Source organism: Triturus cristatus, chromosome 2_1 (genome assembly GCF_964204655.1).
Source record: "Triturus cristatus chromosome 2_1, aTriCri1.1, whole genome shotgun sequence".
Classification (NCBI taxonomy): domain Eukaryota; kingdom Metazoa; phylum Chordata; class Amphibia; order Caudata; family Salamandridae; genus Triturus; species Triturus cristatus.
This window is the reverse complement of record NC_140581.1, coordinates 1171631861-1171703949: the sequence shown is the minus strand read 5'-3', so window position 1 is coordinate 1171703949 and position 72089 is coordinate 1171631861. Positions and strand designations below refer to the sequence as shown.

The 72089-nt window shown below is 44.9% G+C and overlaps 1 long non-coding RNA gene across 1 annotated transcript; it reads left to right on the top strand.

Moving 5' to 3' along the window:
* Nucleotides 1-31245: 31245 nt before the first annotated feature.
* Nucleotides 31246-49088, top strand: LOC146866538 (uncharacterized). Its single transcript, XR_014976817.1, has 4 exons — nt 31246-31378; nt 32563-32700; nt 47700-47837; nt 49027-49088. It is a non-coding gene; the product is annotated as an uncharacterized LOC146866538 (long non-coding RNA).
* The last annotated feature ends 23001 nt before the right edge of the window (nt 49089-72089 follow it).

The window sequence follows — 72089 nt, the reverse complement described above, 5'->3', positions numbered from 1 at the left end:
GGTTGATTTCCCAACCTTTCTCACGCAAGCACTCAATGACTCTATCCAATTGGGTCTGAACTTCCTCTTGTGATTCGCCTTGGATCAAAATATCATCAATATAGTGACATATCTGAATTTGCGGATGAACCGGTACCTCAGCCAGATGCTCTGCCACCAGCCGGTGACATATCGTAGGACTATGCACATAGCCCTGGGGAAGACTTCTAAACGTCATCTGACGCCCGTTCCACGTAAAACTGAATTGTTCCTGACACTCAGGGGCAATCGGAATCGAAAAGAAAGCATTAGCAATATCAATGGACGCATACCATGTACCTGGATGTTTTTGGATTCTTTCAATTAGGGTAATAACATCCGGTACTGCAACAGTCAAAGAGGGTGTGTGTCTATTCAATTCTCGATAATCAACAGTCATGCGCCAAGAATTATCACTCTTACGTACAGGCCAAACAGGATTATTCCAAGCAGAAGTAACTGGGGTTATAACTCCTGCATCCACCAACTCCTGAATAGTGGTACTAATCTCTTCATGACCACCTGGAATACGATACTGCTTCTGACAAACCACTTTTGTCGCCTGGGGAACTTTTATGGGGGGCATTCTTAAACGACCAACCCGTACAGGCCTGGACGATATATAATGTTTAGTTCCAAATTGGTAACATCCATCATCTAAGTGCAAAGTCATTCCTTTCAAAATATCAATTCCAATTATGAATTCTAAGAGTGGCACCACTAATACAGAGTATTCTTTTCTAGGAATTCTACCTATTCTCATTTCAAGTAAGGTTTGAACTGCGGGAGTTTCCTCTCCACCTAATCCGGTAATTGTAAAAGGCTGACCTTTAAACTTCTTTGATTTTCCATGAATAAGAGTGGCCTCCGCTCCTGTATCTACCAATGCTCGGGCCCTTTGGATATTACGATGTCTCCAATAAATATCAATATCTACATAGGGTCTATTATCTCTGTGAGCCCATCTGTGTACTGGAGCTTGACCTATTTCCTAGTCCTTTTTAATGTGTTCTGTGTACCAGGATAAATCAGGATAAAGACTCTCACGTTTCCCAGGTATCGATACCTCCTGTTCATATCCATCTCCATTACGAAATGGATTACTGTTCCCTGCATTATACTGCGGGTTTCGATCGGCCAATATGTGTCGATCCTCTCTCCTTCTCAACTCAGGGGATTGATCCCTATCATCTCTACGTCTGCTGTTAACATAATCATCTCTCCCCCTCTCTCTTTCCCCCTCTCTCTCCCTGTCTCTCTCACGATGGGGGGACAAATCACGCACATAACGTCGATCATCACGACGATCAGAGCGCCCACGGCGGTCGTCATCACCGCTACCGTCAGAAAAACCACGATCACACTCAGTCGTCCGAACACGCCGGGCACCCTCCTTTCGATCCAAGCCACGTTTGCGAAACATTTCCCACAAACGAGAAGTAGTCTCACCATCAATGTCCTCCTTCCGCACACCATCGGCCATAAGACCAAAAAACATATCACGTCTAGTAAGTTTATTGTCACCAGGAGTACGAGTGTCAGGCCGGGACTGCCGTTCAGGTTTAAACCACTCACCCAACTCACTGAGTTGGCGTACCGATTCCAGCACCACAGATAACATGTTACCAGTCTGATTAATCAATAAAGTCATCATGACCTGCTTATAAGCAACAGGGGAAGAACGAATAATACGATTCCGCACAGAAGATGTCAAGAAACCATCAAGCAACCTGTCGGCAGTATTAAGAAAAATTGCCGTTTTCATCACCTCCTCTTTGAGACGTTGCGCAGCATCGCGCAAAGTATACCACGGTTTGTCATTCATAGGCCAGTCAGACTCAGTAGGATATTTTTGATTACAACCCTCAGTCGCCAATTGAAGCAAAGAAATTTGACCACCACCATTAAAGTTACGAAAATGATCCTGTACAGTAGAATCCGAACTCAAGGAACAAAACTTCAAACAATCGCCAGCATCCAACATAATGCCAGCAGCGCCCAGTTCATAAAGGCGCACCATCCATGTGAGTAAGGTCTCACCAGCTCGCTGCCGAAATCGCTGCAAAATATCACTAATTTCTTGTTGAATAAAATCCTCCAAAGAGTCTAAAGCAATACCATTCGGAGCACCGGGAGCCTGCTGCACCTTCCGCCGAAAAACTGGATGCACCGAGACCGCGGGACGAGCATCACAAGGAGCTCGACCAGTACACGTAGAGGAACAATCAGTGGAAGAAGCACCGACCCCGCTCGAAGGACGAGCGCAATCACGGGGTGCACCATCAGAGGCGCAAGAAGCAGATTTACAAGCACGGCCGGAGCGAGAGGACTCGCGCTTGGCAGACTCCTCACCCGAGGAAGGAGAATCACTCGAGTTCCAGATATTACCATCCCATTCATCAGGATTCCAATCCAGTCCGGCTTTCGCCACGACCAGACGCACCTTTCGCGTCGAAACCCGACCACGACGATTCTTGTATTTATAACGAGCAATTCGCACAGCCGCCCTTTCGGCAATAGTTTGGTACGTCTCAAGTTTGTCAGCAAGCAACTTATTTTGACACCGCAACAAAGTATGAGCATTCTGAATCTCAACAAAGTTCGTTTCCAAATCCTTATGCAAGTTCTGTAACTTCAACAACCTCTCATGCAGAATTCTGTACGCAGACAGAACAATCCAACCTCTGCGCCCCAAAACGGGAAGCTCATCACCCTTAGATACCGGCGCCTTCTGTAAACAAGTAATCACATTAGCCGGCTCCGCCAGCTCCAAAAAAGAATTCCAATTCTCACTCAAACCAGTAGAATCAGCCCACTCACGGGCTAAGGCTTCATAAGGCGTCGAATCCCAACCGGGAATATCAACGGGTAACTTAACCCCTTCGGCGCTCATGACGGAACGGTTCCGTCATGAGCGTCGGTTGAGCTGTGCTCATGACGGAACCGTTCCGTCATGACCACGCCCGCGCAAGCAGCGCTCAGCACAGCGGGGGAATCCGCCCCGCATGGAAGGGGTTAAAAGTAGATTTCGACTTTCTAGAAAACATCTTTGAAAAGAAAGAAAGGAGAAAAAAAAAAAAAGAAAAAGAAGAAAGAGAAAAGAAAACTACACGCAGGTATATACAATTAATACACAAACAAATCCACGCACGCGCCGAAGGCAAACACGATACAACCACAACGCACACAGGTTTCGTAAACGGTTCGTGACGCCAAATGTTCTGCTTGGGTTTTCGGATCAGATAGAACCCGCTCATCAGAGCCTCACTAACCCAACCAGAACGTTACCCTCTCCCTAGAACCTATTTACAATCCTGCAACCACATATATCTATCACCTAAGGACAGGGGATTCCTACTATGCATACCAAGACCTCACAATCGGCGGCCTCGCGATCCCATACGGATCCAGACCTCTCTGCCCATACGACAGTATCACAAGTGGCGGCCTCGCAGTCCCATACGAACCCAGACCTCTCTACCCAGACGGCAGTCTCAGCACAATCGGCGGCCTCGCGATCCCATACGGATCCAGACCTCTCTGCCGATACGACAGTATCACAATTGGCGGCCTCGCGGTCCCATACGAACCCAGACCTCTCTACCCAGACGGCAGTCTCAACACAATCGGCGGCCTCGCGATCCCATACGGATCCAGACCTCTCTGCCCATACGACAGTATCACAAGTGGCGGCCTCGCGGTCCCATACGAACCCAGACCTCTCTACCCAGACGGCAGTCTCAGCACAATCGGCGGCCTCGCGATCCCATACGGATCCAGACCTCTCTGCCCATACGACAGTATCACAAGTGGCGGCCTCGCGGTCCCATACGAACCCAGACCTCTCTACCCAGACGGCAGTCTCAGCACAAGTGGCGGCCTCGCGATTCCATACGAATCCAGACCTCTCTGCCCATACGACAGTTTATCCTATGATCACCATAACATACAAAAGGGAATCAGTCTCACTATTCATCAGATCACACAAGGATTGCCAGTTCGAGCCTAGCCTGTTCTCAGGTTCGAGGGGCTCCTCTTTCCCTTATTCAGTTACCACTTACCTGATCAGGGTTAACATCTGTTCATGTAGCCGCAGCTGACTAGAAGAATAGGCTACCCTCTTATACAAGAACACGCAGCACATGTTGGTTCACTACAAACTGGATACTTTATTACTCATTACATACACATTCACATAACATCACGATATAACACATAACCTGCAAAGAAAAGTGAAAGATTAAGTTGTACACTCTAATAAGAAAGGGTCGACATCACCTTGGTAGTATGTAGCCTGCACTCAGTGGTCATCTAGGTTCCCTTCTCGTCTGTGCCTCGGCTCGCCTGGAATCACCCTTCTCCGAGTCACTGGGACCTCTTCCTTATCGGCTACTCTCTCTCATCTCTGGCTATTCTGCTAGGAAAGCATCTGTCTCTCGGTTCTTCTCCGCCTTCAAGATGGCGTCTGTCTTCCCTGGAATAAGTAGTAGCTTTACTGCTAACGGCTAGATGCCGCCTACGGACTGAACATGTAACTGCCTCAGACTTTCACTAATATAGAGGTGCGTTTCCTCATGGAAAATTCCGGCCCGTAACCTGCCGCCCACCAAATTCTTGTACCTCCCCGTACCAAGGACACGTTCCCAGCCGGCCGGCCTGATGTAGTGTCTTCGGCATGAAGAAAAATACAATCCTTCGATAAGGGCCGGCCTGAACCGGTTCTCTCCAAGCGAATAACACCTCATAACTAAAACATTACGTTTGACCTAGAAACATCCCAAGCTGCCGGAGCAGAAAGAAAGATGGAGTCTCTCCCGTTTGAGGCCTACCAGGCCTGAATTCAGCACAGCTCCATGAAATACCCTCACTACAGGACAGGTTATCCCTAATACTAACAAATCTATCCCCTAGGCTATGTGTGCGAGCCCTGATCTATGGGGAAGAGCACAGAATCATGTCGAAGTGCCTAGTAAATAGGCTCCATTCACTACTCTAACCCTTAGGCTTGAATGGTAAGAGACTGAAGTCACATTCAATCATTGTGCCTCACAAGAAGGCCGGGAAAATCGAGCAGAACAGGTACCCGCCCACTTTGCTGTCAATGAGATCTATTTGTCTGTGTCCTAATGTAGCTGCTACAGCTTAGAGAGTGTTAGCAAATCTGGTATGGGATTTAGAGAAGTATGTGAGGTTGAAAACACAAATTTAGTTTCAAATTTCTAATGAGCTGTGGATTCTCACAATAACACACTCTATAGTACTGATGTGTTTGTGAGTTAGAAAAAGCAATTTGTGTTGTATTGCATATAGTAAATTCAATAACAGTGGACTTATCCATCTGCAGATTATACTGAATGACCAGCAGTGGCAGTGTTGCACAACAGATTATCGCTGCATTGCCGAGACTAAACAAAAAAAAAAGAAATAAACACTGAAGTCTTCAAGCATACTGCACCATTTTACAAATTTATGTGGTAAGTTAAACTCACAATCATTCCTTTGGGCACTAAGACGTTCACAGCATCTGAACTTCTTCACTATTTTCAAGTGGGGCACTCTGCTTGAATATCATTTCTGTTGAGATGGAAGTAATGAGGTTCACTTTGTTTTAGTGATGATGGTTAATAAAAGTCTGACTGCCTCCAAGGCTACCAAAACCTGCTTTAGATCCTGGTGCTAGCAATATACCATCTGAGGAAATCACTGCCTTTGAGGCTGGAATGTATTACCTTACGTTAGAGCCATAGTCTAACTTTCTCACAGAAGTAAGCTGCTTTCACCTCTTCCACTGCAGTCTGTATGTTGGGCTCTGATACTAAAGATGGATTGTTAAGGATCATCTGTGTTTTTGTATCTCCATCCCACGTTGAAAAAGCCCCCAATGCTTTGACTGGTTCAATCCTTAACCGTTCCACCTCCTGCTTGCCTTGCAGTCCTAAATGCAAATAGTGACCGAGTGCATAATTGCTGAGATCTCATCCTCCTGTGTCACCCTTACCATGGACAATTGTTCCAGTGGTGCCCTGACATCATAAAGCTATAGCAGGATGTCATCTGACAGGAGGGCCAATCAATTGTCTAGCAAGCAATAGGATACATTTATCTAGGTATTTAAATGAGTAGCAGGGTAGAGAGGATGCCCAACTGAAAACTAAGATGAAAGAAGTAGGGGCATTTTTTCAGACTTCTAGACTTGTATGAATGTGCGGTTGATCATAATAGTCTTTTCCTCACCATTGCTTTACTAGTAGGCCTTGGCTAAAATGATGCTGGTAACATATGCCATTCATAGTTTTTTTCATTCCCACTACCTGAAGCATTACCCTTCCACTCCCAACTTATCAGCTGACTTAATTAACTCTGGTGTACCATATCCGAAAACAAATGCAGTGAGTAGGGTACCCTGCCACTTTGCTGGCAATGAGATCTATGTGTCTGTGTCCTAATGTAGCTGCTACAGTTTAGAGAGTGTTAGCAAATCCGGCATGGGATTTAGAGAAGCATGTGAGGTTGAAAACACAAATTTAGTTTCGAATTTCTAATGAGCTGTGGATTTTCACAATAACACACTTTATAGTACTGATGTGTTTGTGAGTTAGAAAAAGCAATTTGTTTTGTATTGCATATAGTAAATTCAATAACAGTGGACTTATCCATCTGCAGATTATACTGAATGACCAGCAGTGGCAGTGTTGCACAACAGATTATCGCTGCATTGCCGAGACTAAACCAAAAAAAAAAAGAAATAAACACTGAAGTCTTCAAGCATACTGCACCATTTTACCAATTTATGTGGTAAGTTAAACTCACAATCATTCCTTTGGGCATTAAGACGTTCACAGCATCTGAACTTCTTCACTACTTTCAAGTGGGGCACTCTGCTTGAATATCATTTCTGTCGAGATGGAAGTAATGTGGTTCACTTTGTTTTAGTGATGATGGTTAATAAAAGTCTGACTGCCTCCAAGGCTACCAAAACCTGCTTTAGATCCTGGTGCTGGCAATTTACCATCTGAGGAAATCACTGCTTTTGTGGCTGGAATGTATTACCTTACGTTAGAGCCATAGTCTAACTTTCTCACAGAAGTAAGCTGCTTTCACCTCTTCCACTGCAGTCTGTATGTTGGGCTCTGATACTCAATATTGATTGTTAAGGATCATCTGTGTTTTTGTATCTCCATCCCACGTTGAAAAAGCCCCTAATGCTTTGACTGGTTCAGAGTCCTTAACCGTTCCATCTCCTGCTTTCCTTGCAGTCCTAAATGCAGATAGTGACCGAGTGCATAATTGTTGAGATCTCATCCTCCTCTGTCACCCTTACCAAGGACGATTGTTCCAGTGGTGCCCTGACATCATAAAGCTACAGCAGGATGTCATCTGACAGGAGGGCCAATCAATTGCCTAGCAAGCAATAGGATACATTTATCTTGGTATTTAAATGAGTATCAGGGTAGAGAGGATGCCCAACTGAAAACTAAGATGAAAGAAGTAGGGGCATTTTTTCAGACTTCTAGACTTGTATGAATGTGTGGTTGATCATAATAGTCTTTTCCTCACCATTGCTTTACTAGTAGGCCTTGGCTAAAATGATGCTGGTAACATATGCCATTCATAGTTTTTATCATTCCCACTGCCTGAAGCATTACCCTTCCACTCTCAACTTATCAGCTGACTTAATTAACTCTGGTGTACCATATCAGAAAACAAATGCAGTGAGTAGGGTACCCTGCCACTTTGCTGGCAATGAGATCTATTTGTCTGTGTCCTAATGTAGCTGCTACAGCTTAGAGAGTGTTAGCAAATCTGGTATGGGATTTAGAGAAGTATGTGAGGTTGAAAACACAAATTTAGTTTCAAATTTCTAATGAGCTGTGGATTATCACAATAACACACTCTATAGTACTGATGAGTTTGTGAGTTAGAAAAAGCAATTTGTGTTGTATTGCATATAGTAAATTCAATAACAGTGGACTTTTCCATCTGCAGATTATACTGAATGACCAGCAGTGGCAGTGTTGCACAACAGACTATTGCTTCATTGCCGAGACTAACCAAACAAAAAATAAAAAGAAATAAAAACACTGAAGTCTTCAAGCATTCTGCATCATTTTACCAATTTATGTGGTAAGTTAAACTCACAATCATTCCTTTGGGCATTAAAAGACGTTCACAGCATCTGAATTTCTTCACTACTTTCAAGTGGGGTACTCTGAATATCATTTCTGTCAAGATGGAAGTAATGTGGCTCACTTTGTTTTAGTCATGATGGTTAATAAAAGTCTGACTGCCTCCATGGCTACCAAAACCTGCTTTAGATCCTGGTGCTAGAAATATACCATCTGAGGAAATCACTGCCTTTGAGGCTGAAATGTATTACCTTACGTTAGAGCCATAGTCTAACTTTCTCACAGAAGTAAGCTGCTTTCACCTCTTCCACTGCAGTCTGTATGTTGGGCTCTGATACTCAAGATGGATTGTTAAGGATCATCTGTGTTTTTGTATCTCCATCCCACGTTGAAAAAGCCCCCAATGCTTTGGCTGGTTCAGAGTCCTTAACCGTTCCACCTCCTGCTTGCCTTGCAGTCCTAAATGCAAATAGTGACCGAGTGCATAATTGCTGAGATCTCATCCTCCTGTGTCACCCTTACCATGGACAATTGTTCCAGTGGTGCCCTGACATCATAAAGCTACAGCAGGATGTCATCTAACAGGAGGGCCAATCAATTGCCTAGCAAGCAATAGGATACATTTATCTTGGTATTTAAATGAGTAGCAGGGTAGAGAGGATGCCCAACTGAAAACTAAGATGAAAGAAGTAGGGGCATTTTTTCAGACTTCTAGACTTGTATGAATGTGTGGTTGATCATAATAGTCTTTTCCTCACCATTGCTTTACTAGTAGGCCTTGGCTAAAATGATGCTGGTAACATATGCCATTCATAGTTTGTATTATTCCCACTGCCTGAAGCATTACCCTTCCACTCTCAACTTATCAGCTGACTTAATTAATTCTGGTGTACCATATCAGAAAACAAATGCAGTGAGTAGGGTACCCTGCCACTGTGCTGGCAATGAGATCTATTTGTCTGTGTCCTAATGTAGCTGCTACAGTTTAGAGAGTGTTAGCAAATCCGGCATGGGATTTAGAGACGTATGTGAGGTTGAAAACACAAATTTAGTTTCAAATTTCTAATGAGCTGTGGATTCTCACAATAACACACTCTATAGTACTGATGTGTTTGTGAGTTAGAAAAAGCAATTTGTGTTGTATTACATATAGTAAATTCACCAACAGTGGACTTTTCCATCTCCAGATTATACTGAATGACCAGCAGTGGCAGTGTTGCACAACAGATTATCGCTGCATTGCCGAGACTAAACAAAAAAAAAAGAAATAAACACTGAAGTATTCAAGCATACTGCATCATTTTACCAATTTATGTGGTAAGTTAAACTCACAATCATTCCTTTGGGCATCAAGGTGTTCTCAGCATCTGAATTTCTTCACTACTTTCAAGTGGGGCACTCTGCTTGAATATAATTCTGTCGAGATGGAAGTAATGTTATGTATCACTTTGTTTTAGTGATGATGGCTAATAAAAGTCTGACCTCCTCCAAGGCTATCAAAACCTGCTTTAGATCCTGGTGCTAGCAATATACCATCGGAGGAAATCACTGATTTTGAGGCTGGAATGTATTACCTTACGTTAGAGCCATAGTCTAACTTTCTCACAGAAATAAGCTGCTTTCACCTCTTCCACTGCAGTCTGTATGTTGGGCTCTGATACTCAAGATGGATTGTTAAGGATCATCAGTGTTTTTGTATCTCCATCCGACGTTGAAAAAGCCCCCAATGCTTTGACTAGTTCAGAGTCCTTAACCGTTCCACCTCCTGCTTGCCTTGCAGTCCTAAATGCAGATAGTGACCGAGTGCATAATTGCTGAGATCTCATCCTCCTGTGTCACCCTTACCAAGGCCAATTGTTCCAGTGGTGCCCTGACATCATAAAGCTACAGCAGGATGTCATCTGACAGGAGGGCCAATCAATTGCCTAGCAAGCAATAGGATACATTTATCTTGGTATTTAAATGAGTAGCAGGGTAGAGAGGATGCCCAACTTAAGACTAAGATGAAAGAAGTTGGGGCATTTTTTTCAGACTTCTAGACTTGTATGAATGTGCGGTTGATCATAATAGTCTTTTCCTCACCATTGCTTTACTAGTAGGCCTTGGCTAAAATGATGCTGGTAACATATGCCATTCATAGTTGTTATTATTCCCACTACCTGAAGCATTACCCTTCCGCTCTCAACTTATCAGCTGACTTAATTAACTCTGGTGTACCATATCCGAAAACAAATGCAGTGAGTAGGGTACCCTGCCGATTTGCTGGCAATGAGATCTATTTGTCTGTGTCCTAATGTAGCTGCTACAGCTTAGAGAGTGTTAGCAAATCCGGCATGGGATTTAGAGAAGCATGTGAGGTTGAAAACACAAATTTAGTTTCGAATTTCTAATGAGCTGTGGATTTTCACAATAACACACTCTATAGTACTGATGTGTTTGTGAGTTAGAAAAAGCAATTTGTTTTGTATTGCATATAGTAAATTCAATAACAGTGGACTTATCCATCTGCAGATTATACTGAATGACCAGCAGTGGCAGTGTTGCACAACAGATTATCGCTGCATTGCCGAGACTAAACCAAAAAAAAAAGAAATAAACACTGAAGTCTTCAAGAATACTGCACCATTTTACCAATTTATGTGGTAAGTTAAACTCACAATCATTCCTTTGGGCATTAAGACGTTCACAGCATCTGAACTTCTTCACTACTTTCAAGTGGGGCACTCTGCTTGAATATCATTTCTGTTGAGATGGAAGTAATGTGGTTCACTTTGTTTTAGTGATGATGGTTAATAAAAGTCTGACTGCCTCCAAGGCTACCAAAACCTGCTTTAGATCCTGGTGCTGGCAATTTACCATCTGAGGAAATCACTGCTTTTGTGGCTGGAATGTATTACCTTACGTTAGAGCCATAGTCTAACTTTCTCACAGAAGTAAGCTGCTTTCACCTCTTCCACTGCAGTCTATATGTTGGGCTCTGATACTCAATATTTTTTTTTTTTTTTGAAACCTTTATTACAGAAGTCAAAAGAGATACAAAGATGGGCCTACAACCTTCGGGCCGGCCGCTAGCAAACAATAAGAGCATAGAATACAAGTGGGAAACACACGCTGCAGCGTGAGAAAGATCACAGGAGTTGGAAAGAAAAAACGTTGGCGGCCACACCGTCCGGACCCCCCAGATGGCGGTTCCATTTTTATGTAAGAAATAACAAACAAATCCACAAGGCAGCAAGAAGTCGAAGCAGCAATATGAGCTCCCCTGGGGAGGACCCTACCGATCCACAGGAAAAGCGGGGGGGGACAGGCCGGAGCGGAGACAAAGTGGACTCAGTACCCAGAGCCAAGGAGACAAGGAGACTAGGGAGACGGGGCCAGTGCCAGATCAGGCGTCAGCAGTGGGGTACAAATTCCGCCACGGTAGGAGTTCCAGGGGCCCCATACTTTCACCCATTTCCCAGGCTTACCTCTCGCGACATACACCACTTTTCCCCGAAACATACACCAATCCATGTTGTCCTGCCATGCCGAGATCGTTGGCGACCTCTGGGAGCCCCACAATTGCGCTATGTCACGCTTGGCCACCATATAGCCCAGAGTCACCCACCACGTCTGCGGCACTGAGTAATCAGTCGGCTCCCACACATTTAGCAGACACCTCCTCGCCTCAGGAAGCAGCGGCACATGTGTGACCGCCTGCAACACCGCATGCACACCACGCCAGAATCGCGCCACCTCCGGACATTCCCACAAAATATGGACGAAGGTCCCTAATGAACCACACCCACGCTTACACAACCCATCCACGGAATATCCCATACGCATCAGACCCGGCCCCGTAACATAGACCCTATGGAGTATTTTGAGCTGGACGAAGCGAAGGTGGGCCGGTATGGCCACCTCTTTCGGGGAGGCCACCGCAGAAACCCAGTCCTCGTCGTCCAGCTCCAATCCATCGGCGACCCACGCCTCACGAGGGCTAGTCAACAGTCCCGAGCGATCGTTGATGAGCTTTTTGTAAATCAAGGAAATCGTGCCGTCCGGCACATGCCCATCTAGCACTCTATCTTCCAGAGGGGAGTACTCCGGGATGGAGGCAACATCCGGGAATACGGAGACCAGCGCGTGACAGACCTGTAGATATCGAAAGTACTCCCTGTCCTGCAACTGGAATTCCGTCTGCAGCACATCGAACGTTTTGAATCCCCCCCTCGTCCAGAGATCGCCCACCCTGCTGATGCCTATCATGTCCCACTTCTCAAAGCCCTTCGAGGTCCACAGGGAGCCCAGCCGCTCAGAGGCATACAGTGGCGTCGCCCGGGTCAATCGATCCTTCCACCCCATCGCCAAGTTTGCCGCGTGCCACACCCGTACCATGACCCGCGTAGGGCCCGTCAGACGCGCGTCGAGCGATCGAGAATAAAGCGCCCGATTATAGTCACCACCCGGCAGTAATAGTTTATCCATCTCAAAGGCCGGGTTGAGAGCGGGCCCGTAAAGGCCGTGGTTTATTGCGGCCAGCTGGGAGGCCCAGTAGTACCGTTTGATGTCTGGGAGGGAGACCCCCCCGTCATACCACAGGAGTGTCAGCTTCGCAAGGGCGATACGCGGCCTCCCACACCAGAATAGGTGGCGCTGCAACTCTCCACCTCGCGAAAGTAGCGCGCCGGGACAACGTCCATCGTGTTCTGTAAAGCATATAGGAAACGTGGCAGCGACATCATCTTCTGATACTCAATATTGATTGTTAAGGATCATCTGTGTTTTTGTATCTCCATCCCACGTTGAAAAAGCCCCTAATGCTTTGACTGGTTCAGAGTCCTTAACCGTTCCATCTCCTGCTTTCCTTGCAGTCCTAAATGCAGATAGTGACCGAGTGCATAATTGTTGAGATCTCATCCTCCTCTGTCACCCTAACCAAGGACGATTGTTCCAGTGGTGCCCTGACATCATAAAGCTACAGCAGGATGTCATCTGACAGGAGGGCCAATCAATTGCCTAGCAAGCAATAGGATACATTTATCTTGGTATTTAAATGAGTATCAGGGTAGAGAGGATGCCCAACTGAAAACTAAGATGAAAGAAGTAGGGGCATTTTTTCAGACTTCTAGACTTGTATGAATGTGTGGTTGATCATAATAGTCTTTTCCTCACCATTGCTTTACTAGTAGGCCTTGGCTAAAATGATGCTGGTAACCTATGCCATTCATAGTTTTTATCATTCCCACTGCCTGAAGCATTACCCTTCCACTCTCAACTTATCAGCTGACTTAATTAACTCTGGTGTACCATATCAGAAAACAAATGCAGTGAGTAGGGTACCCTGCCACTTTGCTGGCAATGAGATCTATTTGCCTGTGTCCTAATGTAGCTGCTACAGCTTAGAGAGTGTTAGCAAATCTGGAATGGGATTTAGAGAAGTATGTGAGGTTGAAAACACAAATTTAGTTTCAAATTTCTAATGAGCTGTGGATTCTCACAGTAACACACTCTATAGTACTGATGTGTTTGTGAGTTAGAAAAAGCAATTTGTGTTGTATTGCATATAGTAAATTCACCAACAGTGGACTTTTCCATCTGCTGATTATACTGAATGACCAGCAGTGGCAGTGTTGCACAACAGACTATTGCTTCATTGCCGAGACTAACCAAACAAAAAATAAAAAGAAATAAAAACACTGAAGTCTTCAAGCATTCTGCATCATTTTACCAATTTATGTGGTAAGTTAAACTCACAATCATTCCTTTGGGCATTAAAAGACGTTCACAGCATCTGAATTTCTTCACTACTTTCAAGTGGGGTACTCTGAATATCATTTCTGTCAAGATGGAAGTAATGTGGCTCACTTTGTTTTAGTCATGATGGTTAATAAAAGTCTGACTGCCTCCATGGCTACCAAAACCGGCTTTAGATCCTGGTGCTAGCAATATACCATCTGAGGAAATCACTGCCTTTGAGGCTTTAATGTATTACCTTACATTAGAGCCATAGTCTAACTTTCTCACAGAAGTAAGCTGCTTTCACCTCTTCCACTGCAGTCTGTATGTTGGGCTCTGATACTCAAGATGGATTGTTAAGGATCATCTGTGTTTTTGTATCTCCATCCCACGTCGAAAAAGCCCCCAATGCTTTGGCTGGTTCAGAGTCCTTAACCGTTCCACCTCCTGCTTGCCTTGCAGTCCTAAATGCAAATAGTGACCGAGTGCATAATTGCTGAGCTCTCATCCTCCTGTGTCACCCTTACCATGGACAATTGTTCCAATGGTGCCCTGACATCATAAAGCTACAGCAGGATGTCATCTAACAGGAGGGCCAATCAATTGCCTAGCAAGCAATAGGATACATTTATCTTGGTATTTAAATGAGTAGCAGGGTAGAGAGGATGCCCAACTGAAAACTAAGATGAAAGAAGAAGGGGCATTTTTTCAGACTTCTAGACTTGTATGAATGTGTGGTTGATCATAATAGTCTTTTCCTCACCATTGCTTTACTAGTAGGCCTTGGCTAAAATGATGCTGGCAACATATGCCATTCATAGTTTTTATCATTCCCACTGCCTGAAGCATTACCCTTCCACTCTCAACTTATCAGCTGACTTAATTAACTCTGGTGTACCATATCAGAAAACAAATGCAGTGAGTAGGGTACCCTGCCACTTTGCTGGCAATGAGATCTATTTGTCTGTGTCCTAATGTAGCTGCTACAGCTTAGAGAGTGTTAGCAAATCTGGTATGGAATTTAGAGAAGTATGTGAGGTTGAAAACACAAATTTAGTTTTGACTTTCTAATGAGCTGTGGATTTTCACAATAACACACTCTATAGTACTGATGTGTTTGTGAGCTAGAAAAAGCAATTTGTGTTGTATTGCATATAGTAAATTCAATAACAGTGGACTTTTTCATCTGCAGATTATACTGAATGACCAGCAGTGACAGTGTTGCACAACAGATTATCGCTGCATTGCCGAGACTAAACAAAAAAAAAAAAAAGAAGTAAACACTGAAGTCTTCAAGGATACTGCACCATTTTAGCAATTTATGTGGTAAGTTAAACTCACAATCATTCCTTTGGGCATTAAGACGTTCATAGCATCTGAACTTCTTCACTACTTTCAAGTGGGGCACTCTGCTTGAATATCATTTCTGTCGAGATGGATGTAATGTGGTTCACTTTGTTTTAGTGATGATGGTTAATAAAAGTCTGACTGCCTCCAAGGCCACCAAAACCTGCTTTAGATCCTGGTGCTAGCAATTTACCATCTGAGGAAATCACTGCTTTTGTGGCTGGAATGTATTACCTTACGTTAGAGCCATAGTCTAACTTTCTCACAGAAGTAAGCTGCTTTCACCTCTTCCACTGCAGTCTGTATGTTGGGCTCTGATACTCAATATTGATTGTTAAGGATCATCTGTGTTTTTGTATCTCCATCCCACGTTGAAAAAGCCCCCAATGCTTTGACTGGTTCAGCGTCCTTAACCGTTCCATCTCCTGCTTTCCTTACAGTCCTAAATGCAGATAGTGACCGAGTGCATAATTGCTGAGATTTCATCCTCCTATGTCACCCTTACCAAGGACGATTGTTCCAGTGGTGCACTGACATCATAAAGCTACAGCAGGATGTCATCTGACAGGAGGGCCAATCAATTGCCTAGCAAGCAATAGGATACATCTATCTTGGTATTTAAATGAGTAGCAGGGTAGAGAGGATGCCCAACTGAAAACTAAGATGAAAGAAGTAGGGACATTTTTTCAGACTTCTAGACTTGTATGAATGTGTGGTTGATCATAATAGTCTTTTCCTCACCATTGCTTCACTAGTAGGCCTTGGCTAAAATGATGCTGGTAACATATGCCATTCATAGTTTTTATTATTCCCTCTGCCTGAAGCATTACCCTTCCACTCTCAACTTATCAGCTGACTTAATTAATTCTGGTGTACCATATCAGAAAACAAATGCAGTGAGTAGGGTACCCTGCCACTGTGCTGGCAATGAGATCTATTTGTCTGTGTCCTAATGTAGCTGCTACAGCTTAGAGAGTGTTAGCAAATCTGGTATGGGATTTAGAGAAGTATGTGAGGTTGAAAACACAAATTTAGTTTCAAATTTCTAATGAGCTGTGGATTCTCACAATAACACACTCTATAGTACTGATGTGTTTGTGAGTTAGAAAAAGCAATTTGTGTTGTATTGCATATAGTAAATTCACCAACAGTGGACTTTTCCATCTGCAGATTATACTGAATGACCAGCAGTGACAGTGTTGCACAACAGATTATCGCTGCATTGCCGAGACTAAACAAAAAAAAAAAAAAAGAAGTAAACACTGAAGTCTTCAAGCATACTGCACCATTTTACCAATTTATGTGGTAAGTTAAACTCACAATCATTCCTTTGGGCATCAAGATGTTCTCAGCATCTGAATTTCTTCACTACTTTCAAGTGGGGCACTCTGCTTGAATATCATTTCTGTCGAGATGGAAGTAATGTGGTTCACTTTGTTTTAGTGATGATGGCTAATAAAAGTCTGACCTCCTCCAAGGCTATCAAAACCTGCTTTAGATCCTGGTGCTAGCAATATCCCATCGGAGGAAATCACTGCTTTTGAGGCTGGCATGTATTACCTTACGTTAGAGCCATAGTCTAACTTTCTCACAGAAATAAGCTGCTTTCACCTCTTCCACTGCAGTCTGTATGTTGGGCTCTGATACTCAAGATGGATTGTTAAGGATCATCTGTGTTTTTGTATCTCCATCCGACGTTGAAAAAGCCCCCAATGCTTTGACTGGTTCAGAGTCCTTAACCGTTCCATCTCCTGCTTTCATTGCAGTCCTAAATGCAGATAGTGACCGAGTGCATAATTGCTGAGATCTCATCCTCCTATGTCACCCTTACCAAGGACGATTGTTCCAGTGGTGCCATGACATCATAAAGCTACAGCAGGATGTCATCTGACAGGAGGGCCAATCAATTGCCTAGCAAGCAATAGGATACATTTGTCTTGCTATTTAAATGAGTAGCAGGGTAGAATGGATGCCCAACTGAAAACTAAGATGAAAGAAGTAGGGGCATTTTTTCAGACTTCGAGACTTGTATGAATGTGTGGTTGATCATAATAGTCTATTCCTCACCATTGCTTTACTAGTAGGCCTTGGCTAAAATGATGCTGGTAACATATGCCATTCATAGTTTTTATCATTCCCACTGCCTGAAGCATTACCCTTCCACTCTCAACTTATCAGCTGACTTAATTAACTCTGGTGTACCATATCAGAAAACAAATGCAGTGAGTAGGGTACTGTTCTGCTTGGGTTTTCGGATCAGATAGAACCCGCTCATCAGAGCCTCACTAACCCAACCAGAACGTTACCCTCTCCCTAGAACCTATTTACAATCCTGCAACCACATATATCTATCACCTAAGGACAGGGGATTCCTACTATGCATACCAAGACCTCACAATCGGCGGCCTCGCGATCCCATACGGATCCAGACCTCTCTGCCCATATGACAGTATCACAAGTGGCGGCCTCGCGGTCCCATACGAACCCAGACCTCTCTACCCAGACGGCAGTCTCAGCACAATCGGTGGCCTCGCGATCCCATACGGATCCAGACCTCTCTGCCCATACGACAGTATCACAAGTGGCGGCCTCGCGGTCCCATACGAACCCAGACCTCTCTACCCAGACGGCAGTCTCAGCACAATCGGCGGCCTCGCGATCCCATACGGATCCAGACCTCTCTGCCCATACGACAGTATCACAAGTGGCGGCCTCGCGGTCCCATACGAACCCAGACCTCTCTACCCAGACGGCAGTCTCAGCACAATCGGCGGCCTCGCGATCCCATACGGATCCAGACCTCTCTGCCCATACGACAGTATCACAAGTGGCGGCCTCGCGGTCCCATACAAACCCAGACCTCTCTACCCAGACGGCAGTCTCAGCACAAGTGGTGGCCTCGCGATTCCATACGAATCCAGACCTCTCTGCCCATACGACAGTTTATCCTATGATCACCATAACATACAAAAGGGAATCAGTCTCACTATTCATCAGATCACACAAGGATTGCCAGTTCGAGCCTAGTCTGTTCTCAGGTTCGAGGGGCTCCTCTTTCCCTTATTCAGTTACCACTTACCTGATCAGGGTTAACATCTGTTCATGTAGCCGCAGCTGACTAGAAGAATAGGCTACCCTCTTATACAAGAACACGCAGCACATGTTGGTTCACTACAAACTGGATACTTTATTACTCATTACATACACATTCACATAACATCACGATATAACACATAACCTGCAAAGAAAAGTGAAAGATTAAGTTGTACACTCTAATAAGAAAGGGTCGACATCACCTTGGTAGTATGTAGCCTGCACTCAGTGGTCATCTAGGTTCCCTTCTCGTCTGTGCCTCGGCTCGCCTGGAATCACCCTTCTCCGAGTCACTGGGACCTCTTCCTTATCGGCTACTCTCTCTCCTCTCTGGCTATTCTGCTAGGAAAGCATCTGTCTCTCGGTTCTTCTCCGCCTTCAAGATGGCGTCTGTCTTCCCTGGAATAAGTAGTAGCTTTACTGCTAACGGCTAGATGCCGCCTACGGACTGAACATGTAACTGCCTCAGACTTTCACTAATATAGAGGTGCGTTTCCTCATGGAAAATTCCGGCCCGTAACCTGCCGCCCACCAAATTCTTGTACCTCCCCGTACCAAGGACACGTTCCCAGCCGGCCGGCCTGATGTAGTGTCTTCGGCATGAAGAAAAATACAATCCTTCGATAAGGGCCGGCCTGAACCGGTTCTCTCCAAGCGAATAACACCTCATAACGAAAACATTACGTTTGACCTAGAAACATCCCAAGCTGCCGGAGCAGAAAGAAAGATGGAGTCTCTCCCGTTTGAGGCCTACCAGGCCTGAATTCAGCACAGCTCCATGAAATACCCTCACTACAGGACAGGTTATCCCTAATACTAACAAATCTATCCCCTAGGCTATGTGTGCGAGCCCTGATCTATGGGGAAGAGCACAGAATCACGTCGAAGTGCCTAGTAAATAGGCTCCATTCACTACTCTAACCCTTAGGCTTGAATGGTAAGAGACTGAAGTCACATTCAATCATTGTGCCTCACAAGAAGGCCGGGAAAATCGAGCAGAACATTTTACCCTTGACTTCAGTCTATTATACATTCATTAAACAGAACTAATATCTGTGGAAGAATAATATGAAACAAGACTAACTGATCTATGTCTAGTACCAGGTGTGCAGAATTGAAGTAGTGAAGGAATACACTGAATAAAGCAACAGATAGAAATCAAAATGCCGATAGTAATCAGAATACCTCCTAATATTTGACGTAACATATGTAAATCAGGTAACCAATTAAAGAGCCAGTCAAACCAGCCCTGGTCAATGTGTTTTCTAACTTCCTCTGTCAAGTCATGTAATTTATCAATGTGAGCTTGAATGGATTTTGTATGATCCGACAAGTTAAAACAACAAAGACCCTCAAAATCAGAACAATCGTGTCCATGTTTAAGCAAAAGATAATCAATGGCCGCTCGATTTTGCAAGATAGCCCTTCGTTCACCCTGGGCGTCTAATAGCATGTCAGACAGGACTGTAGAAGTATGATTAATGGATTTTACCATCCAGCAGGCCATTTTCCCAATAGATTTGACATTATAAACTGCCAAAGCAGGAACAACAACAATTGAAACAGCCAGGCTAAGGTATTCAGACTTGGAATATAAATGCAAAGATGAGTCACAATCCTCCTGTAACCTCACTGTATCTCGAATCACACGAGAGTTGGCATTCGGATGTGATGAGAACATGAGCAAGCTCAGTCTAGTAATGGCACAAGGGCCTCCAGAAATATTTGCGGGTATATATGGCCAGGAAGTATTACCACATGAGAAAAGCCATCCGGCAGGTAGTAACATCGTGCGATAGTGACTGGGGGTAACTACCATACTCTTGCAAGTCATGTTATTCTGAACAGAAGTACATGTTTTCGGTGTCCTTTGAAGGCACAAAGTCCGTTCATGAGCGGTGAATGAAGTGGCACCTTTCAATTTTAAACGCATACATTCAGAAATCGCACTAGGATCACAAGTAAGGAAAAAACATAAATCGCCCTGTGTGATATTATAGGTAACTATTTGGGACTGGATGGGGGGTATCGGGTCTGACAGTACAGTACACAAGGGGCAATACTCATGGGCAGCGAAATCGCCCAGAAGAACATTGGGGCGAGCATTTGATATATTAAAAATATGAGTCAAAGTCTCCAATGAAGCAGGGACAGCAACCAAACAAGTTGCCAGTATATCCGTCACCGATCTCATCGGTGTCAAGCAGAAATGAGGGGCTTTAGTGACTTGCTTGGCCAATGTAATCCAAAAGTTCGGCGACGAATCCCACGCAGCGAAGGAACGCGACACTCGGGTTCTCAACTCAGCCCGGGTTGATGGGATCCCTCCTCTCTCGTTGTACCAGCCCAAAAGGAGTCCAACGCCGACACATCCTGCAGCAACAGTCCAAAGAATGATCTGAAAGAGAATCAAATACAGGCATTATTCATTCTCGTAAGTAACATTTGTCAGCCGGGACTGCTTCCCAGCTATCTTTCCCTGGTCTCATAACTAAAATGGTGTTGTCTTGACCGGTTGCAATCACTTCTGCTTGTTCAGGGGGATTCTTAGGCGACTGCACCAAAACTCTGGCCCCAGGATTATCTGTGGAGCCAAAACCTTTCTGGCCTCGTACAGTTAGCAACGTTGGGGCAGTGCCTTTTGTGATCTCACCACTGAAAACAGGCATTATTAGCAATTGAGCCACTCGGTCAGTTTGATGTATCAGTAAGTCAACCTCACTGCTATTCAGCAGGAGCACCTTAATCTCTCCCTGATAATCACTATCAATGATTCCTCCAAGCACCTGAATGCCTTTTACAGCCAGCCCCGATCTAGGGGCGATTAATCCGAAATTTCCAGTTGGTATATGAACACCAACACCGGTTTCAATGATGACTCGATCTTTACCTTTTATAATGGTGTCATCCATGGCATGCAAGTCTAAACCTGCCGACCCTGGGGTCGCTCTACATGGAGCCAAAGCTCCGGGAGTAATCTCCCAGTACATCACAGTTTCTCTGATCTCATTGGGCTTAGCATCAACATTCGGAGGAAACAAACGCATAAGTGGGGATTCAGCATTTAGAAAAGGACGGTTATTCAAAATCAATAGCGCTTGAGGCAAAAAATCTCGCCAATTCTTATACTTGTCATCTGTTAATTTGCGCAATTGGTCTTTCAGCAGGCCATTCAACCTTTCCACAAGACCCGAGGCCTGTGGATAATATGGTATATGAAACACCCATTCAATATTGTTTTCCACACAGAATTCCTGTACCAATCTTCCACGAAAATGGGATGCATTATCAGATTGAATTTGGAATGGCACATCATAATACATCATAATCAATTCCAATGTTTTAATAGTATTCAATTGGGTAGCTTGCTTACAGGGAAGGGCCACCAACAGGCCACTGTATGTATCAACAATGGTGCAAACATATTGACAATTCCTACTCATAGGAAGTGGACCAATGTAATCAATCTGCCAAATTTGAGCGGGCAATTTCCCGCGATGTAAATGACCTTTAACAATTTGGGGCACTTTGCGCTGCCTGATATGCTGACAAATGGGACAATGTAGAATAACATTTTTAATTAAATCTAGGGGAATATAAATTCCTCGATCAGCAGCCCACCTGCTAGTGGCTTTCTCTCCAAAGTGTCCTGCTTTCTGGTGGGCCCATTTCGCCAATCCCGCAATATCAGAATCTTGCGTGTCCACCACTGCCTCAGCAATTTTAGATTTCTCATCTGCAATATTATGAAAGAATTTGTCAAGAGAGTCTATCGGGGTATGAGCATCCACATGGAAGATTGTAACAGTACTCTGTGGGAGCATTTCCCAAATCTCCTGCCATAATTCTTTTCCCCACAGTTCTTTTGAATGGATTTTCCAACTATGGGAATGCCAAGTCGGTAACCAAACTGCCAGTCCATTGGCAGTAGACCAAGAATCGGTAAAAATATGACATGTGCCAGGTAACTCTTGTTTCAGAACTTGATAAACAGCATAGAGTTCAGCAAATTGACTGCTCTTACCCTCACCAGTTGTACTCAGCAATTTTTGTGTGATCGGATTATAGGACACTGCCTTCCAATGCCGTTTCGTCCCTATGAACCTTGCTGAACCATCCGTAAACCAGACATGGTTTCTGTCCTCTGCGGACAAATCATCAAAAGGTTTACCCCACTTAACAGGAGACTCCTGTACTAAAGGTACGGAACATTCACTCTCAGTCTCAGTTGATGGCGCCCGTGCCACCTGCTCATGCAAAGATGCAACTCCTTTTTGTCCCACACGTGCCCTGTCTTGTATATACCATTTCCATTTAATCACACTCGCCTCTTGAGCGTGTCCAATTCGGTGAGTTTTCGGCAAACTCATAACCCACTGCATGATAGGAATCTCAGGTCGCAAAACTATATCATGTCCCAAAGTCAATTGCTCGGTATCCACCAGAGCCCAATAACATGCAAGTAACTGTTTCTCAAAAGGTGTATAACGCTCACCAGCATCAGGTAACTTTTTGGTCCAGAAACCTAACGGTACTCTACTCCTGCCTTGTTTCTGCCACAAACTCCAATTCGCATAAAGGCCTTGTACAGACACATTCAAATCCACCTCACCATCACATACAGGCCATAAATCCAGAGCATGCTGAATTGCTTCTTTTGCCAGACTGAACGCATCTTGCTGTGGTTTCCCCCATTCAAATGCATTCTTTTTACGAGTGACCTGGTACAAAGGGGCCAATATTTGACTCAAATGAGGAATATGCTGGCGCCAAAAGCCAAATAAACCAATGAAGCTTTGGGCTTCTTTCCTATTCCTCGGAACTGCAAAATCAAGAATTTTCTGTTTAACCTGAGGGATCACTTCTCGGTGCCCTTCATGCCAATTAATACCCAAAAATTTCACAGCCTGGGACGGACCTTGTAATTTATCCGGGTTGATTTCCCAACCTTTCTCACGCAAGCACTCAATGACTCTATCCAATTGGGTCTGAACTTCCTCTTGTGATTCGCCTTGGATCAAAATATCATCAATATAGTGACATATCTGAATTTGCGGATGAACCGGTACCTCAGCCAGATGCTCTGCCACCAGCCGGTGACATATCGTAGGACTATGCACATAGCCCTGGGGAAGACTTCTAAACGTCATCTGACGCCCGTTCCACGTAAAACTGAATTGTTCCTGACACTCAGGGGCAATCGGAATCGAAAAGAAAGCATTAGCAATATCAATGGACGCATACCATGTACCTGGATGTTTTTGGATTCTTTCAATTAGGGTAATAACATCCGGTACTGCAACAGTCAAAGAGGGTGTGTGTCTATTCAATTCTCGATAATCAACAGTCATGCGCCAAGAATTATCACTCTTACGTACAGGCCAAACAGGATTATTCCAAGCAGAAGTAACTGGGGTTATAACTCCTGCATCCACCAACTCCTGAATAGTGGTACTAATCTCTTCATGACCACCTGGAATACGATACTGCTTCTGACAAACCACTTTTGTCGCCTGGGGAACTTTTATGGGGGGCATTCTTAAACGACCAACCCGTACAGGCCTGGACGATATATAATGTTTAGTTCCAAATTGGTAACATCCATCATCTAAGTGCAAAGTCATTCCTTTCAAAATATCAATTCCAATTATGAATTCTAAGAGTGGCACCACTAATACAGAGTATTCTTTTCTAGGAATTCTACCTATTCTCATTTCAAGTAAGGTTTGAACTGCGGGAGTTTCCTCTCCACCTAATCCGGTAATTGTAAAAGGCTGACCTTTAAACTTCTTTGATTTTCCATGAATAAGAGTGGCCTCCGCTCCTGTATCTACCAATGCTCGGGCCCTTTGGATATTACGATGTCTCCAATAAATATCAATATCTACATAGGGTCTATTATCTCTGTGAGCCCATCTGTGTACTGGAGCTTGACCTATTTCCTAGTCCTTTTTAATGTGTTCTGTGTACCAGGATAAATCAGGATAAAGACTCTCACGTTTCCCAGGTATCGATACCTCCTGTTCATATCCATCTCCATTACGAAATGGATTACTGTTCCCTGCATTATACTGCGGGTTTCGATCGGCCAATATGTGTCGATCCTCTCTCCTTCTCAACTCAGGGGATTGATCCCTATCATCTCTACGTCTGCTGTTAACATAATCATCTCTCCCCCTCTCTCTTTCCCCCTCTCTCTCCCTGTCTCTCTCACGATGGGGGGACAAATCACGCACATAACGTCGATCATCACGACGATCAGAGCGCCCACGGCGGTCGTCATCACCGCTACCGTCAGAAAAACCACGATCACACTCAGTCGTCCGAACACGCCGGGCACCCTCCTTTCGATCCAAGCCACGTTTGCGAAACATTTCCCACAAACGAGAAGTAGTCTCACCATCAATGTCCTCCTTCCGCACACCATCGGCCATAAGACCAAAAAACATATCACGTCTAGTAAGTTTATTGTCACCAGGAGTACGAGTGTCAGGCCGGGACTGCCGTTCAGGTTTAAACCACTCACCCAACTCACTGAGTTGGCGTACCGATTCCAGCACCACAGATAACATGTTACCAGTCTGATTAATCAATAAAGTCATCATGACCTGCTTATAAGCAACAGGGGAAGAACGAATAATACGATTCCGCACAGAAGATGTCAAGAAACCATCAAGCAACCTGTCGGCAGTATTAAGAAAAATTGCCGTTTTCATCACCTCCTCTTTGAGACGTTGCGCAGCATCGCGCAAAGTATACCACGGTTTGTCATTCATAGGCCAGTCAGACTCAGTAGGATATTTTTGATTACAACCCTCAGTCGCCAATTGAAGCAAAGAAATTTGACCACCACCATTAAAGTTACGAAAATGATCCTGTACAGTAGAATCCGAACTCAAGGAACAAAACTTCAAACAATCGCCAGCATCCAACATAATGCCAGCAGCGCCCAGTTCATAAAGGCGCACCATCCATGTGAGTAAGGTCTCACCAGCTCGCTGCCGAAATCGCTGCAAAATATCACTAATTTCTTGTTGAGTAAAATCCTCCAAAGAGTCTAAAGCAATACCATTCGGAGCACCGGGAGCCTGCTGCACCTTCTGCCGAAAAACTGGATGCACCGAGACCGCGGGACGAGCATCACAAGGAGCTCGACCAGTACACGTAGAGGAACAATCAGTGGAAGAAGCACCGACCCCGCTCGAAGGACGAGCGCAATCACGGGGTGCACCATCAGAGGCGCAAGAAGCAGATTTACAAGCACGGCCGGAGCGAGAGGACTCGCGCTTGGCAGACTCCTCACCCGAGGAAGGAGAATCACTCGAGTTCCAGATATTACCATCCCATTCATCAGGATTCCAATCCAGTCCGGCTTTCGCCACGACCAGACGCACCTTTCGCGTCGAAACCCGACCACGACGATTCTTGTATTTATAACGAGCAATTCGCACAGCCGCCCTTTCGGCAATAGTTTGGTACGTCTCAAGTTTGTCAGCAAGCAACTTATTTTGACACCGCAACAAAGTATGAGCATTCTGAATCTCAACAAAGTTCGTTTCCAAATCCTTATGCAAGTTCTGTAACTTCAACAACCTCTCATGCAGAATTCTGTACGCAGACAGAACAATCCAACCTCTGCGCCCCAAAACGGGAAGCTCATCACCCTTAGATACCGGCGCCTTCTGTAAACAAGTAATCACATTAGCCGGCTCCGCCAGCTCCAAAAAAGAATTCCAATTCTCACTCAAACCAGTAGAATCAGCCCACTCACGGGCTAAGGCTTCATAAGGCGTCGAATCCCAACCGGGAATATCAACGGGTAACTTAACCCCTTCGGCGCTCATGACGGAACGGTTCCGTCATGAGCGTCGGTTGAGCTGTGCTCATGACGGAACCGTTCCGTCATGACCACGCCCGCGCAAGCAGCGCTCAGCACAGCGGGGGAATCCGCCCCGCATGGAAGGGGTTAAAAGTAGATTTCGACTTTCTAGAAAACATCTTTGAAAAGAAAGAAAGGAGAAAAAAAAAAAAAGAAAAAGAAGAAAGAGAAAAGAAAACTACACGCAGGTATATACAATTAATACACAAACAAAACCACGCACGCGCCGAAGGCAAACACGATACAACCACAACGCACACAGGTTTCGTAAACGGTTCGTGACGCCAAATGTTCTGCTTGGGTTTTCGGATCAGATAGAACCCGCTCATCAGAGCCTCACTAACCCAACCAGAACGTTACCCTCTCCCTAGAACCTATTTACAATCCTGCAACCACATATATCTATCACCTAAGGACAGGGGATTCCTACTATGCATACCAAGACCTCACAATCGGCGGCCTCGCGATCCCATACGGATCCAGACCTCTCTGCCCATACGACAGTATCACAAGTGGCGGCCTCGCGGTCCCATACGAACCCAGACCTCTCTACCCAGACGGCAGTCTCAGCACAATCGGCGGCCTCGCGATCCCATACGGATCCAGACCTCTCTGCCGATACGACAGTATCACAAGTGGCGGCCTCGCGGTCCCATACGAACCCAGACCTCTCTACCCAGACGGCAGTCTCAGCACAATCGGCGGCCTCGCGATCCCATACGGATCCAGACCTCTCTGCCCATACGACAGTATCACAAGTGGCGGCCTCGCGGTCCCATACGAACCCAGACCTCTCTACCCAGACGGCAGTCTCAGCACAATCGGCGGCCTCGCGATCCCATACGGATCCAGACCTCTCTGCCCATACGACAGTATCACAAGTGGCGGCCTCGCGGTCCCATACGAACCCAGACCTCTCTACCCAGACGGCAGTCTCAGCACAAGTGGCGGCCTCGCGATTCCATACGAATCCAGACCTCTCTGCCCATACGACAGTTTATCCTATGATCACCATAACATACAAAAGGGAATCAGTCTCACTATTCATCAGATCACACAAGGATTGCCAGTTCGAGCCTAGCCTGTTCTCAGGTTCGAGGGGCTCCTCTTTCCCTTATTCAGTTACCACTTACCTGATCAGGGTTAACATCTGTTCATGTAGCCGCAGCTGACTAGAAGAATAGGCTACCCTCTTATACAAGAACACGCAGCACATGTTGGTTCACTACAAACTGGATACTTTATTACTCATTACATACACATTCACATAACATCACGATATAACACATAACCTGCAAAGAAAAGTGAAAGATTAAGTTGTACACTCTAATAAGAAAGGGTCGACATCACCTTGGTAGTATGTAGCCTGCACTCAGTGGTCATCTAGGTTCCCTTCTCATCTGTGCCTCGGCTCGCCTGGAATCACCCTTCTCCGAGTCACTGGGACCTCTTCCTTATCGGCTACTCTCTCTCATCTCTGGCTATTCTGCTAGGAAAGCATCTGTCTCTCGGTTCTTCTCCGCCTTCAAGATGGCGTCTGTCTTCCCTGGAATAAGTAGTAGCTTTACTGCTAACGGCTAGATGCCGCCTACGGACTGAACATGTAACTGCCTCAGACTTTCACTAATATAGAGGTGCGTTTCCTCATGGAAAATTCCGGCCCGTAACCTGCCGCCCACCAAATTCTTGTACCTCCCCGTACCAAGGACACGTTCCCAGCCGGCCGGCCTGATGTAGTGTCTTCGGCATGAAGAAAAATACAATCCTTCGATAAGGGCCGGCCTGAACCGGTTCTCTCCAAGCGAATAACACCTCATAACTAAAACATTACGTTTGACCTAGAAACATCCCAAGCTGCCGGAGCAGAAAGAAAGATGGAGTCTCTCCCGTTTGAGGCCTACCAGGCCTGAATTCAGCACAGCTCCATGAAATACCCTCACTACAGGACAGGTTATCCCTAATACTAACAAATCTATCCCCTAGGCTATGTGTGCGAGCCCTGATCTATGGGGAAGAGCACAGAATCATGTCGAAGTGCCTAGTAAATAGGCTCCATTCACTACTCTAACCCTTAGGCTTGAATGGTAAGAGACTGAAGTCACATTCAATCATTGTGCCTCACAAGAAGGCCGGGAAAATCGAGCAGAACAGGTACCCGCCCACTTTGCTGTCAATGAGATCTATTTGTCTGTGTCCTAATGTAGCTGCTACAGCTTAGAGAGTGTTAGCAAATCTGGTATGGGATTTAGAGAAGTATGTGAGGTTGAAAACACAAATTTAGTTTCAAATTTCTAATGAGCTGTGGATTCTCACAATAACACACTCTATAGTACTGATGTGTTTGTGAGTTAGAAAAAGCAATTTGTGTTGTATTGCATATAGTAAATTCAATAACAGTGGACTTATCCATCTGCAGATTATACTGAATGACCAGCAGTGGCAGTGTTGCACAACAGATTATCGCTGCATTGCCGAGACTAAACAAAAAAAAAAGAAATAAACACTGAAGTCTTCAAGCATACTGCACCATTTTACAAATTTATGTGGTAAGTTAAACTCACAATCATTCCTTTGGGCACTAAGACGTTCACAGCATCTGAACTTCTTCACTATTTTCAAGTGGGGCACTCTGCTTGAATATCATTTCTGTTGAGATGGAAGTAATGAGGTTCACTTTGTTTTAGTGATGATGGTTAATAAAAGTCTGACTGCCTCCAAGGCTACCAAAACCTGCTTTAGATCCTGGTGCTAGCAATATACCATCTGAGGAAATCACTGCCTTTGAGGCTGGAATGTATTACCTTACGTTAGAGCCATAGTCTAACTTTCTCACAGAAGTAAGCTGCTTTCACCTCTTCCACTGCAGTCTGTATGTTGGGCTCTGATACTAAAGATGGATTGTTAAGGATCATCTGTGTTTTTGTATCTCCATCCCACGTTGAAAAAGCCCCCAATGCTTTGACTGGTTCAATCCTTAACCGTTCCACCTCCTGCTTGCCTTGCAGTCCTAAATGCAAATAGTGACCGAGTGCATAATTGCTGAGATCTCATCCTCCTGTGTCACCCTTACCATGGACAATTGTTCCAGTGGTGCCCTGACATCATAAAGCTATAGCAGGATGTCATCTGACAGGAGGGCCAATCAATTGTCTAGCAAGCGATAGGATACATTTATCTAGGTATTTAAATGAGTAGCAGGGTAGAGAGGATGCCCAACTGAAAACTAAGATGAAAGAAGTAGGGGCATTTTTTCAGACTTCTTGACTTGTATGAATGTGTGGTTGATCATAATAGTCTTTTCCTCACCATTGCTTTACTAGTAGGCCTTGGCTAAAATGATGCTGGTAACACATGCCATTCATAGTTTTTTTCATTCCCACTACCTGAAGCATTACCCTTCCACTCCCAACTTATCAGCTGACTTAATTAACTCTGGTGTACCATATCCGAAAACAAATGCAGTGAGTAGGGTACCCTGCCACTTTGCTGGCAATAAGATCTATTTGTCTGTGTCCTAATGTAGCTGCTACAGCTTAGAGAGTGTTAGCAAATCCGGCATGGGATTTAGAGAAGCATGTGAGGTTGAAAACACAAATTTAGTTTCGAATTTCTAATGAGCTGTGGATTTTCACAATAACACACTCTATAGTACTGATGTGTTTGTGAGTTAGAAAAAGCAATTTGTTTTGTATTGCATATAGTAAATTCAATAACAGTGGACTTATCCATCTGCAGATTATACTGAATGACCAGCAGTGGCAGTGTTGCACAACAGATTATCGCTGCATTGCCGAGACTAAACCAAAAAAAAAAAGAAATAAACACTGAAGTCTTCAAGCATACTGCACCATTTTACCAATTTATGTGGTAAGTTAAACTCACAATCATTCCTTTGGGCATTAAGACGTTCACAGCATCTGAACTTCTTCACTACTTTCAAGTGGGGCACTCTGCTTGAATATCATTTCTGTCGAGATGGAAGTAATGTGGTTCACTTTGTTTTAGTGATGATGGTTAATAAAAGTCTGACTGCCTCCAAGGCTACCAAAACCTGCTTTAGATCCTGGTGCTGGCAATTTACCATCTGAGGAAATCACTGCTTTTGTGGCTGGAATGTATTACCTTACGTTAGAGCCATAGTCTAACTTTCTCACAGAAGTAAGCTGCTTTCACCTCTTCCACTGCAGTCTGTATGTTGGGCTCTGATACTCAATATTGATTGTTAAGGATCATCTGTGTTTTTGTATCTCCATCCCACGTTGAAAAAGCCCCTAATGCTTTGACTGGTTCAGAGTCCTTAACCGTTCCATCTCCTGCTTTCCTTGCAGTCCTAAATGCAGATAGTGACCGAGTGCATAATTGTTGAGATCTCATCCTCCTCTGTCACCCTTACCAAGGACGATTGTTCCAGTGGTGCCCTGACATCATAAAGCTACAGCAGGATGTCATCTGACAGGAGGGCCAATCAATTGCCTAGCAAGCAATAGGATACATTTATCTTGGTATTTAAATGAGTATCAGGGTAGAGAGGATGCCCAACTGAAAACTAAGATGAAAGAAGTAGGGGCATTTTTTCAGACTTCTAGACTTGTATGAATGTGTGGTTGATCATAATAGTCTTTTCCTCACCATTGCTTTACTAGTAGGCCTTGGCTAAAATGATGCTGGTAACATATGCCATTCATAGTTTTTATCATTCCCACTGCCTGAAGCATTACCCTTCCACTCTCAACTTATCAGCTGACTTAATTAACTCTGGTGTACCATATCAGAAAACAAATGCAGTGAGTAGGGTACCCTGCCACTTTGCTGGCAATGAGATCTATTTGTCTGTGTCCTAATGTAGCTGCTACAGTTTAGAGAGTGTTAGCAAATCTGGCTATCGGATTTAGAGAAGTATGTGAGGTTGAAAACACAAATTTAGTTTCAAATTTCTAATGAGCTGTGGATTCTCACAATAACACACTCTATAGTACTGATGTGTTTGTGAGTTAGAAAAAGCAATTTGTGTTGTATTGCATATAGTAAATTCACCAACAGTGGACTTTTCCATCTGCAGATTATACTGAATGACCAGCAGTGGCAGTGTTGCACAACAGACTATTGCTTCATTGCCGAGACTAACCAAACAAAAAATAAAAAGAAATAAAAACACTGAAGTCTTCAAGCATCCTGTATCATTTTACCAATTTATGTGGTAAGTTAAACTCACAATCATTCCTTTGGGCATTAATTTCTTCACTACTTCACTACTTCACTACTTTCAAGTGGGGTACTCTGAATATCATTTCTGTCAAGATGGAAGTAATGTGGCTCACTTTGTTTTAGTCATGATGGTTAATAAAAGTCTGACTGCCTCCATGGCTACCAAAACCTGCCTTAGATCCTGGTGCTAGAAATATACCATCTGAGGAAATCACTGCCTTTGAGGCTGAAATGTATTACCTTACGTTAGAGCCATAGTCTAACTTTCTCACAGAAGTAAGCTGCTTTCACCTCTTCCACTGCAGTCTGTATGTTGGGCTCTGATACTCAAGATGGATTGTTAAGGATCATCTGTGTTTTTGTATCTCCATCCCACGTTGAAAAAGCCCCCAATGCTTTGGCTGGTTCAGAGTCCTTAACCGTTCCACCTCCTGCTTGCCTTGCAGTCCTAAATGCAAATAGTGACCGAGTGCATAATTGCTGAGATCTCATCCTCCTGTGTCACCCTTACCGTGGACAATTGTTCCAGTGGTGCCCTGACATCATAAAGCTACAGCAGGATGTCATCTAACAGGAGGGCCAATCAATTGCCTAGCAAGCAATAGGATACATTTATCTTGGTATTTAAATGAGTAGCAGGGTAGAGAGGATGCCCAACTGAAAACTAAGATGAAAGAAGTAGGGGCATTTTTTCAGACTTCTAGACTTGTATGAATGTGTGGTTGATCATAATAGTCTTTTCCTCACCATTGCTTTACTAGTAGGCCTTGGCTAAAATGATGCTGGCAACATATGCCATTCATAGTTTTTATCATTCCCACTGCCTGAAGCATTACCCTTCCACTCTCAACTTATCAGCTGACTTAATTAACTCTGGTGTACCATATCAGAAAACAAATGCAGTGAGTAGGGTACCCTGCCACTTTGCTGGCAATGAGATCTATTTGTCTGTGTCCTAATGTAGCTGCTACAGCTTAGAGAGTGTTAGCAAATCTGGTATGGGATTTAGAGAAGTATGTGAGGTTGAAAACACAAATTTAGTTTCAAATTTCTAATGAGCTGTGGATTCTCACAATAACACACTCTATAGTACTGATGTGTTTGTGAGTTAGAAAAAGCAATTTGTGTTGTATTGCATATAGTAAATTCACCAACAGTGGACTTTTCCATCTGCAGATTATACTGAATGACCAGCAGTGGCAGTGTTGCACAACAGACTATTGCTTCATTGCCGAGACTAACCAAACAAAAAATAAAAAGAAATAAAAACACTGAAGTCTTCAAGCATTCTGCATCATTTTACCAATTTATGTGGTAAGTTAAACTCACAATCATTCCTTTGGGCATTAAAAGACGTTCACAGCATCTGAATTTCTTCACTACTTTCAAGTGGGGTACTCTGAATATCATTTCTGTCAAGATGGAAGTAATGTGGCTCACTTTGTTTTAGTCATGATGGTTAATAAAAGTCTGACTGCCTCCATGGCTACCAAAACCTGCTTTAGATCCTGGTGCTAGCAATATACCATCTGAGGAAATCACTGCCTTTGAGGCTGGAATGTATTACCTTACATTAGAGCCATAGTCTAACTTTCTCACAGAAGTAAGCTGCTTTCACCTCTTCCACTGCAGTCTGTATGTTGGGCTCTGATACTCAAGATGGATTGTTAAGGATCATCTGTGTTTTTGTATCTCCATCCCACGTTGAAAAAGCCCCCAATGCTTTGGCTGGTTCATAGTCCTTAACCGTTCCACCTCCAGCTTGCCTTCCAGTCCTAAATGCAAATAGTGACCGAGTGCATAATTGCTGAGATCTCATCCTCCTGTGTCACCCTTACCATGGACAATTGTTCCAGTGGTGCCCTGACATCATAAAGCTACAGCAGGATGTCATCTGACAGGAGGGCCAATCAATTGCCTAGCAAGCAATAGGCTACATTTATCTTGGTATTTAAATGAGTAGCAGGGTAGAGAGGATGCCCAACTGAAAACTAAGATGAAAGAAGTAGGGGCATTTTTTCAGACTTCTAGACTTGTATGAATGTGTGGTTGATCATAATAGTCTTTTCCTCACCATTGCTTTACTAGTAGGCCTTGGCTAAAATGATGCTGGTAACATGCTATTCATGGTTTTAATATTTCTGCTAACTGAAGCATTACCCTTCCACTCTCAACTTATCAGCTGACTTAATTAACTCTGGTGTACCATATCCGAAAACAAATGCAGTGAGTAGGGTACCCTGCCAATTTGCTGGCAATAAGATCTATTTGTCTGTGTCCTAATGTAGCTGCTACAGTTTAGAGAGTGTTAGCAAATCCGGCATGGGATTTAGAGAATCATGTGAGGTTGAAAACACAAATTTAGTTTCGAATTTCTAATGAGCTGTGGATTTTCACAATAACACACTCTATAGTACTGATGTGTTTGTGAGTTAGAAAAAGCAATTTGTTTTGTATTGCATATAGTAAATTCACCAACAGTGGACTTTTCCATCTGCAGATTATACTGAATGACCAGCAGTGGCAGTGTTGCACAACAGATTATCGCTGCATTGCCGAGACTAAACCAAAAAAAAAAAGAAATAAACACTGAAGTCTTCAAGCATACTGCACCATTTTACCAATTTATGTGGTAAGTTAAACTCACAATCATTCCTTTGGGCATTAAGACGTTCACAGCAAGGAGGAGGAGCCTAGCGCGCAACCAAGATGGCCGCGTAGGTGCGAGGCTCCCGAGGACCTCCGCAACCTCCTACGACTATCCTGAATTTATCCTGTCTCGGGTGAGGGGACTGTGTTGGTGAGCCTGAGCTGAGGTGGCACCCGTTTCCCGTTGTCAAATCGGACCTCGGACACCGGAGTGAGCACCGATTGAAGTCTGCCGCCTTCTCCTCGCCAGACCCCGGATTTGCGCTGAGGGGTGACCCAGTGACAAAGTGAACAACAGCGGCGGGCCGGGCCTGGCGAGTCGCGTACCCCGCACTTTCGCTTTCGCTTTCGCACCCCCTTGCCGTCTCTGCAGGGTTGGGTCGCGGGGCTCTTTGTGTTGGTGTGGTCTCGCTGGGAGACTCGGCCTGCCCGCCGGCTGTGACCCACCCCGCTGATCTGGGGTGGCCCCCCCCCGGAGCTTGTGGCCCTGATTGCCTGCCCTTCACGACGTGGCTGGTGCGACCGGGGGACTGGTGGCCATGGCCACGAAACAAGATGGAGACCGGGCAAAGACCAAGTCGACCCGGCGTGGCACCACCCATCAGGCCAACAGTATGGACCGCTATACCCTCCAGAAGGGATCTCCCGGCGGACCGCACAAATCCCTTGAGGGCCCTCCTGATGCCCCGGACCTGCCCACGGATCTGACTCTGCGGGATGTCATGGGCGCCATTGCCGAGATGAAGGCCTCGGTGGGCCAGCGGTTCGACACACTGGCACAGAAGATCGACTCGGTCCTCGTGGATGTTGGCCTGGTGAGGGCCGATCTTTCCAAGACCAACGACCGAGTTGATTCTTTGGCCCACACCGCATCGGGCCTTACTACTGAGGTGGCAGCACTACAAACAGAAGTGCGCCGGCTTAGTCAGGCGAGCGCGCTTATGGATCGGCGCCTGGAGGACTCCGAGAGTCGGGCCCGGAGGAACAACATCCGCATCATCGGGGTGCCCGAGGGACGGGAGGAAGCGGCGGCGAACCTATTTGTGGAGGACCTGATCGCTACCCATCTTCAGCCACGGGGGCTGAGTAAATTCTTCGCGGTGGAGCGGGCCCACAGGGTTCCCGGGGGAAGGCCGAAGGTCGGAGCCCCTCCGCGACCTCTCATTGCCCGGATTTTCAACTTTCGGGACAGAGACGCTATCCTGCAAGCCTCCAGACTGCATGGGCCGGTTAAGCTTGACAATATGGAGGTGAACTTTTACCCTGATTTCACCCCAGCGGTCCAGAAGCAGAGACTGAGCTTCCTAGGCGTCAAGTGCCGTCTTCGGGACCTGAACCTTAAATACGCTATGCTCTTCCCAGCCAAGCTGCGAGTGGAGGTAGAGGGTCGCACGCACTTTTTTGATCGTCCCGAAGCGGCCGGGGACTGGCTGGACACTCTGTCTGGGGATCGTGATCGAGGGGGCGGGGGGGGGCGGCGGGGGGAGACGGCACACTGGATCGGGACTGAGGGGGTAATATTGGGCTTCACTCTGGACAAAAATGATGCCACTCTCGATTAAGCGTCTGTCTGTATAATTTCCCCTCCTATGGAGGTTGTGTGGGGTCTACTGGGGGTTCTCCTTCCTCCTCTTGGGGGTTTAGCTAGTTTTTACTATATATATGGGGCGACAGGCACACTGCACGTTGGGGGGGCTGTTCGGGCTCATGCAGGGGTGCAGGGAGGGGGGAGTTTTGTTGGGGCGGGTGGGCAGGGATAGGGGGGTGTTGTTCGTTTTTACCACAAGGCAAAAGTATCATTGTGTTAGCTCTATAGTGCTCTCGGGGGGACAAATGGTGGCTTCTGTCTATGATGGGGGGTAGGGAACTAACTCTGTTGTCCTGGAACGTGAATGGACTGGGGGACATGATTAAACGTGGTGTGGTCCTGCAGTTCTTGAAGCGAATCTCGCCCGATGTAGTTTTTCTGCAGGAGACACACCTCATTGGCAACTCCTTCTGCGCCATGAATCGGCGTGGCTATCGCCTAGTGGTCCATTCGGGCTTCACGTCTGGCTCAAGGGGTGTGGGCATCATGGTTAAGAACTCGCTCCCGTTGGAGATTGATGAGGTGCTCCATGACGACAGGGGACGTTACACGGTCTTGGTGGGAAAGATGGAGGGCAAAGTGGGCGTTTTTGTGTCAGTATACGTCCCGCCGGGGCTGCAGTCGACTACCTTTGCGGACCTGGGGCGCCTCCTCCTTGGCCTTCCGGGGGGGATTCTGGTGGTGGGGGGGGATTTCAATGCGGTGGTTTCCGGGACTGTGGATCGTCACCCCCCTAGGGACCTCCCCCGGGCCCAAGCGTGGCTATCTGGCCTATTGGACACTTTGGGATTGGTGGATTGCTGGCGTTTAAAACATCCCACGCAGCTACAGTATACCTTCCATTCGGGGGCCCATGGTAGTCTCTCACGACTAGATTATGTCCTGGTCCCGGCGGCCTATGTTGGGAGGGTGGGAGAGGTGCGCCATTTGGCACGGGGTATCTCGGACCATTCCCCGCTCCTGTTACACCTGGATCTTTTTCCGAGGGGTGAGGGTAGGGTGGTCCCAATCAATCCCTGGTACCTGCGCGACCCCACCATTCGCGCTGAATTGATTAAATCCCTCCAGCGCTATTTTGACGAGAATGTGGGGTCCGTGCCTTCGGCTGTCTCACTGTGGGAGGCATTCAAGACAGTACTACGAGGAGAGGCCCTGTCCCTTATTTCCCACACCCGGAGGCGCGAGCGGGAGGAGGTGACCCGGGTGGAAGCTGAGATAGCCGAGTTGGAGGGTAATCTAGAATGTGGGGTGACGGATGCCGTATTACATGTTCTCCAACTCAAGCAAGCGGCCTATAGGGCCCTCGTCACGGAGGCGGCCAGGGGCCTCAGTAGAGAGCAACAGGGGAGACTGTATGATGTGGGTGATAAGGCTGGTAAATTGATTGCGTGGTTGGACAAAAAGGAGAGAGCGAGTCGTGTAGTCCCGCTGATTGAGAAAACGGACGGTGTGTGTGTTACTGAGCCGGAAGAAATTGTCTCCTGCTTCGCGGATTATTTCCGTGGGGTGTATTCCCCGGTGTCTTCCCGCTCTGAAGAGGATTCCCGTGCCCTGCTCAGGGATATCGCGCTGCCTTCCCTTTCGGAGGAGGACAGAGTGTCGTTGGACGCCGCTCCAACCTCCGACGAAATCGCCCTCGCCATACGTTCGGTCGCTTCCGGCAAGGCCATGGGTCCTAATGGTCTCCCCATCGAGTTGTACAAGTTGCGACCGGATACGCTGGCACCACATCTCCGATCGATGTTCCTGGAGGCTCACTCGGTGGGCTCCCTCCCGCTGGACCAGCGTCTGGCTACAATCGTGGTTATCCACAAGGAGGGGAGACCTCGGGACCGGGTTACATCCTATCGGCCCATTTCGCTACTGAACGCGGAGCCCAAAATTCTCGCCAAGGTCCTGGCCAATCGGCTGGTCGGCGTGGTGGGCGACCTGGTTCACCAGGATCAGTCCGGCTTTATTCCCCATCGTAACACGGCCCTTAACTTGCGGCGTTTGCATGGGGTGCTCGCACGTGTTCAGTACATACGGGAGCCGGCCATTTTGGCGTCCTTGGACGCCACCATGGCGTTTGGCACGCTTGAATGGCCATACATCTGGGCGATGCTTGCGAAGTTTGGCTTTGGCGCAGGGTTCATCAGTTGGGTCAAATTGCTGTATTCGGGCCCATTGGCGCAGGTGGTGGTGAACGGTAGAGTATCGGCTCCGTTCGAGCTGGGCCGGGGCACGCGGCAGGGCTTCCCCTTATCGCCGCTCCTTTTTGCGCTTGCCTTGGAGCCCCTGGCGGAGTGGCTGCGGTGGGATCCTTCCATCCGTGGTCTCCGTTGGACCCCCGAGTATGAGGACCGCGTATCCCTATACGCTGATGACATCCTCTTGTACCTAGCTTCCCCACGTAAATCACTGATAGTACTGGTTGATGTTTTGCATTCATTTGGTCGTAACTCCGGCCTTGTCATCAACTGGGCTAAATCGTGCGTGTATGTTCTCTCTGGGGAGGCTCCTATTCTCCCGCTGGGCTGTCCGATCCAGATCGCCCCGCAGGGATTTCGGTACCTGGGTGTCTTCATTACTCTGGACCCGGAGGCCCGGTATGATCGGAACTTGCTTCCCCCCTCCAGCGCCTGAAGGAAGATGTCACGCGCTGGCGGCGCTTGCCGCTTTCGCCGCTCGGCCGGGCGGCATTGTTTAAGATGATGTCTCTGCCGCGTTTCCTGTACGCTTTGCAGAATACTATGGACCTCGTCCCAGCGCGCTACTTCCGTGAGGTGGAGAGTTTGCAGCGCCGCCTGTTCTGGGACGGGAGGCCGCGTATCGCCCTGGCGAAGCTGACGCTCCCATGGTATGACGGAGGGATTGCCCTCCCGGATATCAAACGGTACTATTGGGCCTCCCAGCTGGCTGCGATTAATCACGGCCTGTACGGGCCCGCCTTAAACCCGGCATTCGAAATGGATAAGATGCTACTCCCGGGTGGGGACTATAATCGAGCGCTCTACTCCAGCGCGCCCGACGCTCGGCTGACCGGCCCCACGCGTGTCATGGTGCGAGTGTGGCACGCGGCTAATGTGGCGATGGGGTGGAAGGACCGTCTGACCCGGGCATCACCACTATACGCGTCCGAGCAGTTGGGCTCCCTGTGGACCTCGAAGGGCTTCGAGAAGTGGGACATGATAGGCATCAGCAAAGTGGGGGATCTCTGGACGAGGGGAGGATTTAAAATGTTCGAGATGCTGCAGACGGAATTCCAGTTGCATGACAGGGAGTACTTTCGGTATTTGCAGATCCGTCATGCACTGGGCTCCGTCTTCCCGGACGTTGCATCCATCCCGGAGTATTCCCCCCTGGAGGATAGAGTGCTGGATGGACACGTTCCGGACAGCACGATCTCACTGATCTACAAAAAACTGATCAATGACCGCTCGGGATTGCTGACTGCCCTTCGTGAGGCTTGGGTTGCCGATGGACTGGAGCTGGACGACGAGGACTGGGCCTCTGCGGTGGCCTCCCCAAAAGAGGTGGCCATACCGGCCCGCCTTCGCTTCGTCCAGCTCAAGATACTCCACAGAGTCTACATGACGGGGCCAAGGCTCCTGCGTATGGGCTATGCTGTGGACGGGTTGTGTAAGCGTGGGTGTGGCACTTTGGGGACCTTTCTGCATATATTGTGGGAATGCCCGGAGGTGGAGCGATTCTGGCGTGGTGTGCATGAGGTCCTGCGTGTGGTTACGCATGTGGTGCTGCTACCCAAAGCGAGGAGATGCCTGTTGAATGTGTGGGAACCTACCGACTACTCGGCGCCACAGACGTGGTGGGTGACTCTGGGATATATGGTGGCCAAGCGTGATATTGCTCAACTGTGGGGATCCCAGAGGTCCCCGACTGTCTCGGCCTGGAAGGAACATATGGATTGGTGCATGTTTCGGGAAAAGGTGGTGTATGTGGCGAGAGGTAAGCCTGGGACATGGGTGAAAGTATGGGGCCCCTGGAACGCCTACCGCGGGGGAATCTGTGCTCCGCCGTTATTGCCCGATCCGTCGCTTGCCCCATCCCCTTAGCCGACCCATCTTCCTTGTTCCGGGCATTGAGTTTACCCAGCCCTAGTCCTGATCTCTTCCCCTTCTTGATACTCCTATGGACTGGTAGGGTCCCCCTCTCAGGGGAGCACATGCTGCTATTTCTGATTGTGGATTGCCTTGTGGGTTTGTTTTTCTGGTTGTTCTTTCAGTTTAAAATGAAACCGTACAGTGGGGTCCGGATGGTGTGGCTATCAACGCTGCTAACTCCTGTGCATCAAAAAAAAAAGACGTTCACAGCATCGGACCTTCTTCACTACTTTCAAGTGGGGCACTCTGCTTGAATATCATTTCTGTCGAGATGGAATTAATGTGGTTCACTTTGTTTTAGTGATGATGGTTAATAAAAGTCTGACTGCCTCCAAGGCTACCAAAACCTGCTTTAGATCCTGGTGCTAGCAATTTACCATCTGAGGAAATCACTGCTTTTGTGGCTGGAATGTATTACCTTACGTTAGAGCCATAGTCTAACTTTCTCACAGAAGTAAGCTGCTTTCACCTCTTCCACTGCAGTCTGTATGTTTGGCTCTGATACTCAATATTGATTTTTAAGGATCATCTTTGTTTTTGTATCTCCATCCCACGTTGAAAAGGCCCCAATGCTTTGACTGGTTCAGAGTCCTTAACCGTTCCATCTCCTGCTTTCATTGCAGTCCTAAATGCAGATAGTGACCGAGTGCATAATTGCTGAGATCTCATCCTCCTATGTCACCCTTACCAAGGACGATTGTTCCAGTGGTGCCCTGACATCATAAAGCTACAGCAAGATGTCATCTGACAGGAGGGCCAATCAATTGCCTAGCAAGCAATAGGATACATTTATCTTGGTATTTAAATGAGTAGCAGGGTAGAGAGGATGCCCAACTGAAAACTAAGATGAAAGAAGTAGGGGCATTTTTTCAGGCTACTAGACTTGTATGAATGTGTGGTTGATCATAATAGTCTTTTCCTCACCATTGCTTTACTAGTAGGCCTTGTCTAAAATGATGCTGGTAACATATGCCATTCATAGTTTTTATTATTCCCACTGCCTGAAGCATTACCCTTCCACTCTCAACTTATCAGCTGACTTAATTAACTCTGGTGTACCATATCCTAAAACAAATGCAGTGAGTAGGGTACCCTGCCACTTGGCTGGCAATAAGATCCATTTGTCTGTGTCCTAATGTAGGTGCTACAATTTAGAGAGTGTTGGCAAATCCGGCATGGGATTTTGAGAAGTATGTGAGGTTGAAAACACAAATTTAGTTTCGAATTTCTAATGCGCTGTGGATTTTCACAATAACACACTCTATAGTACTGATGTGTTTGTGAGTTAGAAAAAGCAATTTGTGTTGTATTGCATATAGTAAATTCAATAACAGTGGACTTATCCATCTGCAGATTATACTGAATGACCAGCAGTGGCAGTGTTGCACAACAGATTATCGCTGCATTGCCGAGACTAAACAAAAAAAAAAAAGAAATAAACACTGAAGTCTTCAATTATACTGCACCATTTTACCAATTTATGTGGTAAATTAAACTCACAATCATTCCTTTGGGCATTAAGACGTTCACAGCATCTGAACTTCTTCACTACTTTCAAGTGGGGCACTCTGCTTGAATATCATTTCTGTTGAGATGGAAGTAATGTGGTTCACTTTGTTTTAGTGATGATAGTTAATAAAAGTCCGACTGCCTCCAAGGCTACCAAAACCTGCTTTAGATCCTGGTGCTAGCAATTTACCATCTGAGGAAATCACTGCTTTTGTGGCTGGAATGTATTACATTACGTTAGAGCCATAGTCTAACTTTCTCACAGAAGTAAGCTGCTTTCACCTCTTCCACTGCAGTCTGTATGTTGGGCTCTGATACTCAATATTGATTGTTAAGGATCGTCTGTGTTTTTGTATCTCCATCCCACGTTGAAAAAGCCCCCAATGCTTTGACTGGTTCAGAGTCCTTAACCGTTCCATCTCCTGCTTTCATTGCAGTCCTAAATGCAGATAGTGACCGAGTGCATAATTGCTGAGATCTCATCCTCCTATGTCACCCTTACCAAGGACGATTGTTTCAGTGGTGCCCTGACATCATAAAGCTACAGCAGGATGTCATCTGACAGGAGGGCCAATCAATTGCTTAGCAAGCAATAGGATACATTTATCTTGGTATTTAAATGAGTAGCAGGGTAGAGAGGATGCCCAACTGAAAACTAAGATGAAAGAAGTTGGGGCATTTTTTCAGACTTCTAGACATGTATGAATGTGTGGTTGATTATAATAGTCTTTTCCTCACCATTGCTTTACTAGTAGGCCTTGGCTAAAATGATGCTGGTAACATATGCCATTAATAGTTTTTGTTATTCCCACGGCCTGAAGCATTACCCTTCCACTCTCAACTTATCAGCTGACTTAATTAACTCTGGTGTACCATATCAGAAAACAAATGCAGTGAGTAGGGTACCCTGCCACTTTGCTGGCAATGAGATCTATTTGTCTGTGTCCTGATGTAGCTGCTACAGTTTAGAGAGTGTTAGCAAATCCGGCATGGGATTTAGAGAAGTATGTGAGGTTGAAAACACAAATTTAGTTTCAAATTTCTAATGAGCTGTGGATTCTCACAATAACACACTCTATAGTACTGATGTGTTTGTGAGTTAGAAAAAGCAATTTGTGTTGTATTGCATATAGTAAATTCACCAACAGTGGACTTTTCCATCTGCAGATTATACTGAATGACCAGGAGTGGCAGTGTTGCACAACAGATTATCGCTGCATTGCCGAGACTAAACAAAAAAAAAAAAAGAAATAAAGACTGAAGTCTTCAAGCATACTGCATAATTTTACCAATGTATGTGGTAAGTTGAACTCACAATCATTCCTTTGGGCATTAAGATGTTCTCAGCATCTGAATTTCTTCACTACTTTCAAGTGGGGCACTCTGCTTGAATATAATTCTGTCGAGATGGAAGTAATGTTATGTATCACTTTGTTTTAGTGATGTTGGCTAATAAAAGTCTGACTGCCTCCAAGGCTATCAAAACCTGCTTTAGATCCTGGTGCTAGCAATATACCATCGGAGGAAATCACTGCTTTTGAGGCTGGAATGCATTACCTTACGTTAGAGCATTAGTCTAACTTTCTCACAGAAGTAAGCTGCTTTCACCTCTTCCACTGCAGTCTGTATGTTGGGCTCTGATACTCAAGATGGATTGTTAAGGATCATCTGTGTTTTTGTATCTCCATCCCACGTTGAAAAAGCCCCCAATGCTTTGACTGGTTCAGAGTCCTTAACCGTTCCACCTCCTGCTTGCCTTGCAGTCCTAAATGCAGATAGTGACCGAGTGCATAATTGCTGAGATTTCATCCTCCTGTGTCACCCTTACCAAGGACAATTGTTCCAGTGGTGCCCTGACATCATAAAGCTAAAGCAGGATGTCATCTGACAGGAGGGCCAATCAATTGCCTAGCAAGCAATAGGATACATTTATCTTGGTATTTAAATGAGTAGCAGGGTAGAGAGGATGCCCAACTGAAAACTAAGATGAAAGAAGTAGGGGCATTTTTTCAGGCTTCTAGACTTGAATGAATGTGTGGTTGATCATAATAGTCTTTTCCTCACCATTGCTTTACTAGTAGGCCTTGGCTAAAATGATGCTGGTAACATATGCCATTCATAGTTTTTATTATTCCCACGGCCTGAAGCATTATCCTTCCACTCTCAAATTATCAGCTGACTTAATTAACTCTGGTGTACCATATCGGAAAACAAATGCAGTGAGTAGGGTACCCTGCCACTTTGCTGGCAATGAGATCTATTTGTCTGTGTCCTAATATAGCTGCTACAGTTTAGAGAGTGTTAGCAAATCCGGCATGGGATTTAGAGAAGCATGTGAGGTTGAAAACACAAATTTAGTTTTGAATTTCTAATGAGCTGTGGATATTCACAATATCACACTCTATAGTAATGATGTGTTTGTGAGTTAGAAAAAGCAATTTGTGTTGTATTGCATATAGTAAATGCAATAACAGTGGACTTATCCATCTGCAGATTATACTGAATGACCAGCAGTGGCAGTGTTGCACAACAGATTATCGCTGCATTGCCGAGACTAAACAAAAAAAAAAAAGAAATAAACACTGAAGTCTTCAAGCATACTGCACCATTTTACCAATTTATGTGGTAAGTTAAACTCACAATCATTCCTTTGGGCATTAAGACGTTCACAGCATCGGACCTTCTTCACTACTTTCAAGTGGGGCACTCTGCTTGAATATCATTTCTGTCGAGATGGAAGTAATGTGGTTCACTTTGTTTTAGTGATGATGGTTAATAAAAGTCTGACTGCCTCCAAGGCTACCAAAACCTGCTTTAGATCCTGGTGCTAGCAATATACCATCGGAGGAAATCACTGCTTTTGAGGCTGGAATGTATTACCTTACGTTAGAGCATTAGTCTAACTTTCTCATAGAAGTAAGCTGCTTTCACCTCTTCCACTGCAGTCTGTATGTTGGGCTCTGATACTCAAGATGGATTGCTAAGGATCATCGGTGTTTTTGTATCTCCATCCCACGTTGAAAAAGCCCCCAATGCTTTGACTAGTTCAGAGTCCTTAACCGTTCCACCTCCTGCTTGCCTTGCAGTCCTAAATGCAGATAGTGACCGAGTGCATAATTGCTGAGATCTCATCCTCCTGTGTCACCCTTACCAAGGACAATTGTTCCAGTGGTGCCCTGACATCATAAAGCTACAGCAGGATGTCATCTGACAGGAGTGCCAATCAATTGCCTAGCAAGCAATAGGATACATTTATCTTGGTATTTAAATGAGTAGCAGGGTAGAGAGGATGCCCAACTGAAAACTAAGATGAAAGAAGTAGGGGCATTTTTTCAGGCTTCTAGACTTGTATGAATGTGTGGTTGATCATAATAGTCTTTTCCTCACCATTGCTTTACTAGTAGGCCTTGGCTAAAATGATGCTGGTAACATATGCCATTCATAGTTTTTATTATTCCCACGGCCTGAAGCATTACCCTTCCACTCTCAACTTATCAGCTGACTTAATTAACTCTGGTGTACCATATCAGAAAACAAATGCAGTGAGTAGGGTACCCTGCCACTTTGCTGGCAATGAGATCTATTTGTCTGTGTCCTGATGTAGCTGCTACAGTTTAGAGAGTGTTAGCAAATCCGGCATGGGATTTAGAGAAGTATGTGAGGTTGAAAACACAAATTTAGTTTCAAATTTCTAATGAGCTGTGGATTTTCACAATAACACACTCTATAGTACTGATGTGTTTGTGAGTTAGAAAAAGCAATTTGTGTTGTATTGCATATAGTAAATTCAATAACAGTGGACTTATCCATCTGCAGATTATACTGAATGACCAGCAGTGGCAGTGTTGCACAACAGATTATCGCTGCATTGCCGACACTAAACAAAAAAACAAAAGAAATAAACACTGAAGTCTTCAAGCATACTGCACCATTTTACCAATTTATGTGGTAAGTTAAACTCACAATCATTCCTTTGGGCATTAAGACGTTCACAGCATCTGAACTTCTTCACTACTTTCAAGTGGGGCACTCTGCTTTAATATCATTTCTGTTGAGATGGAAGTAATGTGGTTCACTTTGTTTTAGTGATGATGGTTAATAAAAGTCTGACTGCCTCCAAGGCTACCAAAACCTGCTTTAGATCCTGGTGCTGGCAATTTACCATCTGAGGAAATCACTGCTTTTGTGGCTGGAATGTATTACCTTACGGTAGAGCCATAGTCTAACTTTCTCACAGAAGTAAGCTGCTTTCACCTCTTCCACTGCAGTCTGTATGTTGGGCTCTGATACTCAATATTGATTGTTAAGGATCATCTGTGTTTTTGTATCTCCATCCCACGTTGAAAAGGCCCCAATGCTTTGACTGGTTCAGAGTCCTTAACCGTTCCATCTCCTGCTTTCATTGCAGTCCTAAATGCAGATAGTGACCGAGTGCATAATTGCTGAGATCTCATCCTCCTATGTCACCCTTACCAAGGACAATTGTTCCAGTGGTGCCCTGACATCATAAAGCTACAGCAGGATGTCATCTGACAGGAGGGCCAATCAATTGCCTAGCAAGCAATAGGATACATTTATCTTGGTATTTAAATGAGTAGCAGGGTAGAGAGGATGCCCAACTGAAAACTAAGATGAAAGAAGTAGGGGCATTTTTTCAGGCTTCTAGAGTTGTATGAATGTGTGGTTGATCATAATAGTATTTTCCTCACCATTGCTTTACTAGTAGGCCTTGGCTAAAATGATGCTGGTAACATATGCCATTCATAGTTTTTATTATTCCCACGGCCTGAAGCATTATCCTTCCACTCTCAACTTATCAGCTGACTTAATTAACTCTGGTGTACCATATCAGAAAACAAATGCAGTGAGTAGGGTACCCTGCCACTTTGCTGGCAATGAGATCTATTTGTCTGTGTCCTAATGAAGCTGCTACAGTTTATAGAGAGTGTTAGCAAATCCGGCATGGGATTTAGAGAAGTATGTGAGGTTGAAAACACAAATTTAGTTTTGAATTTCTAATGAGCTGTGGATATTCACAATATCACACTCTATAGTACTGATGTGTTTGTGAGTTAGAAAAAGCAATTTGTGTTGTATTGCATATAGTAAATTCAATAACAGTGGACTTATCCATCTGCAGATTATACTGAATGACCAGCAGTGGCAGTGTTGCACAACAGATTATCGCTGCATTGCCGAGACTAAACAAAAAAAAAAAAGAAATAAACACTGAAGTCTTCAAGCATACTGCACCATTTTACCAATTTATGTGGTAAGTTAAACTCACAATCATTCCTTTGGGCATTAAGATGTTCTCAGCATCTGAATTTCTTCACTACTTTCAAGTGGGGCACTCTGCTTGAATATCATTTCTGTCGAGATGGAAGTAATGTGGTTCACTTTGTTTTAGTGATGATGGTTAATAAAAGTCTGACTGCCTCCAAGGCTACCAAAACCTGCTTTAGATCCTGGTGCTAGCAATTTACCATCTGAGGAAATCACTGCTTTTGTGGCTGGAATGTATTACCTTACGTTAGAGCCATAGTCTAACTTTCTCACAGAAGTAAGCTGCTTTCACCTCTTTCACTGCAGTCTGTATGTTCGGCTCTGATACTCAATATTGATTGTTAAGGATCATCTGTGTTTTTGTATCTCCATCTCACGTTGAAAAAGCCCCCAATGCTTTGACTGGTTCAGAGTCCTTAACCGTTCCATCTCCTGCTTTCCTTGCAGTCCTAAATGCAGATAGTGACCGAGTGCATAATTGCTGAGATCTCATCCTCCTATGTCACCCTTACCAAGGACGATTGTTCCAGTGGTGCCCTGACATCATAAAGCTACAGCAGGATGTCCTCTGACAGGAGGGCCAATCAATTGCCTAGCAAGCAATAGGATACATTTATCTTGGTATTGAAATGAGTAGCAGGGTAGAGAGGATGCCCAACTGAAAACTAAGATGAAAGAAGTAGGGGCATTTTTTTCAGACTTCTAGACTTGTATGAATGTGTGGTTGATCATAATAGTCTTTTCCTCACCATTGCTTTACTAGTAGGCCTTTGCTAAAATGATGCTGGTAACATATGCCATTCATAGTTTTTATCATTCCCACTGCCTGAAGCATTACCCTTCCACTCTCAACTTATCAGCTGACTTAATTAACTCTGGTGTACCATATCAGAAAACAAATGCAGTGAGTAGGGTACCCTGCCACTTTGCTGGCAATGAGATCTATTTGTCTGTGTCCTAATGTAGCTGCTACAGCTTAGAGAGTGTTAGCAAATCTGGCATGGGATTTAGAGAAGTATGTGAGGTTGAAAACACAAATTTAGTTTCAAATTTCTAATGAGCTGTGGATTCTCACAATAACACACTCTATAGTACTGATGTGTTTGTGAGTTATAAAAAGCAATTTGCGTTGTATTGCATATAGTAAATTCACCAACAGTGGACTTTTCCATCTGCAGATTATACTGAATGACCAGCAGTGGCAGTGTTGCACAACAGACTATTGCTTCATTGCCGAGACTAACCAAACAAAAAATAAAAAGAAATAAAAACACTGAAGTCTTCAAGCATTCTGCATCATTTTACCAATTTATGTGGTAAGTTAAACTCACAATCATTCCTTTGGGCATTAAAAGACGTTCACAGCATCTGAATTTCTTCACTACTTTCAAGTGGGGTACTCTGAATATCATTTCTGTCAAGATGGAAGTAATGTGGCTCACTTTGTTTTAGTCATGATGCTTAATAAAAGTCTGACTGCCTCCATGGCTACCAAAACCTGCTTTAGATCCTGGTGCTAGCAATATACCATCTGAGGAAATCACTGCCTTTGAGGCTGGAATGTATTACCTTACGTTAGAGCCATAGTCTAACTTTCTCACAGAAGTACGCTGCTTTCACCTCTTCCACTGCAGTCTGTATGTTGGGCTCTGATACTCAAGATGGATTGCTAAGGATCATCGGTGTTTTTGTATCTCCATCCCAAGTTGAAAAAGCCCCCAATGCTTTGACTAATTCAGAGTCCTTAACCGTTCCACCTCCTGCTTGCCTTGCAGTCCTAAATGCAGATAGTGACCGAGTGCATAATTGCTGAGATCTCATCCTCCTGTGTCACCCTTACCAAGGACAATTGTTCCAGTGGTGCCCTGACATCATAAAGCTACAGCAGGATGTCATCTGACAGGAGGGCCAATCAATTGCCTAGCAAGCAATAGGATACATTTATCTTGGTATTTAAATGAGTAGCAGGGTTGAGAGGATGCCCAACTGAAAACTAAGATGAAAGAAGTAGGGGCATTTTTTCAGACTTCTAGACTTGTATGAATGTGTGGTTGATCATAATAGTCTTTTCCTCACCGTTGCTTTACTAGTAGGCCTTGGCTAAAATGATGCTGGTAACATATGCCATTCATAGTTTTTATTATTCCCACTACCTGAAGCATTACCCTTCCACTCCCAACTTATCAGCTGACTCAATTAACTCTGGTGTACCATATCTGAAAACAAATGCAGTGAGTAGGGTACCCTGCCACTTTGCTGGCAATGAGATCTATTTGTCTGTGTCCTAATGTAGCTGCTACAGTTTAGAGAGTGTTAGCAAATCCGGCATGGGATTTAGAGAAGTATGTGAGGTTGAAAACACAAATTTAGTTTTGAATTTCTAATGAGCTGTGGATTTTCACAATAACACACTCTATAGTACTGATGTGTTTGTGAGTTAGAAAAAGCAATTTGTGTTGTATTGCATATAGTAAATTCAATAACAGTGGACTTATCCATCTGCAGATTATACTGAATGACCAGCAGTGGCAGTGTTGCACAACAGATTATCGCTGCATTGCCGAGACTAAACAAAAAAAAAAAAGAAAGAAACACTGAAGTCTTCAAGCATACTGCACCATTTTACCAATTTATGTGGTAAGGTAAACTCACAATCATTCCTTTGGGTATTAAGACGTTCACAGCATCTGAACTTCTTCACTACTTTCAAGTGGGGCACTCTACTTGAATATCATTTCTGTCGAGATGGAAGTAATGTGGTTCACTTTGTTTTAGTGATGATGGTTAATAAAAGTCTGACTGCCTCCAAGGCTACCAAAACCTGCTTTAGGTCCTGATGCTAGCAATTTACGATCTGAGGAAATCACTGCTTTTGTGGCTGGAATGTATTACCTTACGTTAGAGCCACAGTCTAACTTTCTAACAGAAGTAAACTGCTTTCACCTCTTCCACTGCAGTCTGTATGTTGGGCTCTGATACTCAATATTGATTGGTTTTTTTTTTTTTTAATTTTTTTTTTTTATAAAAACCTTTATTTTCAAAAGTCTGGACACAGCTATTCAGCCGACAACCCGGAGGTTCGGCAGCTTCGATAAAGAGGAACAAAGATGCGTCCACAGTACAGTGAAGGAGGAGTGCAAAGATTCCATTTTTTAAATAAACACAAAACACACAACAACCCCCAGCAAGGCAAGAACACTGAATGCCCATGGTGATAGCCCCCCAGGGGAGGCAGGACCCCAATCATCTACCATTTACAGTACTGTGAAAAGAGGAAGAAGGGGGACAGCAGAGGCCAGAGAAGTCCATTAACCATACTGAGCTGGAAAGAAGGTTAGGAGGAAAGCTGTTCCTCGGGGGGATCCAAATCAGGGGCAAGACAAATTCCCCCCCTGTATTGATTCCACCGCCCCCAGATGGCGTGCCACTTCCGAGGGCGGCCTCTAGCGCAATATACCGTCTTCTCCCTTAGCATACTCCAGTCCATATTTTCTTTCCACGCGGTCAATGTGGGGGGCCCCACGGATCCCCACAATCGCGCTATATCTCTCTTAGCGACCATGTTACCCAGAGTCACCCATTGGGTCTGCGCCGCATTATGATCGGTGGGCCCCCAGACATTCAGGAGACAACACCGCGCTTCCGGCTGCATAGCAATGCCCGTCACCTCCCCCATCACTGCATGGACTCTCCTCCAGAATTCCGTGATGACACCATATTCCCAAATGATATGCAGGAAAGTACCCACCATACCACATCCCCTCCTGCATAGGCCGTCCTCCGAGAATCCCATGTGAACCAGCCTTGGCCCCGTCACATACATTCGATGCAGTATTTTAAGCTGCACCAGCCTCAGACGCGACGGGATCGCAACCTCCTTAGGAGAGGAGACAGCAGACTGCCAATCCTCGTCATCCAACTCGAGGCCATCCCTAGACCACTGGTCCCTCAACCCCAGAAGCATATCCGCCCGGACGTTGATCAGTTTCTTATAGATGAGCGAGATCGCGCTCTCGGGCATATGGCCATCAAGGACCCAGTCCTCCAAAGGAGAGGACTCAGGCACCTTCTCACCCTCTATGAGGACTGATCGGAGGGCGTGACGCACCTGAATATAGCGGAAAAACTCAGATGGCCCCAACTCATACTCCTTCTGCAACTCTTCAAAGGACTTCACCCTCCCCTTAATCAGGACATCTCCGACCCTGGAGATGCCGATCAAGTCCCTTTGTCAAAGCCTTTTGTGTGCCAAAGCCTACCCAGTCTCTCCGATTCAAACAGCGGGGTAGCGAGGGTGAGCCTATCCTTCCAGCCCAGTGATTCAGTTGCCATCTTCCACACACGCACCGCCACCCCCGTGGGCCCCGTGAGGGACGAGTCCAGGGACCGCGAATACAACGCCCTGTAATAGTTACCACCACGCAGCAACCACCTGTCCATGGCATACCCAGGGCTGAGCGCAGGGCCATAAAACCCATGATTAATCGCACTCAGCTGGGTGGCCCAATAGTACCGTCGGATGTCTGGAAGCGCAATACCCCCGTCGTACCATGGAAGCGTCAACTTTGCAATAGCTATTCGCGGCCGCCCGTCCCACAGCAACGTTCGTTGGAGGCCTTCGACCTCCCGAAAGTAGTTGGCCGGTACCCAATCCAAAGTATTCTGCAGTGCGTAGAGGAACCGGGGAAGAGACATCATTTTGAACAGGGCCGCGCGCCCAATGAGGGAGAGCGGCAGCCTCCGCCAGCCCTCCACATCCCGCCTCAGGCGCGCCAGGGGGGGGAGCAGGTTTCTCTCATATCGCACAGCAGAGTCCATGGAGATAAAGATCCCCAGATACACGAAGCCCTGCTGAGCAACCTGGATCGAACAAGTTCGAGGAATCGGTGGAACCTCGCCACTAAGAACATATAAATACGATTTACTCCAGTTGATAACGAGACCCGAGTTCCTACCGAAAGATGTGAGTACATCACAGACCACTATAAGGGATTTCTTGGGTGAGGCAAGATACAACAGGATGTCATCAGCATAGAGCGATATACGGTCCTCGTGCTCAGGCGACCATCTAAGTCCCCGTATATCCGGGTGCCAGCGTATCCACGCAGCCAGCGGCTCATGGGCGAGGGCAAACAACAATGGCGACAGGGGACAACCTTGCCGAGTACCCCTCCCAAGCTGAAACGGAGTCGACGCCCGGCCATTTACCACCACACTCGCAAGAGGGCCCTCATACAGCAACCTCACCCAGCTCACAAAACCGTGGCCAAAGCCGAACTTGGTCAACACGGCCCACAAATATGCCCATTCCACCGTGTCAAAGGCCATCGTGGCATCGAGAGACGCCACAATAGCTGGTTCACGCAGCGTGCCCGCCCTGGCGATTACACCATGAAGGCGCCGAAGATTTAACGCTGTGTTACGGTGCGGGATGAATCCGGATTGATCCGGGTGGACCAAGTCACCGAGTACCCTAATCAACCGGGCTGCCAGGATTTTAGCCAGAATTTTAGGCTCTGCGTTAAGAAGTGAGATAGGCCTATATGAGGCGCACTTATCTCGGGGTTTGCCCTCTTTGTGTATAACCACAATCGTCGCCAGTCGCTGATCCAACGGGAGGGCCCCACTCCCCCACGCCTCCACGAACATGGCGCGCAGGTGAGGGGCAACCCTATCCGGAAACAGCTTGTACAGGTCGACCGGCAAGCCGTTCGGACCCGAGGCCTTGCCCGAGTTCAACGCGCGGATAGCCCCCGCCACCTCATCGACCGTTATGTCACCATCTAGATCGTCCCTATCTATATCAGAGAGACAGGGCAATACGATATCACGCAGGAGGTCACGCGAGTCCTCGGGCGGCCTGTCCGACACTGAGGCATAAACCATACGGAAATAGTCCGAGAAACACTGCACAATCCTCTCAGGTTCCACAATCACCTCTCCCCCCTCTCCCGTCAACTCCGGCACTACTCTATTGACCCGTTCTTTTTTGTCCAGCCAAGCCAGAAGTTTCCCGGCCTTGTCACCAACATCATACAGACGGCCCTGCTGTTCCCTACCGAGGGTCTTAGCGGCATTCGTCACCAGGTCCTTATACTCGGATTGCTTCAAGCACAGCTCATGCAGTGAGGCCTCTGTAACCTCCTCCTCCAGCGCTCCCTCCAAAGCCGCGATCTCCTCCTCAACCTGCAAAACCTCGCCATCTCTCCGCCGCTTGGCAGCCACTACAAGGGAGAGGGCTTCCCCTCGCAGCACGGTCTTAAATGCTTCCCACAGCGACACTGCCGAGTCCACGGATCCCTGATTGTCCTTGAAAAAGTTATCTACTGTCTTTACCAGCGCGCTGCGCATCTTGGGGTCTCGGAAATACCAAGGGTTGATAGGGGCCACCCTTCCCCCTCCCTCTCGACCCAGATCCAGCCTGACCCACACCGGCGAATGGTCAGATATACCACGCGCCATGTGCCTGGCCTCAGACACCAATGAGGCATGCGCAGCCAGAGTGAGTAGGTAGTCAATCCTGGAAAGGCTACCATGCGCCCCAGAGTGGAAAGTGTATTGGCTCTGTGTGGGATGCCGGAGCCTCCAGCAGTCTATCAGGCCAAGCGTATCTAGAAAGTCTGGAAGCCACTTCTGAGCCCCCCCAGTGTCTCTGGGCGGGTATCTATCCAGCAGGCCGGAGCCAACAGCGTTGAAATCACCTCCCACTACAAGCATACCCCCCGGGAGATCCAGCAGGGCCCTACCCAGATCTGTGAACGTGGAGGCCTGCAGGGCCGGCGGGACATAAACCGAAACTAAAACCAAAGTTCCTCCTTCCCACCGCCCCGCCACCGCTACAAACCTCCCCCTATCATCAACAATGGTGGAGTCCACCTCAAATGGTAGCGAGGCTCTGACTAGGATGCCCACACCCCTGGACCCAGAGGAGAATCCCGAATGAGCTATGAATTTATAACCTTTCCTATTCAGGGCATAGCACGTATTACCTATAAGATGCGTCTCCTGCTCAATATTGATTGTTAAGGATCATCTGTGTTTTTGTATCTCCATCCTACGTTGAAAAAGCCCCCAATGCTTTGACTGCTTCAGAGTCCTTAACTGTTCCATCTCCTGCTTTCATTGCAGTCCTAAATGCAGATAGTGACCGAGTGCATAATTGCTGAGATCTCATCCTCCTATGTCACCCTTACCAAGGACGATTGTTCCAGTTGTGCCCTGACATCATATAGCTACAGCAGGATGTCATCTGACAGGAGGGCCAATCAATTGCCTAGCAAGCAATAGGATACATTTATCTTGGTATTTAAATGAGTAGCAAGGTAGAGAGGATGCCCAAATTAAGACTAAGATGAAAGAAGTTGGGGCATTTTTTCAGACTTCTAGACTTGTATGAATGTGTGGTTGATCATAATAGTCTTTTCCTCACCATTGCTTTACTAGTAGGCCTTGGCTAAAATGATGCTGGTAACATATGCCATTCATAGTTTTTATTATTCCCACGGCCTGAAGCATTACCCTTCCACTCTCAACTTATCAGCTGACTTAATTAACTCTGGTGTACCATATCAGAAAACAAATGCAGTGAGTAGGGTACCCTGCCACTTTGCTGGCAATGAGATCTATTTGTCTGTGTCCTAATGTAGCTGCTACAGTTTAGAGAGTGTTAGCAAATCCGGCATGGGATTTAGAGAAGTATGTGAGGTTGAAAACACAAATTTAGCTTCAAATTTCTAATGAGCTGTGGATTCTCACAATAACACACTCTATAGTACTGATGTGTTTGTGAGTTAGAAAAAGCAATTTGTGTTGTATTGCATATAGTAAATTCACCAACAGTGGACTTTTCCATCTGCAGATTATACTGAATGACCAGCAGTGGCAGTGTTGCACAACAGATTATCGATGCATTGCCGAGACTAAACAAAAAAAAAAAAGAAATAAACACTGAAGTCTTCAAGCATACTGCATCATCTTAACAATTTATGTGGTAAGTTAAACTCACAATCATTCCTTTGGGCATTAAGATGTTCTCAGCATCTGAATTTCTTCACTACTTTCAAGTGGGGCACTCTGCTTGAATATAATTCTGTCGAGATGGAAGTAATGTTATGTATCACTTTATTTTAGTGATGATGGCTAATAAAAGTCTGACTGCCTCCAAGGCTATCAAAACCTGAAATAAAATGAAATAAAATAGCGACACCACCATGTCGGTCATTGGCAGGAGAGAAAACAATCTGGTTAACCCAATGACGTTTAAGTTTAAGAGATTCTTTATCATTGCAATGAGTTTCCTGTAAAAAAAGCAACCTGGGTGTTAAGTTTAGCTAGATGAGACAATACCTTTTGACGTTTGACGGGGTGACCCAGACCACGAACATTCCACGACCAGACATTAACCATATTTCCGGGACCAGGGGAACGTACGAACATAGGACCATAAAACTGCAGGATTGACAAAAGGAAAAAAGGAAAGACATGTTACAATCAGTAAAACATGAAGACAAGTCTTATGAAATAAGCCAGACCTAGATAACAAGAGTAAAAATGAGGGAGAGCGAAGAAAAGAAAAATAGAAAGAAAGAAGAGGAAGAGGAAGGAGATGAGAGAGGGGGAAGAAGAGAAAAGTAAACAGATCAAGGACGAACATCCAGATCTGAAAAAAAGAGAGAAGATCTAAGAGCAGGGAAACGTGATGACACCGAAGGACGCGGACCGCACCGAATGCAGAGCAGAGAGACAAAAGAAAAGAAAAAAAAATGGAATAAGTAATGGGCAATAAGCCTCACAAGAATAAGGAAGGACAGAAAATCAACATAAGAAAACAGGCAAGTCAAAGAAAACAATTAAAGCAGGAACAATCCGATAATGTAAATGAAATCAAGAGCCAGTATCCATGCCATGCGAAGAAAAGTTATGCAGAAAAAGTCTGAGTTTATCCGGATCCTCAAAGGAACGAGAGCGACCCTCATGAGTGATTTTGCAGAGGCAGGGATGAAGGATTCCATATTGAATGTTGAGTTGTCGCATTTGAGGCCGAAGAACAAGGAATTCTTTGCGTCTGGCATTAGTAGCATTAGATATATCCTGAGAAATGAAAATGTTATGACCAGACCAAATAAGGCGACGTTTAAATCTGACAGCCTTCAAAACTTGCATGAGTTCGGTGAATTCCAAGAACAACATTATAATACCACAAGGTTTATTAGCAGATGACTGAAGCCGACCCAAACGGTGCGCTCTTTGTATGTTGAGAGGATTAGACAATGACTGAAGGTCCAAAAGCTCTGGAAGAAATTTCTGTAGAAATGAAACCAGGTCAGACCCTTCAACATTTTCTGGCAGGCCAAAAAGGCGTTAGTTGTTTCTACGATTGCGATTTTCAAGATCCTCAGTGTGGAGTTTTAGTTTCGAAATTTCTTGTTCAAGAAGAGGAATCTTAGTAGAGATATCTTGAATGTCACTAACTCGTTCAAGATCAAGAACTTTACTTTCCATAACAATCCATCTTTCTTCAATTTGCTTAAGCTTGTCATTGGTGGCAGTCATGAATGGCTGAAGGCCACGAACCTCATCCAAAATAGTATCCAGGATCGGATTTTGCGATGATAAAATTGGTGAAGGTGGATCATTTTTGTGCCTTTTCGGTTTTGTGCCAGAAACCGATGGTCTGGACAAGTGGGAGTCGCTAGCCATCATCAAAAACAACAGCAAGTCAAACCAAAAAGAAAAACGAGAAAGTAAAACCAAAGCAGCAGAATTTTGACGGAACTGCAATGTAGGGAGGTAAGTACGCCACTCACACAGGTGCACTGAACCAACTCAGGGATTGACGACTGGAAATGGACTTGAGCTTGGGCTTGAACAGGACCGAGGTACCCCAAGGACAATGCACTGATGTATGTAATAAAAAACAATGTACCCAAGACTGAATGAAAAAAGTCCATCAATAATAGACAAAGAGCACCTGGTAAAAGCAGCAGAGGTTGGAGAAAAGCACTAACAGCAAAGACACCTCATGAAGTACAGCACATGTGAGGAGAGGCACTGCATATTGAAGTAGGAGGCGGGCCAGAGCACTGCAGTATCAGGCAGAGGTGAAGAAAAAACAAAACGGCTAAAAATAGCAATAATACATCCAGAGGTTGGCTTCAGGCATCACAAAGGAACTGGTTGGAGGCAACACAGCCTCAATTGAGCAGTCGACAAAGATTGAAGAGGAAAGAGCGAGCGCTGCAAAAAACAGAACAAAATGGCGGCCGCTCGCATCTCTGATGAAGAGAAACCGCCGATGCGAGTAAAAGTCTCCAAATGCGTTGAAAATTGGAGCGGAGGCGGTCGAAAGACTCACCGCGATGTCCACATTACTTCGCCGTCCCTCAAAGCAGCCCCACTGCCAGAAAGACGATAATAGCTGGTTCCGAGTCCCGCGACGACGCGGAGCTCAAGCCGGGTCCGCCATCTTCCCTCGGCGTTCAAGCCACGCCCCCTCATCATCATAGTCTTTATTCGAATTTAAAACTAATTCATACAAGACACAAACGTATACATAAAACAGAATTATTACAAATCTCATTCCCTATAAAATACTTAAAATCATTCATTAAATACCTAAAATTTGGGGTTTAAGAAGAGAATTAAACATATCAGTAGACTAGGGATGACATGCACTGCGGAATATAAAAGAAAAATAGAAAGTGATAACGCTAAATTTGGATCTGGAGATTATATCCAGTGCCGTCAGTCCGTGGAGCCCTGCGAAGGAACTTTCGCAGGTTCCCTGAGAGCCTTATGCCTTAGAAACCATGCCCAACCCAAATATTTAGCTAAGGCGATTGAATGTACTGGGCAAGTGCTTGTACTAAGAACTCTTAGGGCTACAGCAGAGCTCCTTGTGGCCAATAGTTTGCACAGAGGGGAAAGCCACATTCGTCTAGGGTTAGCATATGTGGGACAGACAAACAGGAAATGAGCAATTGATTCCTCTTTAGCACCACAGACGGGACAAGATCCTACACTATCACCAAACCACCCGCTAGTTAGGGCCCTAAGTGGAAGGGAGCCTGCTCTGAATTGGAAGTAGAGTTTCCTATCTCTGGGAATTGTAATCAAATCCCAATAGGGTTCGAAAGTTGGGATGGCCTTTGCCTCTAAAAATCTGCTAGTCATTGTAGGGGAGGTTGAGTTACTCCACTCCCGATGGTTAACCCGCTCCCAATAAAGCGTTTTCAAAAGCTTTATATCTCACATTATCCAATATTTCATCTAACACATATTGAAGGCCTAAGATACCTTGCTTACCGCAATCAGTTATTATAAAGTGCTTTTTAGTGCAGTGTAAACAGTCTAATGCCTTGTTAACCTCCTTTTCGAAAATGCCAAGCATAAATAAGATGCTTCCTAATCCATACGTTAACTATTGTGTCACATTTGGAGGAAATTCAAAGCGGGACGGCATTGAATTAAATTATATTTCCGCAGCAGGGGACGGATATACTTTCTCCAAAAACATGAATAAAATGTACAAAAGAATAAAATGTGTAAATTAGATTGTATAGATTTGTCATCAGAGGGACAAAATGAAAGTTTGTTTACTGAATAAGTCCCTGATGGAAAACCTAACATACAAGGGATAAAATGCAATCTAAACTTTACCAATATAAATCTATGTCGGGGATTTGTTACAGATGTCAGGTAAGAGTCCATTTCGCCTGAGAGAAGCGGGAGGGTCAGGTATAAAGCCACCGTTGGTTTGACATAATTTAAAATATCTTTTTCCCTTCTCTCTAAATTCTTTAATTACACTTTTAGTTGTACCCCTACAAGCTAAAGGATCTAAAAAGAGGGACTCTAAGCCCAGCTTCATGAATGTGTTCTTAATATAACACAACCATGGGATTTGTTTTACCTTATCAAGCATTAAACAATCTTGAATAATATCTTGGGTGAGTCCCACTGTGTCCCTCGTCCAAATTGAGTGCCAAAATAAAACTGGGGCTGAAAACATCAAATCAGAAATAAAAGGGTCTTGTAATTCCTAATGCATGATATAATTTGAGCACCCTTTGGGGATAGCAAATAACTTTTTAAAGAACATATCTTCCTTTTTTTGCAGCGCATCAGTGTTAGCTTCACCCCAGATACCTGCTCCATATGTAGCAGAGGCGATCGCTCTGGCCCCATAGATTTTTTTGATTCGTTCCAATGGTTTTGAACCCAGTTTTCTTGTAAAGGTTCGAATAGCCATAGCATTTTTATCTGGGGCGTTACATCTATTCGCCACAATGTCCTTCCAAGTCCCTTGATTGTTAAAAAGATCCCCCAAATATAAGAAAGTTTTGGTTAATTCAATTTTCCAAGTAGTAATGTAAAAAACTGGGACTTTTTTTGGCTGCTTCCCATCAATTAGGACAAATGTTTTTGGTTCATTTACTTGAAGTTCTAGGCCGGCCATATAAGACACATAGTTATTTATTAATTTTTGAAACTCTACACCTGTCCCTGCCAACAAAACGGCATCATCCGCATATAATAATATGGGAAGCTGTTTCTTATTCACCCGGGGTAAGTCAATAACATCCTTGTTTACTGCAGCCTCTACCCCATTTGTTTACATCGAACATAAAAGAGGGGCTAGGACGCAGCCTTGCCTGACCCCCCGGTGAATTGGGAAGGCCCTCGTGCATTCTCCCTGGTAACCATATCTAACACATGTTGTGGACTGTGAATATAATTGTTTAATAAAATTTATAATATTTTCCTCCACGCCCATCTCTTTAAAAATAGACCATCATTTTCCGTGTGATACTGAATCAAACGTGGCGGAAAGATCCATAAACGCCATGTATATATTACCATTTTTGGCAAGAGTATATTTAGCCGCGATTTGGTTTAGAGTCAGATACTGATCAAGTGCCCCCATCTCTGTTTTAAAACCATATTTTGTATTAATTAAAATGTTTTTCCGTGCCGCCCATTCCTCAAGTCTGTTTAATAAAAGGCGATCCATTAATTTACATGTGCCATCTATGAGTGAAATCGGCTGATAATTCTTTGGCAATGCTTTATCTCCTTTTTTAAATATTGGTACGATTACTGTCGTATTCCAGGAGACAGGAATGGGGTCTTTCATTTTAACATTAAAAACATTAGTTAAAAACGGTATCCAAAGTCCCAATGGTTCAAAGAAAAAAATGATCGGCACACCATCGGGGCCTGGGCCTTTGCACTGCAGCATTGTTTTAATCCCTTCTCTACCTCAGTCATTGTAATAATGATCGGGGTGGCTGTATTGGGGCCGGTTTGATAACCCGACCCAAATATCGCAAGAATAGTGGTACACCCAATCTTCTTCTCCCACGTGGGTGCTTATAGTGGGATCTGTGTCTGCACCTAAAAATGGAGAATTCATTATCCCCCCAAAAATCTTTAGAACTTTTTAGAAAAGAGGCTAGCCACAATTTTTCCCATGCGTCCGCTTTTAAAACCACAAGTCTCTCCTGTCTACATTTTTTTATATTTTCCTCGTAAGAGGTTTATCAGGGAAGTATTTCTTGGTTTTTTCTTTAATGCCTTAGGACCTGTACAAAAGCATTGAACAGGCTACATATCAAACCATGGTGGGGCTTTTCCTATGCTTGCATTAAGATTAGATTTTAAGTTCCCCTCCACCACCTTCAACAGTGAGCCAAAGGCCTTTACTATATTTTGCAGATCGCCATTAAAATCAAGACATATAGCAATTTCGTCCTGGGTGCACCCAATTACACTAGGAATTAATACATCTTTATTTATTTTCGACCATTTTAGCACTATACCATTTCTCCTTGCTATTCTTGGTGCTAAAACTTTTTTAGATTTGCTACTGAAACAACCCTTCCACTGTAATGTAAAGAACAGTGCAGCATGGTCACTAAAAATGGGAAAAAAGGTTCCTATCTGGATTACAGAATTCTTAAAGGCAGTTGCCACTACACGATAATCTAGCGTTGATCCAGTCATGGGGTCACCAAAGGTTTTTGTCAGGACGCCTGTTTCTTCATCTGCAGGGTTGCACATCTCTAGGTTTCTAATAACCATAAATCTATTTAATTCCTCCCCATATTCCTGGTGAATAAAATGGTATGGTGTAACCTCATCATCATCTACCAGTCACCAAATTGGCCTTGAAACTTTCGAGCAGCTATGGCAATTAAAGTCACCCATCCACATTATATGCAGGGGTTTGCAATAATTTGCCACAGCATTTTCAATTTCATTTTCAAGAGAACAGATTACCTCTGCCATATTGCCTGTGGTAAATAATTTAATTACCGGGACTTAATTTGATGCGGAAAATCTATAATAATAGCTCAGTAAAATAAGAGGCAGAATCCGTGGTATTAGAGGTTCGGAACGGGCTTTATTCCAAAATCAATTCGAATTGAGGACTCCATATTCCATCACCACGAAGGTTCAGGAAGTGAAGGACCCCACTTTATTGACAAGTAATCATTTATATACAATAGGCATTACAGTGAAACAGATGCCGGAGGCGTAACAGTTGATAACAAAGATAAGAACATACATGCGTAACTAAAGTGGGTGTAACTAAAGAACATCATCAGGTATGATGTCATAAATGGGTGGTTCCATGAAAGAATTTCGCAATGTCAGCAGAAATACTTGGCAGAGATGCGCGCGCAGCAGCATGACGTGTGATTGACGTGTAACTAGGGGATGAAGGGGACTTGACATTTAGCTCTACATGTGGAGACAGAAGTCTGGGGTTATGTCAACCTAATCCCAAATCATATCTAATATCCTATGTTTAAAGAACTGTGTTATCCAGAAAGAAAGGTCTCTTAGGATAGAATCTTATTCTATACTGACTATACTGTCCGTTAGTGCGTGTACAAGCGTCTAAGTGTCTACACTAGATGCGAGGGCAGAAATCTTCCATAGTAATAGGGCTATTAATTACTTGTATGAAGACAGAGAAGCCGGGTCCTTTGCTCGGTAGCTGGGAGAATGTTTACTTAAACTACTAGACAGGAATGTATTGGATAGGGAGCGGAGCAAAGCAGATAATCTTGAAGGTGAAATACAGTTTTTGGCAGGCAACAGGCTGGAGTCAGGCACCGTTAGCCGCGCAGGGAGTAGGACAAAGTTCATGGGTACAGATGCGAGCTCAGACTGGAGCTTTCAGAGGCAGAAGGCAGTAAAGACTTGATGGCAGAATCAGGGCCTACTCGTCTGAACTGTAAAATGGGATAAGTGAACCATATAAAGCCGGTGGCCTTTCATACTTAGGAATAGAATATCCGGCCCATTCATGGCGGATCTGAAAGAGGACATGTTGACGGTGGACGCACAAGTGTTTGCGTCTTCATAACTGGAACTGGAGGAAACATACATGTACCTATGGTTTATACATGAAACCGTTGGGGTCCAAGATAGGGGACATAACTGACCATAAAAATCCATATTTCCACATTCCCTCCTTGTCCCCTACTTGCCCTTAAGAGATATCAATCTTCATCAATCCGTTGATCTGTTCATATAGCATCATTTGTTCTTCTTTTTTCTTCCGGGATGAATGAAAACTTGGATGTGGGATACACGAGGTGGCACACAGACCACAAATCGCTGGTCCACATTGTAGGCATAAACAGCAACTGAATAGTATGAGAAAGCCAATACCTAGGAAGGATAGGACCCTCCATCCAAAGGTAGATAATACACTCCAAAACCAACTGGACCAAGTCCAGGTGCCTGGATTCTGGTGTATCTGGCTTACAATCTTATGAAGGCGAGTTATGGCTTTATATACAGATGGCGAATTTTCTGGTATGAAAATGCAACAGCTTGATCCGATGACCCTACAAGCTCCGCCCCTATCGGCCAGGATGACGTCAAGGACAAGACGATTTTGAAGCACAACAATCCGCATAGCAGACTGCTCTTCTGTTAAATTGCCTAAGGCGGAAATAGTTTCGTTCACTACTGCTTCAAGGGTTCTGGTTAATCTACGTATCAGCTTACTATTGGTAACTGTACCTATATAGGGAAAGAGACCTTTATTGAAATCTGTGTATTTTTCCCATGCTGTCTCAGTGTAATCGACTATTGGGAGATCTCTCCGTTCTCTATTGTGTACTAAATGAGTATTTCTATGATAATCAGGAGGAGCTAGGAAAACAGGTGGCAAAAGGAATCCAATGTAGCAGGTACCATCCCAATCTAGAGGCAAACGTATATATGCAGTCTGACCACATACAAAGTAGGAATGGCGAGAAGCTCTAAATGTAGACTTGCCTTGATCACTGAATTCTATTACAGTGGTGCATTTACTGTGGCCCATGTGTATAGAGCCATTCTTTCTTATACATAATTCACCTTTAACTGGAAATACTGACATAGCGGGCAAAATTGGTGCAGGTTCGGATTCGACATTCAGGATCATGAGATTAAGCGTGAAATTACCTAATCCATATACTTCATTTTCTAGATCAGTTCCTGTTCTTTTGGGAAGTCCCTTCTTGTCAGGGTAGCAGACTTTAAGTAAAACTAAGTTCAGGTTTCCCCATACCCAGTTGTCTTGATAAACTGCGGAATTCGAATCTTGGGAATTAATTAGACTAAACCATGCTCCACAGGAGCCATTGTGTGTGAACGGGTATGGGAAGAGAGGCAGAATTCCTTTATAGTTCTGATAGGGAGGGAGTCGGCCACATATCCAACAATTTGTAGCATTGCTAACCTGATGGGAATGATGTAACATACTAATAAAAGTGTTGTTGCGCAGCGCAAATCTATATGACAACTCATGCGGGGGAAGTTCACTAAAAGAATGTTCAGCAGTAACATTATGAACATGTTTAGAAATAGGATAATATATGTGCAACAATATACTTGCAGCTATTATTAAAAGACATAAGAAAAACAAAATTAATAACGTCACTGTGCAATGACTACGCAGTGATTTATAGTACGCATGTTGTTTCATTCCCTTCCTTCGGTGTCTTTCTCTATTCAGGTCTAGGGGATTCATGTCAGGGACAAATTCGACCGATTCACCTTGGAGAGGACTTAAACAATCAAATTGTCTGACTTGGCAGACCTTAATTTTAGTCTGTATTGTTCTTTGTCATTCAGTTCAACCAAAGGAAGCTTTGAGTCAATCGGTGAAGACACGCAAGGTGTGTCATTTACATCGGAAGGTAGTCCATGAAATTTCTTGATATGACTTGAATGTATCCAGCCTTTTCGACCTTCGATCTTCACGGCTGTCCTCGTTGTTAACAGTACGAGTTGAGGCGATCTCCACCTAGGATCCAGCTGGGACTTCCGGTCAAAATTCCTCACTAACACCAAATCCCCTGGAATTACGTCATGGGGTTTCACCTCGGTGTTGTCGGGAAAGGCTGCAGCTACCTGTGAACGACAAGATTGTAGTGCAGACATCAAGGAAGCCAAGTAATCTGTCAGCATGTTACAGTCAACATCAGTTATTTTTCGTGGTATAGGCGTCCCCCACATATTTGGTGGTTTACCAAAGACCACCTCATAAGGGGATAGCCCTGTTCGAGAGTGCGCTACCATTCTCATGTAAAAGAGTGCAACTGGTAAGGCTACTACCCAGTCAACACCTTTCTCTCTACATATTTTGGACAATCTAATTTTCAGAGTTTGATTATGTCGTTCCACGAGACCTGCTGCCTCGGGGTGTCGGACACAGTGAAATCTCCACTGATAGCCTAACAAAAGTGAAACGTGTTTCATTAGTTCGGAGGAGAACGGCTGGCCGTTATCTGAGTAGACAGCACGTGGTAAACCGTATCGTGGGAAGAATTCTCGAACCAACTGTTTGGCAGTAGTCGGGGCAGTGTAATCTGAAACCGGGTATGCCTCTGTCCAACGGGAAAGAGCACAGACAACCACGAGAACATATTTGAATCCTCGACATCGTTCCATCTGGATATAATCCATCTGGAGGACTTCAAAAGAGTGATCAGGAGGCTGAAATCCACCCTGTTCTACGGGAATGCTTTTACCTGGGTTAAACTGACAACAGATCATACAGGTACGGACTTTTTGTTTAGCTGCTGCTCGTAAATGTTTGTTGAACCAAATGTGTTGAATGCTGTCTAGCATAGCTTTTTCTCCTAGGTGCGCTGGACTATGTACAGTGTTAATGACAACTTGGACCATTGAATCAGGAAGGAACCACACAGATTTTTCCTTCATCATCCATCCCTGATCCGTTTGGGTCCCTCCTAATTCAGTCCATTTCTTCATTTCATCTGGTGTAGCATGTGTCTGTATGTCAATTACGTCAAGAGCGGGATCCTTAACCGTCATGCAATGTGTTGGTGTCGGAACTATTGTCTTTGTCATGTCAGACGTGTGGGTTTGAGCAGTCTGTTTAGCTGTTCTGTCAGCTAAATCATTGCCTTGGGAAATGATATCAGTAACTTTCGTATGAGCTTTACATTTCATAATTGATATTGCAGTGGGTAGATGTATTGCATCTAGTAAGGCATGAATAAGGGGTCCGTGCTGAATGTGGGTACCGTGAGAAGTTAAATAACCTCTCTCTCGCCACAGCACGCCGAAGTCATGTACAACTCCGAATGCATAACGTGAATCAGTATATATGTTGACTTTTTTATTCGTAGCTTGAATACAGGCTTGTGTCAGAGCGACGAGCTCTGCTACTTGAGCGGACAAGGTATTTATGCGATTTGTTTCAATAACTTCAGTATCTGTTGTGACTGCATACGCGGCCACTAACTCTCCTGTACTTGTTCTCATACATGACCCATCTACATACAACGTCAGGTCTGGATCTGACAATGGGACGTCTGTCAAGTCTTGTCTAGGTTTCGTCGTGATAGTGATAACTTCAATACAATCATGTGCAAGTGGGTCTGTTCCGTTTACTGGTAACAGTGTGGCAGGATTCAATGTACTACAACGTCTGATTTCTATATGTGGCTGAAACAATGTTAATTCGTAACCAGTGAGTCGTGCTATAGTCAAGTGTTGTGTCTGTGTGCGGTTCAAGAGAACCTCTACTGCATGTGGTACTTGTACTGTCAATTGGTGTCCTAACACTATGGCATCGCTTTGTCTAATTGCTAAAGCTGTTGCTGCCACTGATTTCAGGCACGCAGGCAGAGCCTGAGCTACGGGATCTAATGTACTAGAAAAATAAGCACACGGTTTGTGTGATCCTGCTTGTTCCTGAGTGAGTACTGACAAAGCAGTACCTTCGCGTTCTGTAACAAAGAGTGTAAAATGTTTATAGTAACATGGTGTTGCTAAAACGGGTGCTTGACATAAAGCTTTCTTTAGGCTTTCAAAAACTTGTGTATGTTCCTGTGTCCAAGGGAGGACAGTCGATGTGGCTGCCTCCTGTGTTGTCAACTGAATGAGTGGTTTTGCTAGAAATGCATACTGAGGGATCCACTGCCTACAATATGAAGTGAGGCCTATAAAAGCCCGCACCTCCTTTTGTGTCTTGGGTATTGGCATGTTAGCAATTAACTGGATGCGATCTGGTGTAAGCTGCCTTCCCTCCTTGGACAGCGAGTGACCAAGGTAAACAACTCGCTGGACACAGAATTGCAGCTTAGAAGGGGACACCTTGTGCCCCTTTTCGGCCAAAAAATGTAAAACCGTCAGTGAGGCTTTTTCACATTCAGGTTCGCTTCTAGCGGTGATCAGCAGATCATCGACATATTGAAGCAGGGCAGTGTTGACTGGCATGTGTATACTGTCAAGTTCTCGTTTCAGTGCTTGGCTATAGATGCTGGGGCTTTCTGTGAATCCTTGGGGTGCGCGTGTGAATTTAAAGCTTCGTCCATTTAAACTAAATCCGAACAAGTATTGGCTTTCCGGATCTATTGGGACGCTGAAAAAGGCATTCTTGAGATCAATTACAGTAAAGAATGTTGCTTCGGAATCAATAGCTGTCAGTAATGAAGAAATGTCTGGAACTACGGGGTATTGTGGTACAATACATTTATTTAATTCGCGCAGATCAATGACCAATCGATATACTGGCGGGGCCTTTGGATCAGTTCGTTTAAGAATCGGAATTATCGGTGAATTACATACATTGGAGTCTGTTTCCACAACCACTCCTTGGGTAATAAGTTCGTCAATGATTTGCAGTAAAGCCACTACAGCATCTGGTGGTAACTTGTATTGTCGCATTTGTGGTAGTACCACTCCTGCCTTTAGTGTGACTCGATATGGTGTAATGTTCATGCAACCAACATCTGTAGGGCCTTGTGCCCATAAATGTGTGGATAAAGTCTGCAGTCGGTGATCCATGTCTCGGGACACATAGTGCCCTTTGAAATCACGTAAAAACAATCTTACTCCTTCCGGAGAACAACATATTATAGCTCCTAGAGCTTTCAAAGTTTTTATACCTAACAAGTTTTCTGGGCATGATTTAGTAAGCAATAAATCTGTAGTTCGTGTCAAAGGACCAATCGTAAGGGGAAGAGGCTGTGATACTTCGTTAACGATAGGTTTTCCTGAAAAGCCAAGGGAAATATTCTGTGAGCCTGAGAGGGGTGCCCCTGGAACTTCACTACGTTTTATTGTTGTTCGGCTTGCCCCTGTATCAAGTAAAAATTTTCTATCTTGGCCTAATAGTTCACTGTGTACATAAGGTCCTTCTTGATCTACAGGGACCTCAATAAGGGGTAGGCCAACTTCCCTCTCTAGGCTGTTTCATGAGTATCGTTGATAATCAGGATAGTCATACTGTGCGGTCTGATACATCTGTCGTGTCGTTGTTTGTGTGGCAGCAATAGGCTGCGATGGTGGAGCCGGCAGAGACTGTTGCGGAGCTGGCATGGACTGTGCATGCTGCGGGGCTCCTTGTTGGTTCTGATCCTGTCTAGGTGGCCGTGGTCTTTCTTTTGTATTACCTATGGCGATATTATGTTTTAAAACTGGACAATCGTGTACATAATGACCTGGCTGTTTACAATAGTTGCATGTCCCTTTTACAGGACCTGCTGAAACACTGGACTGTGTCATACCCTTTTTATGACCGTCAGCTGGAACTGTCTGGGAAACTAGCATTTTCATTTTCGTGTCTTTCATGCGTCTTTGTTCATGTTCTTGTTCCTCTCTAATTCTATTGTGATGGTACTGTAGCATTTGTAACATTTGTGACGGAGTGTTACCTTGCCAGGTACTCTCGAATTTCAATACTCTATTCTTAACTTGGGGCAAAGAATTTTCAACTAACTTTGTCACAAACAGATGTGGATACGACTCGCTACTTGCTTTTATTCCACTATTTATACCAAAACATTTTTCGAATCGGGCGTAGAAATCACTAGTGTCCTCGTCTGGTTTTTGTTTACAGGCTGAGATTGCACCCCAGTCTTCCTTTTTCGTAGTTAATAAACGTGGCAGTACCTGTACTAGTAAACCTGGTAGTGTTTTGGTCTTCTCCCCAAGCCCTGCACCTGGACCTCGAGCTTTTTCTTCGTTTTCTAATGCTGTCCAATCTATCTTTTGGTCTCCCACCTCCCAATCCTTTTCCTTGAGTTTTTCATAAATGCCCGCAGGCATTAATACCTTCAATATTGTCATAATGTCGGGGTAGGTATACTCTCCCATGAGCAACATGTCTTTAATTTCTCGGTGGAAACCCGCTGGGTCTTTGTCATGACTGGGTACCACCTTCTTCATTTCCAATAGTTCTATTTTAGATATGGGTGTGTATACAAACACACGTTTAAACTGATTGTCCTCACCTTTTATCGGGTGCACTTCGCGTAAGGGATTCTGTCTATCCATATAGTACGTCGTTCTTTCCTTGATGGGCAGTGAAACATGTTCGGGACATACAAAAAGAATGTACTGCTTTCTGGATTCTAGTATTTCTCTAATTAGCTCAGTACCTGAACCTCTCCATTTATTCGTGAGTAATTTAGTCAATATATCAGGTAAGGGACCAGGGTCGGAGTGTTGGCTTTTATATAATATAAGGAGTTGTTGAATCATATAGATACCAGCTAAACGCTGTTCATCTGGGGCGAGGTTCAAAAACGTGTGTGCTAATGTATCATCACTATATTTTCCGGGACTATCAACCCAATGAACAGCTGACCTGGCTAATTCTTGTTCGTCCATAGAATCGAGTATATGATAACCCCTTCTTTCTCGGAGTAGGTTGTCAGCGGCTTGGAACGAATGTTCGGGGGACCTTATATTTATTATAGGAGTTTGGAAATTTCTGCTATTATCTGGACGTACCGGACGTATCGGATCAGTGAAGCATCTAGTATTATTGCAAGATCTTCCTCTACCTACATAGGCCATGGTTTCTGACTGTCCTGTGGGCAGTTCTAATTCTTCCTCGTCTTCGGTTTGTTCAGGTTCGTCTACTGCTAATCTTTCTTCGTGTATTCGTTCTATTTCTTTGCGGATCTTTCGGCACATAGCTACTATACATGATCGTTTATCATGTCTCCCCTCTGATATATTCTGACTCCATGTGGTAAGAATTTGCATTTCTTTCGGATTTACCCCTGGTTGGTCTTGATTTCTGATCACACAATTTATGAGGAAACGTAACAGTTCCCCCTGTATTTCCACTTTTTGGTACTCCATGGCTCTGTTAATACTCTCAGAATCTCGCCCTGACTGGACAAAGTGATATATATTTTCTAAGTGTGTAGTCATTCCTGGTAGCTTCCCTAAATATATAGCAGCTCGTCGGATACGTAATGATGCTAGCATCATTTCGTCCCCTTTTCCGGGCACAGGGTCATATCTACAATCTATTAGAAGTTCCTTGAGCGTGTTGGGAGTTACTAGTTTGGGCGTACGTTGGTGGGCTAATTCTTGAAAGGAAAGTTTATTTACTCTGGGTGGCGTGGAAAAAATGTTTGATGTACCTCCGGTAGCCCCACTTGGGGTGCTGGATGTGAAAGGATTCGTCGAACGTGATATAGCAACTATAGGTGTGGATACAGATGTCGAAGCAGATGTGCTTGCCTGAACTTGTGTCGGAGTTTGCTGTTGCGGAGGTACAGACGGAAGAGGGTCTTGGCGTTGAACCCCCTCTGCAGGCGGTCTATGTGGCGCAGCATTAGCATACTCGGGAGCGGCGTCGTCTAAATAAGAGGAAAGAAAAACATCTTCTGCGGTTCTGGGATGCCCTTTGGGATGTACCTTTATCGGAAACAATGGGGGTGGCAAGTCTTTTGGTATCTCCGGAGTAGCCTTAGGTAATCCTTCGGCCAGGAGAGGATACATACCATTCATAAGGGTATTTCGTTGTCTGTCTACTTGTTCTGATTTTACTCGAGTACCTTCTTCAATTAATATATTTTCTCGAACTTTATTTAAATTCTCCTTACTCTTCTCTTCCTGTCTACGTGCTTTTTCTGTACGTCTATACGATTCTTTACGCCATAATTCAATGGCGTCTTTCTGTGATTGTCTAGCTTTCTTTTTCCATAATTCTTCCTCTACTTTCACGATGCAATCTGCATCCCAGGTCCCAGCTGCGGGCCACCTCTGACTTTCTGGTAATTCCTTGGTGTAGTCTACCCATAAATCAAGAAATAATATGGCGTCTAGGCCATGTTTATGATACATAAAGTACCCTGGAGTGTCCCTAGGAGGAATGGGAACAGCTTCTTCGAGTACCCCTTTTCTAGTTTTGATCTGTCTTAATTTCGAAAAGAGCGGCATTTTGAGAACTGATCTGATCTGATACCTAATTTTGAACACGTTTAATACAACGAAACACAATAATGAACAGTCATTCACACCACAATATGCAGAACGTATTTAAAACATTTAACATTTAACATTTAATGAACAACAATGATGGCCGTTCACTAAGCATAATACTCGATACTAACTAGATAATTCTGACTTCATATACTAGACATACTTGATATACTGCTAAACAGTACAGATACACTGCTGAAACAGTGCAGACCGGATTTGTGTACCCAAACCCGTCTTGACCGGCACAAACCTATGTGCACGTCAGAACGCCTCCCCGACAATGGTACTCACCGGGTAGCTCGGAACGGAAGGCCTCGGAACTGAACTGAACTGGACTCGGACCGGACTGGACTCGACTCGATACTTCGGAACTTCGGAACTTCGGAACTGGTGGGCCTCTGTATACCTCGGATCTTGCTCTCTCAGCTAGGCTCTGGTCGGGATACTTCGCACTTCTCACCGCCTCGTCTGGGTGTTGATCGCAGCCTCAGTTACCCCCGCTCGGCAGGAGGGAGATACAGGAAATCCTGTGGGTACGCGTTGTTGTCCGTCCAGCTGTGACAGGAGACCGGGCCTGCAACGCACCTCCGGCGCGTGAGATGAGAAAGTGTCCCTGTTCGGGCACCATATATGTGGTAAATAATTTAATTACCGGGACTTAATTTGATGCGGAAAATCTATAATAATAGCTCAGTAAAATAAGAGGCAGAATCCGTGGTATTAGAGGTTCGGAACGGGCTTTATTCCAAAATCAATTCGAATTGAGGACTCCATATTCCATCACCACGAAGGTTCAGGAAGTGAAGGACCCCACTTTATTGACAAGTAATCATTTATATACAATAGGCATTACAGTGAAACAGATGCCGGAGGCGTAACAGTTGATAACAAAGATAAGAACATACATGCGTAACTAAAGTGGGTGTAACTAAAGAACATCATCAGGTATGATGTCATAAATGGGTGGTTCCATGAAAGAATTTCGCAATGTCAGCAGAAATACTTGGCAGAGATGCGCGCGCAGCAGCATGACGTGTGATTGACGTGTAACTAGGGGATGAAGGGGACTTGACATTTAGCTCTACATGTGGAGACAGAAGTCTGGGGTTATGTCAACCTAATCCCAAATCATATCTAATATCCTATGTTTAAAGAACTGTGTTATCCAGAAAGAAAGGTCTCTTAGGATAGAATCTTATTCTATACTGACTATACTGTCCGTTAGTGCGTGTACAAGCGTCTAAGTGTCTACACTAGATGCGAGGGCAGAAATCTTCCATAGTAATAGGGCTATTAATTACTTGTATGAAGACAGAGAAGCCGGGTCCTTTGCTCGGTAGCTGGGAGAATGTTTACTTAAACTACTAGACAGGAATGTATTGGATAGGGAGCGGAGCAAAGCAGATAATCTTGAAGGTGAAATACAGTTTTTGGCAGGCAACAGGCTGGAGTCAGGCACCGTTAGCCGCGCAGGGAGTAGGACAAAGTTCATGGGTACAGATGCGAGCTCAGACTGGAGCTTTCAGAGGCAGAAGGCAGAAAAGACTTGATGGCAGAATCAGGGCCTACTCGTCTGAACTGTAAAATGGGATAAGTGAACCATATAAAGCCGGTGGCCTTTCATACTTAGGAATAGAATATCCGGCCCATTCATGGCGGATCTGAAAGAGGACATGTTGACGGTGGACGCACAAGTGTTTGCGTCTTCATAACTGGAACTGGAGGAAACATACATGTACCTATGGTTTATACATGAAACCGTTGGGGTCCAAGATAGGGGACATAACTGACCATAAAAATCCATA